General features: G+C 38.8%; 2 protein-coding genes and 1 pseudogene across 12 annotated transcripts; 2 read left to right on the top strand and 1 right to left on the bottom strand.

Moving 5' to 3' along the window:
• The first annotated feature begins 19,034 nt into the window (after nt 1–19,034).
• Nucleotides 19,035–48,011, top strand: LOC18422605 (cleavage and polyadenylation specificity factor subunit 3-I). 10 transcript variants are annotated; one of them, XM_006878433.4, is made up of 10 exons: nt 19,035–19,203; nt 19,510–19,559; nt 20,191–20,420; nt 20,554–20,651; nt 28,248–28,293; nt 28,497–28,646; nt 29,279–30,031; nt 45,567–45,828; nt 46,166–46,788; nt 47,758–48,011. In XM_006878433.4, the coding sequence occupies exons 3-10, from the start codon at nt 20,271–20,273 to the stop codon at nt 47,794–47,796; spliced, it is 2,121 nt and encodes a 706-aa protein (XP_006878495.1). In that variant the 5' UTR covers nt 19,035–19,203; nt 19,510–19,559; nt 20,191–20,270; the 3' UTR covers nt 47,797–48,011. The 10 variants fall into 10 exon arrangements, with proteins under 10 accessions (XP_006878495.1, XP_088716659.1, XP_088716658.1 ...); XM_088860533.1 differs by having other exon boundaries at nt 47,471–48,011; XM_088860532.1 differs by having other exon boundaries at nt 46,166–46,803.
• Nucleotides 48,012–50,629: 2,618 nt separating this feature from the next.
• On the top strand, nt 50,630–53,883 carry LOC18422603 (pentatricopeptide repeat-containing protein At3g22150, chloroplastic; the record flags this gene model as incomplete). Its single annotated transcript, XM_088860396.1, is given in 5 exon segments — nt 50,630–51,288; nt 51,508–51,629; nt 51,632–52,008; nt 52,010–52,586; nt 52,589–53,883. Coding segments are annotated over 5 exon segments (2,502 nt in total), but the record flags the coding sequence as incomplete, so codon positions are not given.
• A 10,961-nt stretch (nt 53,884–64,844) lies between these two features.
• On the bottom strand, nt 64,845–70,251 carry LOC105420805 (putative methyltransferase TCM_000336; annotated as a pseudogene). The gene is made up of 5 exons (XR_016051061.1): nt 70,067–70,251; nt 69,484–69,650; nt 68,913–69,318; nt 66,151–66,405; nt 64,845–65,264 (listed from the first exon to the last, which is right to left on the bottom strand). The product of XR_016051061.1 is annotated as a putative methyltransferase TCM_000336 (transcript).
• Between the last annotated feature and the right edge of the window lie 1,838 nt (nt 70,252–72,089).

Genomic DNA, 72,089 nt, shown 5'->3' with positions numbered 1-72,089 from the left:
AACAATCATTCAACTTCATACAAGCCAACTTATGCATGAGTTCAACATCCTGTTTTTTCTTTTAGGGTTCAAGGATTTTCTTTTCTCGGTACAACACGTGCGAAGTCCTATACAGGTGTTCTCTTATGCAGTCACAAATTTTGTTTTGGATTGGGTTTCTATAAGTCACCCGACTCATATGTACACGTGCGGCCCTCTTATAAAATTTACCTCAAAGATGGATTTTTTATCTAAAATTTTTGGGATTCATCATCTAAGCCAAGCTGATCATAAATATGAAACAAAAAATGAAAAGAAAAGAATAAGAAGAAGAGAGTTTGAACTTTGAAAGGAAAGAGTTTATGTTTATATAAGTGCGAGGCTCTAAACAATCAAATTAGGGTGCACCTCAAAAATTTCACTAAAAGAGTTTGTTTTGATGCTTAAATATCCTCAAATTGATCATCTCGACCTCAAGATGCATGGGCATGAGAAAAAAATGGATTTCAAGTTTTGAAGGTAGGGCATTTTTGTAATGCATTTTTAGACCATCAATTTTCAAGATTTTCAAGATTTTTAAGTTTTCATAGGTCTGCTTGATCTACACTATTTTTGAAGTTTTAAATTTTATAATTAGTGATGAAAATATATTTTAAGGCTATCACAAAGATTTCTAGTATTGAAACCATATTTCTGGATATTATATGAAGGTGCGCTTTACTTTGATTGTTTAGAGCCTCAGCTCTATACAAACTGCACCCATTGTGAATGTGCTTTTTTGGAGGGATTTTTTGGCGCCATCCATATCTAATTTGACTCTATGCACTTTACACAACATCCATTTCAAAGATCGACGATGAAGAGTCACGGGGCTCTTGCTCCCACTACATCATAGAACAGTTTACCTATTTTCTCCATTTAGGTTGTATCTTCTTATGCCCCTGTACAAATGTTATTTCTCATTTTGGATTGTTTTTTCTCAAGCTCTTACATGGGACTGTCAATAGTTTGGGTCGGAAACCGGATTTTTGGGCCTGACCCAAATTTTTGTGATATTCGAGCCCAACCCAAATTTTTGTAATATTCAAGCTTTGGGCAGAGCCTGCGCTAGGTTTAAAAAGATTGCTTGTCAGACTATATTGGCCATGGCTAAGTGGCCCACACCGAACGAACCTCCCCTGCTTCTCTCTCTCGGTGGCAGAAAGTCCAACTGGGAACAAAGCCAAAGGTCACATTCAGAGGACAAGGTTTCTACAAGTCCATGTAGAAATGAGTCCCCTCGTAAAAATATATTTTTGATATATTTTTAAGATGGATTGGACTTAAGTTTTAAGGATATATAATCCTAAACATGGAGATCATGGATGTGAAAAAAAAATAGGGATTGTCTACAACAAGACTATTTATCTTTTGTACATAGAGGTCACAATCATTCCTACTCAATATCAAATTGATAGTTTGGGGTGAGTCACGAAGTTCGAAAATTTTGGTTTTGGATCTTTGTGCATATTCAACAGTACTCTTGTAACCACCCATTTTGAAATCTGAGGGACAAGAATGATTGTATCACTGGTTTCCTACCCTCTGTGCTTTCCTTTTGTGACATATTTTTGTGAGTGTCTGCCATAGTTTCCCTCTCCATGTGCTAGCATATCAGCTTATGACTCTTTATAGAGCAATTGAAAATCATTTCTCAAGCTCTTAATATTTGAGTTGTCTCCTAGCACTTCAGTACAACTACACTATGATTTTCAATTATTCGGGGGTGTCTTGAAAATCTAGTTACCATTGTTCACAATCTCTAACATTTGGATGTATCGGCATCTATCAATTTTTGTGCATTTTGATACCTTCTTTTTGTAGATTAAAGCATTTTGACAGTCTGAAAGTATTGCTCAACATTTGTTCATATATAATATGATTCTTCATGCCATCCGAGTTCCCAATTCAATCATGGTACTCAGTCTAGGTCACATCTTCTCTGTCACAATAGTTTCTCTTTATCAATTGCTCAATCTATATTACAGGGGGGGGAAGCATTAGAGCATTGGTTTCAAATTGCTCAAGCCACGATTTTTGTATTCCTATTTTCTAAGAAAAAGTTTAAATACTCGTGTATGTACTTCATATTTCCTTTTCCTACCTAGTTTGTGATGGGTCACTGAAATCTCCAGTCTTTTTACGGATTTTCTAAACTCTTTGTAATCTCTCATCGGGTACCAGGATGTCTCTCCCAAATCTCCAAGTTTTTTATATTTTAAAATAGAAAAGTATCACTACTTTTTTATTTCTTTTTAAAATTTCCTTTTAAATTTCAAAAAATTTCAATAATATTATATTTAAATTTTAGCTATCAATGCTTCTATTGAGTGGCTTTCATAAATGGTTTGTTTCGTTTGTTCTTTGCATATTTTGCCCTTATATACTAATGACCATCAGTATTTTATATGGTTTGTCCTTCCCATACATTTATATGAACCGTTAACATGGTACTATGAACGGTTATTATTGTATATACATTGTAGCCAATTTATATATATGAATGGTTAACCATCCAAATGCCTTGTATAGTGTTATCAGTCCATACGAACTAGTATATGTATAAATACATTATTTGTCTCCATTGGCAGCGTCAGCTCCGAATTCATATTTTGACTTAAAAAATGCTTCTAAATTTAATTAAATCTAACAATAAATTAATTTCCAAAAAAATAAAATAAAACAGATAATTAAATGAAGAAAAACAAATTGAATTAATAAAAATATATATACCTACATCTAGGGACCCGAAACTTGGAGTTTCGAGCATGGATCGGACTGCTCTTCTGATTTGAGCCACCATCTCCTTTTTTTTGGATGTCTTTGCTCGTTGGAATTGGTAGATCTAGGGTTCTGTGACCTAGATCTGGGGTTTTTAAGGGACAAGAGAAAAGGTTGGAAATTTTAGGTAGGGTCTACCTAAGCTTTTTCAGAGAGTTTAGGAAGGATTTACTTTAGTTTTCTAAGACTTTTGGGGGCTCCTAAGATTAAATCTAAATTTTGAGATTTTATGATATTTGTGGAGATTTTGTTTCAATTTTTTTATAATTTTTAAGATATTTTTCCTAATTTCTGAAATTGTATCCTATTTTCTAAGGATTTATGGGGGATTTCTGATCTCTCTTTTTGAGTTCTGGAGGGTGGTACTTTATAGACTTCAATTGGAAAGGGTTGGGGTCATGGTAGTAGCATCCCCACTCCCAGTTACCACATCGTGATATTCATTCCTACCGCTGACACCTCAATTAACACTATTAAAATGTAACTCCTTAATGTATTTGTCACACCCCAAGAATTTACAGTACTGATATTCTTGAGATGTGACAGTCAAAACATATATACATCTCTTGATAGGGCAAATTTACAGTGGCGAATTCTTACAAAGTAACAAAAGAAAGCTTAGGCACAACTACAATATCTTTCAAGGTTGATCTTGACGAGTACTCAAAATGAAACCGCAGTTATCCTGAAAAATGTTTACCATAGTTTGATGAGTTTGGCTACTCAGTAAGTGATCATCATAATCCTAAAAAATAATCAGCAATAAAAGGTATAAACAAACTTTCAAAATGGAGGTCAATTAAAAACAATGCGAGATAAAGTATTTTCAGAAATGCACAATTAAACATAATCCAAATGATTGAAATGCATATAACATTTTAACGGCAGTGCATAATTCAAAAGATTCCACAAAATTACCCTATTGGCGTCCTAAGTAGGTCACCTATATACCCCATCAGCGTCTTGATGGGTCTACTTAATCCCTATTGGCGTCCCAGCTAGGTCCACTTATACCTCACCGGCGTACCAGATGAGTCCACTTAATCTCTATCGGCGTCTCGGATAGGTCCACTTATACCTCACCGGCGAACCGGATGAGTCCACTTGTATACTTAAAGTATTTCTAAATCTCTTTAAACATTCGAAAGCAGCAATATCATGTACTCAACATATCACTGAAATCATTAATATGAATTTCACTGAAACCATTAATAACAGTCACTTTCAATAACATTTCAAAAATAACCAATCAAAAATTTTGGGCTCAAATTTAGAAAGGTAGCAGTTTGTAAAGACATTCTAGCATAATTGCCAATCTAATATGTGTAGAAAAACTCTTATCGAAATTCAAGAATACGAAATTATCACAATTTATGGGATGTTAATTTGCAAATAAACATTTCACAACAATGCTATAATCAATTGCAAAAATATCAATTTTCAAATAATAAGGCAGTTATTTGCACATGAAATTTACTATGTCTAAATATTAAAAAACAGTAAAAAAAAATCTCACAATTTTACTAACACACAAAACTTATAAAATAAATATCCTGGACGGAAATATCACTATTTATTAAAAACAGACTATTTTTTAAGAAGATGATGTCACTTACACAAAATATTTGAGAGGGAGCTTCCGATAAAAATTCGGCTAGGGAGAGGAGTTCACTGTGTTTCGTCAGAGAGAGAAAGATCTCAGAAATTTTCTAGGGTAGGAGTCCTCACCTCTCCGAATTTAAATTCTAATAACATATTATTTTATTTTTTCATTACGTTACAGGTGTGAGAGTTAACCTTACGCGTTAAACGCTTAAAGCCCATGTCCTTTAGTGGACATGGCAAGAGTAAGGAAGCAAAAAAGCTTTTAAACCAAAAGCTTTTAAAAGTAGCGATGGTCCCTAAGGACCATCATGTTCAAACGAATCATCGTATATTAAAAGTTTCTTTTCTTCTTCTTCATTTTTTTTTTTTTTTTTTTTATTTTGAAATTTCAGGATTATTACAGTATTGAAGAAACTGGTAGGAGCCCGTCTTCCCCATTGAATTGCCAAAAAAAAAAAAAATTGGTGATGTTTTTTTGGATTTTCTTTTTCATATTTTTTGGTTTTATCTTGATCTTTTGGATTTATCTAATTAAAAAATGTGTTTACTACATCATCAGGCTACATTTGGGCCTGCTGGGCCACGACACGACCCACCCCGAGGCCCGACACTTGGGTCTCACATTTTTTTTTATCTTTTTAACTGTAGGTCCGATTTGGGTGATTTGTGGGTCGTTGGAAAGCTCTCGGCGTCTACTTCAACTTGGGATAGGTTTTGGGTGAGTTTGGATCAACTATATTGGGTCTAGATTGCTTATGGTCTACTAAGGTTTGTCTGGTCCTTTAGACTCAGAATCAAGATTTTTAGGAGTTCCTTTAGCTAGAATTTTGACTGCAAAACTCTACAGAGGAGACCTAATTCATTAATATCTTGTTGAAAAAGATCAATAAATGGGGGTTTAAAGAAAGATGCATGGCCCTGGATGACCCAGTTCATGAAAGAGGAATATGGAAACTCGTATGACTTGGATTGATTGAAGAGTAAGTACAAGCAATTTAGGACAAAGTACATGGAAGTAAAACACTTGTAACAATCATGTTTTGGGTTTAATCATGCTAGAAATTTGGTGACTGTTAAATGAGTCCTATGGGCTTAGTATATAGTGGTGAGTTGAAATGCCTTCATTGTCTATTTCTATGTGGTTATGCAAGTTTCAGTGTAATGTTCCTACAAATTCAATACATACATGTGTTTTATTTACATGATAATAGTTTTGCAAAAAAAAACAATGACAAGACATTGCCTTCATACTTGAAGGACTTGGAGAGCATATTTGGCACCGAGGTAGTGGATGGAATGAATGCATTAGGGGGAGGTGGCATCACTTTGAATAGGCATGACCTCCTAGACACTCAAAGCCCTTCCCATGATACTAACCAAGGAGGTGCTGAAATGCCACTAGATCACATCTATGTCGATGGTAGACTTGGGGGTTGAGAAGGGCTCCAGTCCTTCCTCATCTGACGGCGCATTGTCATCTAGGTCAAAGAGGAGGCATTCTCAGAGTTCAACAGGAGCTCAATGAAGGAAAAGGCAACCAACAACAATTGATACAATGGCCGACGTTATGGCCATGATGGCATATACCTTGAAGGACTGGGCAACCACTACTATTAGCTGAATGAACAATGATCATGCAGCTATTGTTGCTGCTCAGGCAAGGAAGGATAAAGAACAATGCATACAGATTCTTGAAGCCTTGTGGAAAGAGGGAGAAATAGGTATTGATGTCGTCATATCTTCATAAAGGCGGTATTACGAAGTGGATTAATCCCCTTGTCATTACTCTCCCTTCTATGGGATGGTAGAAGTGCTAAGTAACGGGATTGGCTTGGCCTGATGGATAGGGCATCTACCGGCAGGAGCAGGTGAATTAAGGGGTGAGTATGCAATGGGTAAATTGTGATTGCGATTTCTTATAACTAGAATGACTGCATAATATGACCATAATGGATGCACTATCCTTTGGATACCATGTCTGGAATTAATGCACTGTTACTTGGATATCGTGTTTATAATTAACGTACTAACCTAATGACCAATATACAAGAGTACTTCACTGCCACTGATTATGTTCAAATAAATTATTTATTTATCTTGGATAGACTTGATACCAATGCATAACACTAGGTCTGGTTATTGAGCGTCAGAGCTCATTCCACTATTTTCTTTCCTCCCTATAGACTGAGGGTTGCAGGTTCGGAGTTGGGAGCTTGGGTTGCAGCCAAGGTTCAAGGCGGCCACTCGGAGGAGTTTTAGATCTTGTAGGTTGTCGAGCTCTCCGCCCTGATTGTACTATGTTTTAAAAAATTATGTAACTTTGGGTCTGGGGCCCTGAACTCTGTTGTATTACTTTTCGATGTAATCTAATGTATCGCCTTTTGAAGAATGGTTTGGTCAATTTTTAAATTATTGACTTATGTAAGCCTTTACTTTCCATGGTTTGCTCAATTTCTGAGAAAGAGGCATTGAATCCGCTCTTTCTCGAGAGTCAAATACTACAAGGGGATCACGAACCCGTGCTCAGTCGCCCTCCGTCAGATAGCCTTGTGAGGGAGGATCACACCAATGAATATTATCCATTTGGTGCTTTAGGGTTTGTGTTAGATGTTCATAGTATGTGCACAAGGAATAGAAGCCAATAGTGAGAACAAAGTTGCAGTATTAGCATAAGGGAAATGGGGCCTATCTCCCTAATTGGTACTTGAAGCCTAATTTGATTTTTTTATGGGAACCAAGTCTTGGTGGCAGCACGGGTTACTTGGTCCTCGTGAACAATTTCATGGATGTAGGTAATGTGGTCATTTTTGAGGTTCCCCCCTGTCATGCCCTTTATTATTATTATGAGATGTATTTGCATTATCTGCATTGTTCTGTGAATTTATAGGCATGCATGTTTTACCATACTTTATTTTCTATCCCAAATAATATTAACGTCTATATAGCACATATATTTAATCATGAGCTTTTCTTTTTTGCTCATGCTTGTATGTCACACCCCGAGATGTGACAGACAAAACATATATACATCTATTGATAGGACAAATTTACAGTGGCGAGGTCTTACAAAGTAACAAAAGAAAGTTTAAGCAAAACTACAATATCTTCCCAAAGTTGATCTTGACGAGGACACAAATGAAACCGCAGTTATCCTGAAAAATGTTTATCATAGTTTGATGAGTATGGCTACTCAGTAAGTGATCATCATAATCCCAAAATAATCATGGTTGAAAGATATCAATATTTTCCAAAAAGAAGATCTATTAACAGAAATGCATCAACAGTTTCACTTTCAATAAATACATAATTAAGTATAATCCGAATAATTGAAATTCACATAACACTTTAACGCGACTATGCATAATTCAAAGGATTTCACAAAATACCCTACTGGCGTCCCAAGTAGGTCACCTATATACCCCATCAGCGTCCTGATGGGTCCACTTAATCCCTATCGGCGTCCCAGATAGGTCCACTTAATCACTGCAGGTCCACTTATACCTCACCGGCGTACCGGATGAGTCCACTTAATCCCTACCGGCGTCCCAGATAGGTCCACTTATACCTCACCGGCGAACCGGATGAGTCCACTTGCATACTTAAATTATTTCTAAATCTCTTTAAACATTCGAAAGCAGCAATATCATGTACTCAACATATCACTGAAACCATTAATATGAATTTCACTTAAACCATTAATAACAGTCACTCTCTATAACATTTCAAAAATAACCAATCAAATATTTTGGGCTGCAATTTAGAAAGGTAGCAGTTTGTAAAGGCATTCTAGCAGTTTGTAAAGACATTCTAGCATAATTGCCAATTTAATATGTATAGAAAAACTCTTATAAAAATTCAAGAATACGGAATTATCACAATTTATGGAATATCAATTCACAAATAAACATTTCACAACAATACTATAATCAATTGCAAAAATGTCAATTTTTAAATAATAAGGCAATCATTTGCACATGAATTTTACAATGTCTAAATATTCAAAACAGTAGAAAGAAATATCACAATTTTACTAAAAGCAGAAATATCACATTTATTTCTAACAATAGACAAGAAAAATAAATAAATTTATTTTTCTAATTTACAGCATTCAAAATTTCTAACATAGATAAAATATCACAATTTTTATTAAAAAGATTATTTTTTAAGATAATGAGGTCACGTGCGCATAAAATTTATCGCGCCTAAAATTCATGATAATAAGCAGAAATAATTATTTCATTTTATTTTTAAAAAGAATGGATTATTTTTCGAGACAATGAGGTCACTTACACACAAAACTGATAAAATAAAGATCCTAGACGGAAATATCATTATTTATTAAAAATAGACTATTTTTCAGAAAGACGATGTCACTTACACACAAAACTTATAAAATAAAGATCCGGGACGGAAATATCACTATTTATTAAAAACAGACTATTTTTCAGGAAGACGATGTCACTTACACACAAAACTTATAAAATAAAGATCCTGGACGGAAATATCACTATTTATTAAAAACAGACTATTTTTCAGGAAGACGATGTCACTTACACACAAAACATATAAAATAAAGATCCTGGACGGAAATATCACTATTTATTAAAAACAGACTATTTTCAGGAAGACGATGTCACTTACACACAAAACTTATAAAATAAAGATCCTGGACGGAAATATCACTATTTATTAAAAACAGACTATTTTTCAGGAAGACGATATCACTTACACACAAAACTTATAAAATAAAGATCCTGGACGGAAATATCACTATTTATTAAAAACAGACTATTTTTCAGGAAGACGATGTCACTTACTCACAAATATTTGAGAGGGAGCTTCCGATAAAAATTCGGTTCGAAAGAGGAGTTCACTGTGTTTCGACCAGAGAGAGAGAGATCTCAAAATTTTCTAGGGTGGGAGTGCTCACCTCCCCTATTTAAATTCTTATAACGTATTATTATAATATTTTATTACGCTCTACCTCATACCTGAGGTGTCGCGTTAAGCGTCTGCTTTTAACATACGAAAACCACGTCCGCTAAAGGACGTTGCCAGTTGCAAGCAGCAAGCAAAAGCAAGCAAGAAAAAGCAGGCAAGCAAAAGCAGGCAAGCAAAAGTTAAACCAAGTAAAACTTTTTGAAAATAGTTATGGTCCCCAAGGACCATCATACTCAAACAGACCATCACCTATTTAAAAGCATCTTTTCTCCTTTTTTTTTTTTTTTGAAATTTTAGGATTGTTACATTGTAAAATCTCATCCATGTTTTAATTGATTCCACATTTGGAAGTAAAACTTGGTAGTAAGTGGTCTTTCATATTAATTGTGCTCTCTTGCTGTTGTTTTTTCCATCCATTTGGTACATACGCTTATTGGAGAAAGCTAAAATACATTTTTCCTGAATTCTTCTTCTTCTTTTTTACATCTTCAAATAAAAAACTTTAATTAGCATAATTGTTAACTTTGCTTTTATAAAAGTAATGCCCTCTTGGTTAGATATCGGTGACTGCTGTAAGTAGTCTCTCTCTCTCTCATTCTTTCTCTTCTTTTTCAGATGTTCTTCCAATATTTATTCTTTGTTAAAAAGCATTTATAAATTTTAGTTTCCATGTTTAAAAGCTTATTTGAATTAAGAGAGTTTTGTTTAGTTTTTGTTGATCTCCTTTTCATTAATATTGTTTCAGGAGTCTCTTAAAGATGAAGAAGGGGTTGTTAGAGTCATCAGAAATGTGCATGCAATGATAGATAAGGAGGTTTTTGCTGGTATTAGCCTAGAGAACATATTTGTTTGTGGATTTAGTCAAGGAGGAATGCTCATATATCAATTTATATGGTTATTGTTGAGCCTTGAAAATGATATACGTATCAATCATAATGTTGTGGCTATTATTTTTCAGGTGCATTGACCTTTGCAAGTGTTTTGCTATATCCAAAAACGGTACTACTTTTGCTGTATCCAAAAACAGTACTACTTTTGATTTTGCTAACATTAAAAAAAAAAGAACACGGATAGACGAGCATACACTACCTCGAGGTGGAGGAGAATAGGTATCAGCCATGCCTGAACAATGAAGTGCTCAGAATGGATAAGTCTACTAGGGAATGATGATGAAGAAAGGGCGCACACAGAAGGAGAAAGGAATTAGGGCTTTTACCTCAGGTGAAAACCTAGAGTGAAAAGGTGACCTAGGGCAACGTCTTCATGCCTACTGAGCTAAGCAGCTTCCCCAACATAACTGGTGCTTGAAGGTCGCTCTATCTCGACAACTCCCTATTCCTCTTCACGGGGCAGCCAATCTACATATAGGGTTTCCGCTAAACCAAAAGAGCAAGAGGAAGAATTGAAAAAAAAAAAAAAAGCACGGATAGACGAGCATACGCTACCTCGAGGCAGAGGAGAATGGGTACCAGCCATGCCCGAACAATGAAGTGCTAAAAAAGGCAGAAGTCTACTCGGGAATGATGGCGAAAAAAGGGCACACACAGAAGAAGAAAGGAATTAGGGCTTTTACCTTGGGAGCACCAAACGGGCCTAGGTAATACTGACAAATAAGCCTATTGTTAAGCGACCTTGGAAGGGGACCATCTCACCAAGAGAAGACCTCACAACTGTAGCCCTATGCTCAGGGCCCCAAAACAGCACCAGACCACCGCCATTACATTCAAAATGTTGAAAAACCCCCAAAGGCCAAATTTGGTCTCAATCGGACCACTTAGGAAAGTTTTGGGCCCAAGTTACCTCAATACGTAGGTTTTACACTATCAACGGTGCGGCTTCACTAAAACCAGTCCCCAATCATGGAGGCAGCGACTTCACATCTCGAAAGGGGCTTCAAGAACCCACTGAGTCCTTGTTTGGGAATGGGAAAAGCTCAAAATTGGACATACTCTAGATCGCGCTGACCCCGTCATTTTGACGTAAGGCATGCACCTTGGCGTGACCCAGAGTCAGGCCTTTTAGAAAAAAAAGATGAACCTGTGACCTTGAAAACCTGGGGTTTAAAAGAAGAACCTCTCGAGCTTCGTGAATCATAAAGTTGAGTTCAATGCAACCATGTGGCAGAGGGCTACAAATTGGTATAACTGCTGCACTTAAGCTGAAAGCAGGTGAGCGCAAACTCCAAGGTCGCAAAAAAGAGCAAAGTTGCTTGTTCGCCGGAACCCCCTCTCCCGGTGACCTCCCAAATTAGGAAACACTGTAAACAAGGACAAAAATAGATGAAACTTGAGGCAAAACGACGGTGACAGTCTCCTCTTTAATTCGCATCCCAAATAAAGGCTCAGAGCATCACAGGGTCGACACCATGTTGATGGCCAAATATCACAAATCCGGTGACTTTCGCCCTTTGAGAAATGTTTGTCGTAGCACGATTAGAAGGCATTAAAATGTTCAGAATTGAACAAGCATCCCCGTTTTGTCGCTAAGGCTTTAATCATTCGTATGGGATTTACTATGAGGAGACTTTTGCTCTCGTTGCTCGCATGAAATTTGTCCAAATATCATAGCAAAACTTATGAACCAACACCATGATCGTCTAAAGAAGCTTCAGGGTCTGGCAATGTTGAAAGGTCCCTCGAATAGGGATGGTTTTGCCATTTGCATAAAAGATTAAAGGGGCACTTTGGTCCTTTTTCCTAATTTCAGGATTTATTACAATTTCTTTATATTGTATTTAAGCTTAGTTTTTGGGCATCCACCCCTGTTTGGTGAGATCTCTATATAAGCAATCTTAGGTCGATTGTAACAAGGCAGACTTTTTACCATTGAAATAGAGGCATTATGCTTGTTTTTCTTGTCGTTTGCTTATGACTTTGAGCCCTGCCAAGAGGAGAGAGAAAGTATTGAGTGAGACAAACTAACCCTGGTTGTGCGGTCCCAATCTCTCGCCTTTTCTCGAAGCTAGGCCACGTCCTAGCCTCCCCCCCTCTACCCGCGCGTTACTCGCCCCCACGCAGTAACTCGTGCCTGCGAGTTGCCTGGCCCAGTGCAGCAACCCATGCCCACGATAGACGCGTTGACTCAAGCTGATCCCAGAGGTCGCGCCAAGTGCCTGTGTGCACATCATCCGCGCAGACAGGAAATAATCCATGCCTCCCTTCCCTCACGTCGCCCAATTTACCCTGCTTGAGCGGGCCATCACGGAGGAGCACGGCCGGACCTCCCATTGCAATTTTAGGAACGAGAGAGAGAGAGATGAGGCGAAGCGAAATCTTGGAGAGATTCTCTATCCAAACCGGGCTGGCAGACAATCGGAGGGCTTTGTAAGTGTTATAATAGGGCGAACCGCCTGGGTCTGTTCCCCAAACCCCAAAATGGCATGGCAAGCGTGAAGAACGTACCTGCATCGTAAAATCTCTCTCATCGTTGTTTTAACGTATCCGCATGTCAAGAGGGCACGTGGGCGCGAACCCGACGAACGTGAAGTGCACGCGGACCTTCCGCGGTTGTCTCGAGAGAGCATCCACCGCTCGCCCACGAGAGCTCCCCCGGCCCCCTTCCGGGTGGCTCACGTAATTATAATAGAAATAGGATTAGGATGTCTAAATAAAATCTATTAGCATAGTTGTTCCTAGTATTAGTTAGCAGAAAGTGTACTGAGTTCCTAGGGTCATGTTGAGGTAGCCCGTTGGTCCGGCATAACGCAGCAGCCTAACCCTTGGAATTCATAGAAGCCGGTCACCGAGGTTGGTTGGGTGCCTACCATACTTGTTCCTCCATCCTAGGATGGAGGACATAATTTTTTCATTCAGGAGGAGGGGGGCACCTTACATTTAACATGGGGCGGGCCAAACAATGAAGAGCTGGCTTGAGTTAGGGTTTTGGTTCATATTTGAGTTATTGTTTAGAAACATTGTTTTCTTGAATTCATGTGAGTTTTACAAATTTGTTAGAGCTAGACTTGTTAGTTTCAAATAAATTCATCAATCCTTTTTAGAAATCTTCATCTTTTTCTTTTTGAACAATTGTTTCATTCGGGCTGGACTGCATTTGTACAATATGTGGTGTAAAGGTATAAATCATCCATCTTAAAAATGGATGCAAATAGGTGGTCCATATAAAAATAATTAAAACTAACAGTCCAAATGTTTCCTTAATAATAATTACTTTATTTATTTATTCATATTCATGTGTTAAAGATTGGAAGTGGCTGTATGCTGGTGAGGAGACATGGTACCATTGAACAAGGGAAGTTTCCCTTTTTGGTAGTTCGAGGGAAACGACACCTGGTCAATGTACACAAGATACGACTTTTGGTAGAGTGGCGTCTCATGCATGCTCGGGACCTTGTTCTTGAGGCTATGGGCCACCATAGCATCTATATCGGTTTGGGAGACCCCACGAGAAGAGGAGCTGTCTTGAGAGACCGGAGGGAGTGTCTGCACAGGAGCTGTGTCCTCACCGGTCTGGGGATCAGATGAAGAAGGGGACCTGGAGGCCTCTAGGTGCTCCATCTTTCCGATGATGGCTTGCATCATTTCCTCGAACTTGTTCATTCCCTCCTCTTGAGCGTCGTTCGGGTCATTGATCACCATGACATTGACAGTTTCTTCTGGAAGGTCAGAGTCAGGTGATGCAGCGGACTGCCGAGGCTAGCGAGTCGTGCATGGCAAGCCAGCCTGGAGAGGCTCAGCTTGCACTAACTGGACTCAAGCTTTGTCTGCCGATCTTGTGAGGATCGGTTCTTGACGGTCTTGGGACCGTGACTTCTAGGTGGTGATCACCGAACAGTATTCTTGGACTTGCTCCGGCTCTAGAGTTTGAAGAGGGAAGAAGGGATTACAAGGCAGGAGGTCGTCAGGGGTGGTGACCTCGACTGCCTTGGAGGTTTCCCTGGTCAGGATCTGCAGGCCTCTTTTCTGCTTGATCCTGAGGCGGCTGTGGACCTCATTCTAGAACCGAGCTTGAGACCTGGACTGCACCGTTTTCTTCAAACATACGAGGGCCATGTCTATGAGCTGGAGTAGGGAGTGGGGCCCAAGGATGGAGGGCAGCTTGGGTTCTTGTCTTGGAGGCTTGAGGCCTCTGTCTGACATCAAGGCGTTGCCTTGAATTCCTTCGTGAGGTCTGGGTGTTCGGTTGACCGGCGCTGGCTCAAGATGGTACTCTTAGGGAAGACCTTTGAGTACTAGGGCTCGAGGTGCTTGCCTGACGTCGGGGAAGCGGCAGAGGAAGAAGCTAGTTCGTGACTCCACCTGAGTCTAGATCCGAGAGGGACTTGTAAAGATGATGTGTGTGCACCTTTAGGGTTAGCCGTTCGGGTGACTTGGGGGTCAGCCCGGGCTCAATCAATGGGTTCGACCTGAGGAGGTTGACACCCACGAGCTTGTGTTTGTGGGGGACAAAGCGGGAGCTTGTCTCTCACAAGGTGAAGCTGTGTGTGTTGAGAGGGAAGACGGAATGGTCAACCCTCATGTGCTCGAGGTGGCTCGAGGTGGCATAGAGCTAGTGTTGTCCCGAGCTGTGGAAAGCGAATGCATGGCGCATGTAGGGTTTGGCCCGAGAAGGCCTAACCCTGGATGCGAGCTCAAGGCAACATGAGGGTTGCCTTGAGGTGTGGCTCGAGTGGATAGACCACGAGCCTTTGAGTGTGTGCGAGGGGTGAAGACCTGAGGACCTCCGCCTCTGTGTATCGACCCTCCAGGTGTGGAGGCTCAGAGTAGTGAAGGAGCACAGGGGGTTGCCTTGCGGCGAACCTCAGGAGCAATGGTAGTTTGCTTGCCTTTCGCAGGGATGGACGGGGCACTCTTCTGGCATGCCGCAGTAGTATGATTAGCAGGAGATTTGCCAGTAGCAAAGTGTGGGGTAGCAGGAGTGCAACCCATGCAAGGGACCTTGGTGGAGAGTCCACCAGGGCGAGAAAGCAGGGAGGCAGGGATCTTTAAGTCCCCTCTTGCACCGATCCAGGTGAGAACCTGACTCAGAAGGAGAGTAGGGAAGAAGGCTCGAGCGACTCGCTTCCCTGGGACAGCCATGAGTGCAAGGATAAGGAAGTCTCCGACCCGGATGAACGAGTTGAACAACCCAAGTGCCATAGAAATAGGTGCAGAAAGTAAAAAGGAAATTGGTCAAACAAGAGCGAACAGACTAGGGGGAAGTAAGTCCCTAGTGGAGTCGCCAAGCTGGTTAAGTGCCTCGATCTCGCCCTCCGGATCTAGGTGATCTGGAGGCACGTGTCTCGGGTTTCTGGTGAACTCGAGATTTGAGATCGCTTTCTTGGAATTTTGCTCGAGGGCTAGGGCAGATATACCAATCAATGAGAGAGGAATTTTAGGTGGGTTCGAGACTTACTCGGGCTGGCTCGCATGGGCGCCCTCTTCGATCACAAAGAAAGCCCCCCAACTACTTGAGCTGGTTCGGAATCTCCTCCCTTGACCTGTAATCCTCTTGTTTTTCGGCACAACACTTCTATGGTTAATTTGCAAGAGAAGTGGGTTGAAAGGACCCACCCTTGTTTCAGGGCAATACACGTTCACATGAGAAGACGATGAAGTGCAAGGTTTGGTGAAAGATAGAAAAGGGAAGAGAGCTTGAAGTAGGGGTGAGACTAGCATGACAACCAGAAATTTTCGACTCGGAGTGGTAGCAAGACGGGCATAGTTCTCAAGACCAGCACGGTGGCAATACTACTAGAAACCGAGGTCGGTGTGTCGGTGATAGGCTAGGTCTACCCTCAGGCAAGTGAGAGGAGAAAGAGGTGAAGAAGAAAGAACGAAACGGCAAAGAGAAGGGGAAATCCGGATATCAATAAGCATCGTGGTGGGCAATGCAAGGAGATGACGCATCCCTTGTGGATGGCGCTAGCTCTTGACGAGGCACACGATGATAGTTTCTCCTAAGTCGCACGGCGATAGGTGCAGGACGCAGGGAAAACGGCGATCAGCACCAGGCACGCGAAGGAGGCTCGCGGACGACGATAGGTGTTGCCAAAGCCCCCAGCGAGCGGTGATAGGTATCGCCATCTACACTAGACACGCGATGGGGAGAGACCCCTGCAGGAGGCAACAAACCTTGTCGTCTGGGTTCTTCACCGAGACGTCAAAGCTACGTCTGTGGGCGGCGATGGGCAACGCCATCTACAAACCACACTTGAAGGAAGAAACATACGAGTAGAAGGGGAAGGAGACTCGCACATGGTGCTGCCATCGCCATCCGTGCCCTGTGAAACCAAGGGAGAAGCATGCACGACACTGCCACTGCCATGCATGACCCATGCGAGGAACTCAGACAAAGAAGAAGGAGAAGAGAGGGCAAAAGGGAGAGAGAAGAAGAAAAGAAAATGAAGAGAGAGAAGAAGAAAAGAAAAAGAAGAGAGAGAAGGTTTACCTTAAACTTAGGGGTTTCTCTCACCTCACTCTCTCTCTCAAGCGTGACACAATAATGGTAAGAAAGAGAAACTTGTATTAAGTGAAAACTCTCTCTTGTGTGTGTATGCCTCTATATCTTCTTTTTTTCTGCGTATAATGATGGTATGTATATATAGAAGTGTGCCCCAAACATGGGTGGATGATCAAAAGTAACCCTAATTACTGAAAATTAAGATTAAATTGAATTAAAACAAATTGGGTGCAAAATGACAGATTTGGCCCTTCCTAACAAGTTGTGGAATTCAAGAACAGTCCCTATGTTGCCTTAGGACTTGCGTGATCTTGCATGGCTGATTTGAGGTCCTTCCGATGGCTGGTTGATCATAAGATGATTGTTTTCTTGTTGGGCTCAACATGACGATCGATTTGATACTAACTTCAAGCCATGGATCGCGTTTTTGGTGCATGATCGTGTGACTTAAAATTTGAGTAGATCTTGAAACTTTGGATCAATAGTGTGTTCGTTCCTTGATGTTATTATATGTTTTCTTTGCTGAATCACATTGAGCATGCCACTACGATCACGGGGCACCAAACATAGCTCGATTTCGTGGCCGAATGAAGATTTTGCAAGTTTGGAATTTTTGCCAGAATCAAGGATTCCGATGACGGAATTTGCAGTCTATTCGTCGGCTTCGTGTGCAGAATCCGACCATTAACCATGTACGGGTTCGGTTCAGAGATGGCCCAAGACCTTACGCTCGCAATGGAATTAGTCTCGAGTTGATCGGGCTTGTGAGCGGCGTGATTTGGCCACTCGAGCGAGGCACGACGCTGTTGAATTTTTTGCACTTTCTTCACGGATCAACAACTTTTCTCTAGCTTTTCTTCGCGCTCGGATATCGTCACGGGGCATGCCACATATTAAATCACTCGTCTTGATTAGACGAACGTGTTCACCAAATTTGAGCGCGATCCGACTTAGGACGAGTGAGATATGAGTGTTGAAAGTCACTAGTCGTGATTGTCCCTTCAATGGTGTAGTGTTACAGGGTGGCCGCACGGGAATAGCGTGCGGCTTCTCTTGTTTCACTCTTTCACATATGACTTCTTCATGGAATATCTGTTTGAGCTGAAACTTGAACTTTGGGGGTTTTCAACCATTCCAGATCAAATGGTGGTGGTCTCACAGTAATTTTGAGATGCTAAAAATGTAGCTCTAGTTATAAGGGTCCATTTCAAGGTGCTAGAGGTTGATTCTGCCATAACTGTTTCTCAGTTTGCACTGCCTTAGACATATCGGAATGCAACAGAACTTGGCAAATACTATTGAGAGACCTCATGAAGATCTTGACTTGTTCTGGGGCTGTTCTGAGACGGTCGAAATTTCCATTACTTGTTAGGCCTTTATTGAGCGGGGGCCCATGTTGATGAAAAATACCTTCCAACAAACGCATCTCTCTATATCAATAGCTAGGCGTTGGATCTCACATGAGCCACACTCGTACCCCTTCTCTCACATATGCCGTTACGAGTCGTGTCATGTAAAAAATGGACCAAGCCCTTATACATGCTTGGCCAAGGGGTACCTCATATGCCAATGCGAACGTGCTAAGTGTAAAATGTGGCATCAACACCCTGGCACATGTGCCTGTGCATCGCATGCTTTATGCGCTCTGCACAAGTGCACTCACTCTCTCATTTGTTCCGTGAATATAAAACATGATAGTGTTCTTATATTTATACCACTCTTTTCACTCCACTCTTCAATACTAAAATCCACTGCTTCCTCTCTCTATTTATTTAAATATATATATATATATATATATATATATATATATATATGTAGTCCGACAGGAACTTAAGGTCTTCTTGAGAAATGGAGAGGCAGTTTCCTCCAAGGGCTTCAAAGATGGAAGAGGGCGGACTAATGTAGTAGCATTTCGCCCATGGGGAGAGGGCGGACCAATGTAGGACTAATGTAGTAGCATTTTGTCCATGGGGTGAGAGGGCGGACCAATGTAGTGTTTCACCCATGGGCACAAATGAAGTATTGATAAATTTGAGTAATTCACTAAGGATGACAAGTTCTTTTTTTTTTTTTTTGGAGTAATTCAATGGGGATAACGAGCGTTTCACCGATGAGGGGAGAAGGCGGACCAATTTAGTGTTTCACCCATGGCACAAATGAAATATTGTTTTTTTTGAGTAATTCAATGAAGATGAGGAGCTCTTTTTTTTATTTTTTATTTGGAGTAATTGAATGGGGATAACGAGTCCCACCCCCGTTTTTTAAATCGTCAGCGGTCTTTTTAAGAGTCTGGTCACAGTGGAATCCTAGACCTGCGCTCCACACAAATGTTCCTACCACCGCGTCCCCAACCAATCTCAGCAAATGAAGAGTTGTTACAACTGTGTTAATACGTAATATTAAACGAACCCTTTTCCCGCTCTGGAGCTTGCAACATCGTGAGGTAGTGCAATTTTAGAGGTGAGCAGCGAGCCCCTGCATCCATTCAATTTTCTTCAATCCTCATATATTTGAAAGCTGTGTAATGAGTTAGTTTTCAATTTCTTATTTACAGTTCTTTCTGAAATAGGCTTTTGGTCGCTTAATTGTTTTCTTGGTCTATAGTTTTCTATAATTTGATCACTAATTAAATTTTCATCTACAATTAGGGTTTCATTTTCTCTTGCTTACCATTGATTTGAGAGCTGAAGCTTTTTAATTCATGTTCCAACTTTTCCCATTTGGCTGCATTCTTGCTCAGTCTCGATTGTTTCTCTTGTTTCTTAGGGTTTACGCTTAATGCGCCATTACTCTTGAACAGCGTGCAAATAACGCAGGTTGGAGCCTTTCATGGCTATCATTTGTAAAATAGGGTTTTGTGGTTTCTACATTCAATAGTCATTTTCGTGCCAATAACTTTGGTGATTCAGCTACCTTAAGGGTTGACTACGCGTTTTTATTCTAGAAACAATTTCCCAAGGAAGAAAATATCTTTTCAATAATGGGTGGCTTAATATCTCTTTGAAGTTAATTTTCTGTTCCTGCAGTTCAGTAGTCATTTTGTTATCGAGTTGTTTTTAGGGGTTCTCTTTTTTATTCCATTATTTTTTTTTTGAAGCTGTTAACTGCTTTTTTACTCCATTATTCTTAAAATATTTGTGAGTATTAAAATAAGAAATAGAACGGCCGCACCTTAATAAGCTTTTCCAGTTTAATTTGTAGTTCTTGCTATCAGTTTTAAGAGGGTTTGAGACCATATTTGTAGGGATATGTGGATTTCCCTTCCCGTGATTAAAAGGAACAAAAAAAAAAGTTACAACTTAAAATGAATTCTAGATACTCTGAAATAGGGAACTTAAGGCTCCACAATGCAATAAGTTATTATTGTTTTTGGAAAAAATTGCAATAGCAGGTGTCACTAAAAGTAGCTGCAAAAGTACTACACTCATATGTTTGTTTTACACTCAGATATTAGGGTATCAACCTGCAATCAGGGCTTCATTCTACAGTAAGGTAGTGATCTGTTTGCATAGAATCTTGCCGCCAAAATGGCTTCAAGTGGTCCAGCTCCATCTATGAAAAAAAGGGAATCTTCTGGATCGAGAGAAGGGAATCAGCTAATCATCACACCATTGGGCGCAGGCAATGAAGTGGGTCGTTCCTGTGTTTTCATGTCTTACAAGAACAAGACTGTTCTTGTAAGTTTTCTCACTTGTATATGAGTTATCTTTGTAGTATTGGGATTGGTTTCCCATTTGAGCATATTTTTTGGTTTTGGAATAGTGTTTTGATTTTGACTCTTGTGGTCGTTCTTCTGTTTCTTGTTGACAGTTTGACTGTGGTATCCATCTTGCATATTCAGGCATGGCTGCTTTGCCTTACTTCGATGAAATAGAGCCTTCAACCATTGATGTACTTTTGGTCACACAGTATGTATTTCAGTATTTACTTATACCTTTATGTGCGTGCTGACTTAGGGGTTCAAAATATTAAAGTTTCTGGAATACAATTGCATTGTTTATGTGAATATCAACTTCTGTAAACTATGGGACATATGCTAAAGGTCTTTATACTATACTTTTCAAGAGTGTAGCATTTGGGTAATCATATCCAACATCCACTGTCCATACTTCTAGGGGTGGTGTAGTTGAGTAATTGTTCCCGCCAAAAGAACTGGTGGTTATAAAAGTGGGGACCCAACTCATCATTCATTGCCCTTGGATAAATATGGATGGCATATGTGCCATTTCATTAATCATGATCCAATGTTATATGTGCATGTTAGAGCGTTCTCTACAAGCGATAGGCTGTAGTGGCAACCTAGTGCAGAAAGAAATGAACAAGGGTTAGCTAGGGTGTTCCCTAGAAGCGACGCGCCTCAACCACCCCGTGTTGCTGTGCTGAGTTAGGCAATGTTAAAAAATTTGCCCGCCCAACAGCCTAAGCAGGAAAAAAACATGTAAAGCCCTTTTGAACAAATAAAAAATAGCTTAGACCTATAAAAATGGTTTGGGCCCTTCTTTCTTTAGTTCACGGGCCCAACTGCTCTTTCTACATATATGTAGTAGAAAAAGAAGATGGCCTCCAAGTGTTTGATGTGAGGCCTCTCTCTTTCACGCATACAACACAAAAACACACATGGACCCCTATGCTATATTTCATCATATAAGAAGAAAAAGAATATGATTACCCCTGTGCTATACCTTTTTAAACAAAATGTAGTATTTTTCTAAATGCACCAATGACAACCCATTCTAACATTAATCTTTATATTTTGAGGGGTTAACTCCAAATATATATAATTTGGCAATAGAAATGATCAAAACTTAGAAGAATATAAAAATACTCAGAAAAACTCTAAACAAATAGGAAGGTAAATTTAAGGCATACAATAATCTATACAGTAAAATGGGAACAACAAAAGATGGAAAAAATGTTTTCAAATTAGTAAAAATGAGAGAGAAAAAATATAGGGATTTAGACCATATTAAATGCAGTAAGAGTGATGACCAAAGGGTCTTGTTAAGGATACAAAAGTCAACGAAAGGTGGATGATTTATTTTCATAAATTATTAAATGACGAACACAATTGGACCAAAGTAGTAGAACGAATTGTTGAAGTGCCTAGGGGAGATCGGCATTGATTGGCTGATCAAGCTGTTCAACAAGGTGTTAAAAACAAAGAAGATGCCAAATGAATGGAGGACAAGTATTGTGGTAACCTATTTACAAGAACAAAGGAGGTATAGAATTGTGCGAACGATTGAGGTATCAAATTTATGAGCCACGCTATGAAGATGTGGGATGAAAAGTGTATCAGAAAATTAATTTGGTTTTATGTTAGAGAGGTCAACAATTGAGGCTATTTTTCTAGTTAGGCAACTGATTGAGAAATTTAGATGAGATTTATTTTGCCGGGTGTTGGAAAAGAAAGGAGCCTCCAGATACTACATAGATTTGGTGAGAGATATGTACGAGGGAGCGTTAACTAGTGTGTGAATAACTAGTGGAGAGACAAGTGAGTTTTTGGTGACAATAGGTCTACATCACAGGGTCAGCGTTGAGCCTATATCTCTTTGTCTTAGTTATGGATGATTAACTAAGCACCTATAAGATGAGGTACCACGATCTGTGTTGTTCGTGGACGACATAGTTTTGATTGATGAGACCCGAAGCGGTGTCAGCACAAAGCTAGAACTTTGGAGGGATGCTCTAGAATTTCAAGGTTTTAAAATCAGCTGGACTAAGACAGAGTATATGGAATGCAAGCTTAGTAATAATAGGAATACAGATGAGAAAGTAGTTAAGATTGACTGTGAAGAAATACCAAAAAGAGCGCAATTTCGACATCTTTGGTTGATAATCCAAGAAAACAGAGAGATTGAGGAAGATGTCGCACATAGAATTAGAGCTGGATGGGCGAAATGGAGATGTGCAATCAGAGTTTTATGTGTTCGCTGCATACCATTGAAGCTGAAGGGGCAGTTCTATAAGATTGTTGTGAGACCATCTTTGCTTTGTGGGGCAGAATGTTGGGCAGTTAAGAAACAACATGGCCATAGGATGAAGCTGAGATGAGGATATTAAGATGAATGAATGGCAAGACAAGAAGGGATAGATCGAAATGAATACATTTGGGAGAACTTAGATGTGGATCCAATAGGCGATAGGATGGGAGAAAGTAGACTTAGGGGGTTGGTCATGTGCAACATAGGTCTAGTACAACACTTGTTAGGAGGAGCGAGTTGGTTTAAGTAGAAGGATAAAAAGAGCCAAGGTAGGCCCAAAAGGACATGGTTAAAAGTAGTGAGAAAAGATATGGGACTTGTGGCTTCATTGAGGTTATGGCCCCTTGATAGAGTAAAATGACGGACTAGAATTCATGTAGTCAACCCCAAATAGTTGGAAAAATACTTTGATGATGATGAGGATAATATATATCAAAGAGATGTCCCCCACCCCCTATCTTGGAAACTTTATTGCTGCCCAAGTATTTGGCCCGCCCACCTAGGCGACCGCTCAGTTGCCTAGGTGGTTAGGACTCTTGTCCGCCTAACCACCTAGGTGATCAGGACCCTTGGCTGCCTAGGTGGCCACCTCCACCTTTTTGAACATTGTCAATAGGCAAGGGTTCCTATGCTATTTTTGATGAGCACTAGTAAATAAGTTAGTCCAAGAGAATATGATTGGTCTAGTCACATGAAATATAGGAACTCTAGTATTTTAGAGTGTGGAGTAAGTAGATACAATGAGAGAAAAGAGAGTTAACATAGCTTGCTTACAGGAAACTAAGGGAAAAAACTAAAGAAATTGATTGATATAATAAACTTTGATATATAGAAAAGGATACTAACAGAATTGACGGAGGCATGATAGTAACTGAAAATTTAAAGGATAAAGTAGTATATGTAATGAGAGTAGGTGATAGGCTCTGTTAAATAAACTTGGGATAATCAATGTGATTAATGCCTATGCGCCACAGTTAGGACTGAAGGATAGAATTAAAAGACAATTTTGGGAGGATATGGTTGGACTAGTTTAAGGAATTCCAAATGGAGAGCAAATTCTTTTAGGATGGGACTTAAATGGTCATTTAGGAAAAGACAATAGAGGATATGAAAAGGAGGTTATGGATTTGGAGAAAAAAATGAGATCAATGATACTATTCTTGATTTTGCTATGGCTTACAACTTAGCAATAGCGGACACTTACTTTAAAAAGCGAGATCAGAGTTTGAAAATTGGGCTGCCCGACCGCCTAGGTGAAAAATTAAAAAAAACGTCGAGGCGCTGTCTGGACGGTGGAATTATGCGGCTTGTCTCCAGGCACCCTAGGTGCCGCCGAGGCGTGCAAGGTGGAGCCTAGGCGCTATAGTCTGTGTGCCTTCCTAGGCATTGCCCAGTGAAAATTTGCGGAAGGTAGAAAAAAACCCTCGTCGAGGGTAAAAAAAATGTCATTTTCCCCCCTAAAAAGGGGGAAAAGGGTTTTGGGGGTATTCTAAACTTCCAAAACAAAAACCGTGGCTTTTAGGGTGAGAAAAGCTCCCCCAAAACTACTCTTTTGTGATTTATCGAAAGATCGATAAAATTTTGATTTTTGTGATTTCTTTTCAAAACAAAGGCAATAGTTCGTGGGTGGATTTAGAGCTTCTAGTAGTTGATTTTGAGAATTTTTGGCGACCCAATAGACGAAGTTTGCATCGACATCGATTTGATTTTGATATTTTTAAAGTATTATCCTATTTGAAGGAGGGCTTTGATTTTAATTTGCTACAACATATTATGTTGCGAATCATGTGTTTTTCTTTTACCTTTTTTTTCTTTTTTCTTTTATGATATATTTATATATTTGGTTGATGACTTGATGTATTTGTTTTTTGATTTTGCCTTGTTGACTTTGTGTATCGTTTCTAGTCTAGACTGCTAGTTTTGACTTCGTGTATCGTTTCTAGTCTAGACTTCTAGTTTCCTGCAATGATATTTGGGATTTTCAAGCATTTAATGTCTTACAAGTTACAATCTCTTTGAGACTTGTATCCGTAAGTCTGTTATGTGATTGTACTATTACATTTTCATCTATTTCTCAAGGAGTTTGGGGCTCTAAAATTGCCCTAAAAACTCCCAAAGACTTAAAACCATGCCCTAAGAACTTCCTTGTTTTTTTTGTTTGGGGTGGGGGTTTCAATTTTGGTGAGGGCACCCTGTCACTGGGCGAGTGCCTAGGCGGCCAGTCACCCAAAACGCCTAGGCGCCTAAATCCGTATTTTTGAACATTGAGCGAGATGAACATTTAATATCATACACAAGTGGAACATATAAATGCTCGATAGACTTATTTCTAGTTAAGAAGGCAGTCGACTATCTTGTAAAGACTGTTAAGTTATCCTTGGAGAGAGATTTGCCACACAACATAAACTCATGATTATGGATATTTTCATAAGCAGATGGAAGATGAGTGAAATTAATAGGTGCCCCAGAACTAGGTGGTGGAATTTAAAAAGGGAGAAAATAGATTTGTTTAGGAATCAATTGATAAAAGAAGGAAAATAAAATTCTAAGGATGAAGTTAATGTTATATGGAATGAGATGACTGATTGTATTAAGAAAGTGGCAAAATAAATTTTAGGAGAATATAGAGGGTAAATATATTTAAATAAGGAAACTTGGTGGTAGAGTGATGATGTTAAAAAGGCTAGTAACAAAAAACGATTGTGTTACAAAGCTTGGCAATGGAAGACTATATAAGGCTAAGCTTAAGGCATGTGATGATCTATACAATAAATTGAGGAGAAGAGAAAGTGAAAATGATATTTTAAAACCAACAAAAATTAGAGAGAGGAAATGTAGGGACCTAAATTATGTTAAATGCATTAAGAGTGAGGATCAAAGTGTTTTGGTGGAGGATGACGAGGTCAATGAAAGGTGGAGAATTTATTTTCAAAAATTCTGAAATGACAACCACTATGAGAGCATAACATTAGGATGAACTTTTGAAATAATTGAGGTTGGAGGTTATATGTACATTGTAGGATTAGGATATTTAAAGTGATAGAAACTTTGAGATAGATGAAGATAAGAAGGCTTTAAGACCAGATTGTATCCCATTAGAGGTTTGGATGTGCTTTGGAGAGATTGGCATATTTTGTATCCCATTAGAGGCTTGGGCTAGTCTTATGGGGTCTACGACAAGGCTGGGGACTGGGCTGGTTTGGCCCTTTGCTAGCCCTACCTCCATATGATCTTTATTGCTTTATAGAAAATGGTACCTAAATAGTTAATTTCTTGGATGTTGGAAAAGAAAGGAGTATCTAGAGGATATACTGATACAGTGAGAGATATGTACAAGGGATTGTTATTTAGTATGAGGACAACTAATCGAGAAACAAGGGAGTTTTCACTGCATTAGGGGTCAGCATTGAGCCCGTATATCTTTGTTTTGGTTATGGATGAGCTAACTATACATCTATAGGATGATGTACGTTGTTTATGTTGTTTGCGAATGACAGTTTTGATTGATTAGACTAGAGATGGTGTTAATGCAAAGTTAGAACTTTGGAGGGATGCTCTAGAATCAAAAGGTTTTATGATTAACTGGACCAAAAAATAGAATGTATGGAATGCAAATTTAGTAATAAAAGAAGAAGAAATGAGGAATTACTTAAGATTGATGGCCTAGAAGTACTTAAAAGAGATTATTTTCGATATCTTGGGTCGATGATCCATGAAAATAGAGAGATTGAGGAAGATGTCTCGCATAGAATTATAGCTGGGTGGACAAAGCGAAGATGTACTTTTGGAGTCTTATGTGATCATTGCATACCAATGAAACTAAACGTGATGTTCTATAGGACCGTTGTAAGACCAGCCATACTTTACGTGATGGAAAGTTGGACGGTAAAGAAATACCATATTCGTAAAATGAGTATAATTGAGATAAGGATGTTAAGATGGATGAGCGGTAAGATAAGAAAGGATGGAATTTGGAATGAATATATTCGAGGGGAGTTGGGGGTGACTCTACTAGGCGATAAGATACGGAAAGTAGACTTAGGTGGTCTAACAATATGCAGCGTCGACTTAGAACATGATATGGATAATTTGGTTCAAGTAAAATGCTGTAAAAGGGCAAGGGGAAATGCCAAAAGGACATGCATGGAAGAAGTGAGAAAATTTACGATGACCTATCTAACTGAGGGTATAGCCCTTGATAGAGTTGAATGACAGAACATGATTCATATAGCCAACCCCTGATAATTGGGATAAGGCTCTGATGATGATGATGATTTACTATGTTGGGTCGTTTCCCCAAATTGTATGGAGTGTGGAGTATTTTCCCTCTTCTAAAAGTTTAAGGGTGATTTCTTGGCCTGGGATTTGCCAAAGGTTATTGCTAGAACGAGTCTTGTCCCTTGAAATCAGCTAGTTCATCAAGTCCCTAGTGGCATATCATATGCCTTAAGAGAGTGTGTTTAGTAGTGTCTTTAAGAGAAAGTTTGAAGAACCATGTTAGTAGTTGGCTCACCAGAGACTGTGGACTAAGTGCTTCTTGTGAAAAAAGGGAAAAGTTCACGAGGATGATCCACAGTTGCCGAAATCTACCAACATAGACAGCGATCCCGCTTTGGAATCTTGCTCAATCGCTCCTAAAAAGGGATCTTCAAGTGATTTCGATTTTTAAATTTTGGGATGTTGAACCCCATTGCTAGGGATCCTGATTCCTAATTTTAGGGATCTTGATTCCAACCTTAAAGACCCAAATGACAACTAAATTAATGTTTTTTTTAGTTATAGCTAACTAGCAACTCAACTATATTTTTAATATAATTGCATTGCTTGCTCACTGTAAATAAAGAGATCCATACTTTAAAGAGTTTATATAGTTGTAGATTATACATATTAGGAGCAAGATCCCCAAAAGGTTGGGATCAAGAACTGAAAAGGTTGGGATCAAGATCTCCAAAAGGTTGGGATCCTGATACCTAGCATTTGGGTATCCAGATCTCTAACGTATGTATTGTATAGACGACGCTCCCAACCATAGGGATCATCTGGCATTTCATGTCCCCCGTTCCTGATCCCGATCCCGTTTCCCGTCTCGCTCCCAATCACAGCAACTAACAATGATCATTCTCTATGTCATTAATAGTTCTCTCATGTCATTCTTAATACTCGTACACAAATAGACATGCAACACATGATCACATGCTAAATCAGAATTCAAGTACTTGACGATATCCAGATATTCGTGTTAAATGATTTTCACTTGATTGATAGTGTATATGGTTTAGAAGCTCATTATTTATGATGAAAGAATGGTCCATTTTGTATTGTGTTGATGCGCTTTCTTTTCCTTTAGCACTTTCATGGTTTAACCAGTACAACATTTTATCTTCATCGAGTATACTCTATAGACCTCAAGAATGTATTTGTGGGTGTTTTGTATTTGTTGGTCCATGTGTGTGGTTGTGTTTTATTTTTTGTTTTATTCTGGCACTTACCTGAAATTTTGTAATTTCAATTTGACAGTTTTCACCTGGACCATGCAGCTTCACTTCCATATTTCCTAGAGAAGGTAAGGAATCCCTCAGCTATGTGGATTCCACAGCTATGTTATTGAAAGATTTCCAATTTCTAGTTTATCCAAGTATGGGAGTGGAGTCCAATTTAAAGTTGAGGTAGATAACTTTATACCACTAGACCATACCTCTCCAGCCCCCAAGTTATTGAGATTCAGTTAGATCATGGGCTGATGTAGATGATGATGTGAATTTGCAGACCACATTCAAGGGCCGGGTTTTTATGACCCATGCTACTAAGGCTATTTACAGGCTGATTTTATCAGATTATGTGAAAGTTAGCAAAGGTTCTGTTGAGGACATGTTGTATAATGAGCAAGATATAATACAATCCATGGATAAAATTGAGGTGCGTTTTCTGCAGTCTCTAATCATATGCTCATTGGGGTAAATTGTTTTCTTTTTTTTCCTTTTGGAATGCAAGTGTTTTTGGTAACTGTTGGGCCACAATCTAGCCACCCATTACTGAATCTGAGCTATCCTCTGTGTCTGGGTAGATCATGAGTCTACAAGCTACTGAAGGTTTTCATCCAACTCCTTTTTTGTTTTTCCTCAATTTTTGTGAGTGTAAATTAATGGTCTGAAACTTTATGCTACTTCTGGATGGAGCTAATTTTTTGGATTTCTTATGTTAAAATATCAATGAGCTTTTGAATAGTTAGAAAACTTTGCAAATGACCAAATTTTTATTTCAGAAAATAAGATGACAAAACTGAAATTTAGCTTTTACGTGTCGTTATAATAATGGGAAAGTTAGTCCAAGTTTGTCTAAATTGGGCTGAAAATAGTCCAAGTTTGTCTAAATTGGCTAAAACTCAATCCACTGGTCAGTCTTTTCAACCTGATTGCTTCATTTAGTTTGTTTGGATTCACCCTTATTTGATACAAATGGGAAATGGTTAGATAGACTGTTCCTTTATGATTCAATAGCACTACATTCAGATATCTATGCATACTTGAATCTCGTGAAAATGCTTGCAGGTGATCGATTTCCACCAGACACTGGAAGTGAATGGTATTCGCTTCTGGTGCTATACTGCTGGACATGTACTCGGTGCTGCAATGTTCATGGTTGACATCGCCGGGGTTCGTGTTCTTTACACAGGTGACTACTCGAGAGAGGAGGACCGCCACCTCCGTGCTGCTGAGCTCCCACAATTCTCACCTGACGTGTGCGTCATAGAGTCAACCTATGGTGTACAGCTCCATCAGCCACGTGTTGTGCGTGAAAAACGTTTCACTGATGTCATTCATAATACTGTAGCTCAAGGTGGTCGGGTCCTTATACCTGCCTTTGCCCTCGGACGAGCTCAAGAACTTCTGCTTATACTTGATGAGTATTGGTCAGCCCACCCTGAACTCCATAACATCCCTATATATTATGCTTCGCCACTTGCTAAGCGTTGCATGGCAGTGTACCAAACCTACATTAATGCAATGAATGAAAGGGTGAGGGCGCAATTCGAGGTTTCCAACCCCTTTGATTTCAAGCACATCTCGTCACTCAAGAGCATTGAGAACTTGGATGATGTTGGGCCTTCGGTTGTCATGGCCAGCCCAGGTGGATTGCAGAGTGGCCTCTCTAGGCAGTTGTTTGATATGTGGTGCCAGGACAAGAAGAATGCCTGTGTTATACCTGGTTATGTTGTTGAAGGGACCCTGGCTAAGACCATCATCACTGAGCCCAAGGATGTGACACTTAGTAATGGGCTTACAGTGCCTTTGAACATGCAGGTATGTAATAATCCCCCAAAAAAAAAAGAGTGGATAAAGATCACTAACACTTCGTAGCTTCTATATTCACTCAGTTATTCATTAACTAGTTCTAATGTTTTTTGTGTTTGGTTGGCAATTTGGGTTAGCAATATTTGTTGATAATTTTTTTTTCTCTATTTTGTCTCGTACTTTGTACCAATTAAGATCTGTTTAAGTCATTGTTATTTGATTCTGTTAATTATCATCCATTGTATGGAGCATGTCAACTTGTTATTTGGATTTGATTTTTGAACAAGCGCAAATCATATATGCTAGTCAATTGCTTGTGCATATGGGCATACCGAACCTGTCCCCAGTTTAAGACATAGGGGGGAAGTGGGAAGGGATTCATAAGAGTGAGGTAGGGAGGGTGTGACTGCCTGATATCGCATTTTCATCAGTCGTCCCCTTGATGGAGTGAAGTTTTTGGGGCCTAGCAACTAAGATCCTCCAACTTCAAAAGAGTTGGACTGCTACCTCGTTGCATTAGTGGCATGTATTGGCTAGTAATGGCACAATGGATCTCTGCCAAACACTCTCTTTTCAATACCTACGTCATCTCCGGCCACCCTTTCTCACTCCCCATCTTCACATCTCCACCTTGCTCTCTCTCTCTCTCTCTCTCTCTCTCTCTCTCTCTCTCTCTCTTCTCCCCGCTCCTCTTTTGCTCGCAGGCGTGCTCATGGTCAATCTTGTGAAGGCAAATTTAGCAAGAGGAGTGCCAATATCTGCAGCCTTGCTGGCAAGGAAGCCGTTACGCCAGTTTCATGGGATCTCGAATTTTGGTGTTGGAACCTTGCCATGGTTTTTCTTGATAGAGAGTTGACGTGGATCAAGAATTGTTTGATTTCAGGTAATGGAGATTGAAGGGGCAGATAAAATTGATAGTCTAGCAACAAAAATAATGGTGTAAGGGAGAAGATGACCTCCGATGCAGTAATATGTGCCCTCACTTTCCCATCACCCAACCCATCCCCATATTAACTCTGCCTTCAGTCTCTCCCTGCCACAGTAACCTATCCCATCAATAGCCTTGTCTTGCAATTCTCTAGAACTTCCCATCCAAGGTTTCAAAAAATGCTAAGCAACCGGCCTGGTGCCTAGTGCCTAGTGCCCAGCGCCTAGGCAGGCGCCCGAAACCTCAGGCTCCTTGTAGTACAAAGTTTTTAGATATCTGCGTATATGTTCTGTTGAAACGCACATATATACATATCTTTGTGTCAATTTTGTAATTTATTGCATTTGTATTGTAACATATTTTTTTTTATATATAAACATATTACATATCACATGCTAAGAATAAACTTGTTCAACATATCAAAATTCAAATCATACAAAATTTTAAAAAGGTTAAAAGTCTAATAGGCTATGTATTAGTAATAGTCTAATAGATTATGTATTAGTAAATTTAAAAAAAGTTAAAAGTCAAAGTTTTCGATTCTTAGAAATAGGTATGGCTAAGAGATTTAGGGTTTAAGAAAGTGTTTTTATTTTAGTTTATTTTATTTTACTTTGGGGGGTTGAATATAACCCCCATAATCTATTCAAACTTTTATGTGAGGTCAAAATTACCCCCTTTGCCCTTTTGGGGTTTTTTAAAAATGAAAAAAGGGGCCATTGCCTTGGGCTCACCCGCCCAGGTACAGCTGCCCAAAACGGGGCACCCAGGCCTAAGCACGTGGCCTGAAGCCACTTGTGTGCCTAGGTGCCGGGCAGTCCTATTTTTTGAACACTGCTCCCACCCTGCACACAATTCCCTTTCAGTACTCCAGTGAACAATGGAAACCTGCCTGCAACCTACCTTACCCTGCAGCCACCAAAAATCTACAACTACTATTCCCAGTTCATTCATCTAGAAGAAGGTTCGAAACACCCAATCTACCTTACCCACTTGGTCAATCAAACCCACAGTCTGTTGCTCTTCCATGCAAAGCTATCTCACAATGCACCTTTCTTAATAGAATCAACTCTGTGAACCTTTATCAACTTAAGCAAAATCTGTATGAAAACAAATACCCCTGGCAGCAGCTGTTAGACCAGCCAATCCACTTGCCTCTTCCCAGACTTCCATTCTCCTACCGACCTTAACCCATTCTTTTGTGGGGGTATCTTCTACATCTAGGTGCGGGAGAACATGAGCTGGTAAAAGAAGGAAGGGTCTTCTCCAGCTCTCTTGGGGTCTTTACGTAGGACTAACCTAAAGAGGATCAATGCTTGTATGAAGTAAAACTTGGTTCGTACCAAAACTGTGTTTAAGATTAGTGCGGGAGTATAGCTTTCTTTTCCCCTCATCTCAAGAAGAAGCCTTATGGATTTTGAAGTCTCCTGCCCTTCTTTTCACGGTGCCTCCTTCATCAATCGAACCCACTCTGCTGCTTTTCCTTGCAAATCTATCTCACAATCTACCCTACCCACTGGTCAATCGAACCCATAGTATGCTGCTCTTCCTTGCAAACCTATCTCAAAATGCACCTTTTCTAATCGAATCAACTCTCTGAACCTTTATCAACCTAAGCAAAAACCATATGAAAACAAATGCTCCCAGAGGTAGCTTTTAGACCAGCCAATCTACTTTCCTTTCTCAGACCTTTCATTCTCCCTAGCAGCCGTAACCCATTCTTTCAGTATTGGGGATATCTTTTACATCTAGGTGCAGGAGAACATGAGCCGGTGAAAGGGATGGTCTCCTACAGCTCTCAAATGGGGGCCTTAATCTATGGAGGAATGACCTGAAGAGGATCAACGCTTGGATGAAGAGAACTTGGTTCCTACAAAACTATGTTTAAGATTAGTGCAGGAGTTAACTTTCATTCCTTCTCATCTCAAGAAGAAGCCTAATGGGTTTTGAAGTCTCCCTGCCCCTTCTTTTCATGGTGCCCTCCTTCGTCTGGAACCCTGGCACCTGCCTTTAGGTGCCTCAAGACCATGCAAAATGTGAGCTAGGCCCTATTCCTCTCCTAAGGAACTTAGAGGTATTCAAGGGGATAAGTAATCTAGAGGTGGGTTCTTACTTTTTTCTTCTTTTCTTTTTCTTTTTTTTTGGTTTTTCAAAATGAAGTTCACTGTTTTGTATAAGAAAAAAATAATAGTTACAGAGAAGAGTATTGGTCACCCACAGGTTGGGTGTTCTGTGCAGCTCTCAAAAAATGGGGTTATCTCACTCTATACAAGATGGTGGTATATCTGCACACCACATAAAACAAAAAAGGATAACCCAGCTGGCCCATTCAGCCAAAAAGGTGGAGCAGCTAACAAAACCGAGACAGTCCTTAGCGAGGAGTCTCGACGGTGGCTCCTGAGTTATCTTCAGCTTTAACAAGGGCATCAGCTTTGTAGTTTGCTTCCTGCCACGTATGTTGATAAGAGATGCATACACCTACAAGGGTCAAAAAGCTGATCAAATACTTGTAGTAGATGCCACGGACAAGGAGAAGGCTGTGCAGCCCAAGTGAGTACATTTTTGGAGTTGCCCTCAATGATAAGGGCATCAGACCAATCCGGACAGAAACTTTTGATCCCTTCCAAAAGGGCAATTGCCTCTGCTGTAGTGGAATGAGTCACTCCAGTGAATCCCAAGGAGAGTTGCTTGTTGCCATTATGGTCCCTGAAGTGTCCACCAAAGCGAGCTAGGCCAGGGTTGCCAAGAGAGCAAGCATCGAAGTTGAGCTTGAAACTTTCTTGCTGTAGTGGAAGCTAAATGGAGGACCAAGGGAATTGGGCTGGCTTACTTTCCATGGCAGCAAGCCATTTTTGGAGGAAATCAGAGGTCGCACTGTGTTTACTTCTTAAAGCTGAATTGGAAGTTGGTTGAGGTCCTGCCTTAGGTGTCCTCCAAATTCTGGTAGATATCATCGATCAAGATTTGATCCTCGATTCAGTCTGCACAGTTTGCTTAGTTAAGGTTTTTGTTCTTATCAAACACAACCATGGTAGCAAAGTTCGACTCAGCATGCAAATATCGCAGCAAAAGATAGTGCAGATCAAGGACAGGTCAAAAGGATTGAAGATGTTGGGTGGCAAGTAGTCAAACGTTCGAAAAACCAAAAAACAGAAGTAACTGTTGGAATGGACTTTCTGGCACACAAATGGAACAGATGGAAATGGACTTGGGGAGGCTGGTGTAATCCAGCACATGGCCGCATCTGACCAGCTTGGGACACATCGGCAAACAAAAAATATCACTCCCTGCAGGCCCATTTCCCAAACTTTGATCTTATCTAAAAGTCGAAGTCCAATTGAACCCTGGCTTCATAAGAGTTCAATCCAGTTCATGGATCTCCAAACTCAGGATGATTGTCGTTTTACCCATCTCATATGCCATAGGATGTACTCCCTACTCCCATCTATAATACTCCCTCCTTGCTACCATAGCCATCGTTGTTCATGAAGCATCAACAAATCAGATGGAGCTTGGAGACCTATCCAGGTGTTACCCACCAAGCCAGTCGTCTTGCCCTACGATTGCCACATAAGCAAATCCCAACCATCCATGTGCTCAAATTAATGCCTTCTATCCCAAGTTCAAATTTAAAATCAGATTCAAATGAAGTCCACCCTTGCCCAATGCCAAATCCTGAGTAGTTCAATCCAAAAATCGTGTCGGTCAGCCATCTGTCAGCATCAAGATCCAACTGGTGTGTTGTCAGCGAGAGTCCTAGTAACATCATTGCCCTCTGCTGCATCTCAGGTTGCCATTTGACAAATGGATGGCCTAGATGACTTCAGCTGCCCATCCCCAGGTACCCTTCTCATCAATGGCTCAGATTGTTCTGGATGTAACTTGCGCTCTAGCCCCTCTCCCACCTAAGACTCGGAGTAAACGGACAGCCAAGATCAAATCCATAGCATTGACTAAGATTTCAAAGGCCGAGATCAAGACTATAACATCCACTTAACTACCAATGGTCAAGATCAATCCTACCATCCTGTGGCACCCCACTCCGGGCATATTATTTTTATCCCAAAAATGCTCCTCACCATCCCCATTGATGAGAAGTCATGACTGTGCCACATCCGCACCATTAGAGACCCTAGGATTACCAGCCTCGTGCTTGACAAATCAGCAGTTCCTTATCCCCATCAAAGACAGATGGGTGCCCATCATCATGCCACGACGAAGTCCATGACCCTTAGGATTACCAGCCTCGTGCTTGACAAATAAGCAGTTCCCATTCCCCATCAAAGACATATGGGTGCCCACCATCGTGCCACGATGGAGTCCAAGGTTCCATGTACAACGGACAAGATAGGCCATTGTAGCTTGCCACGTATTGTGACAGGTCCTCATAATGATGCTTTCTCTCTCTCTCTCTCTCTCTCTCTCTCTCTCTCTCCATCTCCCCTCTCTTACTGTTCTTTTTATTTCCCAACTCGTCCCCTCCTCCCCCATTCCCATGTGTCTACCACTTTCTACCCCATGTCTACTCTCTCTTATTCTTCTCCCCAGTGTTTCAAAAAACGCTAGGCGGCACCTAGGCGGTCGGCGTGAGGGGGGGGGGTCCAGGCCGCCCAGCGCCTAGGCAGACGCCCAGAACCTAGGCGGCCCAGTAGGAATTTTATTTTTTGGGTTTTTCTCTTTCTAAAATAGGCTATAGTGGATTTTAGGTTTCCAATGAATCTAAAACCCACAATTTTGCACCTTCAGTATTAAAAAAAGGACCAAAAAATACCTTCAATGATGGGCATTTCTGCCCCTGAGCTGGGTGCAGGCCTTGGGTGGCCGCCAAGGCGGGTTCCCGGGCAACTAGGCGGGCTCCCAGGGATATCCGCTTTCTTTGGGCGCCTAGACCTGGGCGATGCACCTAGGCCCCCAAAACCGCCTAGGCGGCCTTTCAGGCGCTGGGTGGTCTGCTTTTTGAAACACTGCTTCTCCCCCTCCTTTTGCCCTCCCATCCTCTTATCCCATATCCTTCCGTCTAAGTCGTTTGGGTTAGCCGTGTTGTTATACTGTGTTGTTATACCTTATCCCAGTTTGCTTTCTCATTCCATTGACTTGTTCCTCTTCCACTATGGAGTATGGACTCTAAACCCGCGGTTTATTCTTCTTCTTTCAATCTCCCTCAAGTCATGCCTCCTAGTTTTGTCAGTAATTGTAGTCCCTTGCCTTCAGTCCAGGGTAAGTCGTCACCCTCAAACAATGATGCCTGTTGCTTCCGTGCTAAAAATCTATTATTGCCAAGAGTTTTGATTCTAACCCTCAGAGCCCAAACTCCCCCTCATTCTTCTCAGTCAGAATATACCTTGAGTTCGCCTGGGCATCCAAACGTTTCCTAGAAAAGGCTATTCCCACAACCTTCTAGCTCCTCCCCAGATCCCTATAATCCTAATGGCTCTCTTTGCCCTTTTCCCTTGACAAACAGCCCTTTGATCTCACTTTCTGCTAATGCCATTATACCTGTTCTTGTTCTAATTAATTCCTGCCTCTTGGGTTTCCTTACTCGCCACACTTCAGTTCTTGAATCCTCCTTATTTGCAAGCTCTACCTTGTTGGAAGGGCTTCCTTTACATTAGTGGATTCAGAAGAGATCAAATAGATTGATTATTGTTCTTATTAATTCCTGCCTATGGGGTTTCCTTGCTTGCCACACATTGGTTTCTGAATCCTCCTTATTGGTAAGCTCTAACTCGTTCGAAGGGGGGGCTTCATTTACATCAGTGGATTCAGAAGTGATCAAATAGATTGATCGAGCAGAAGGTAATATTGACCACACATTGAGGATCACAGGCTTTGTCTATGACGGCCCTACTAGTGATAATAGTGATGCCCTGAGCAAAGGTAAAGGGAGGGGTAGTAGACAACTAAGAGGTGTTTTTGTTTTATTAAGTGTATGCAGTGTTTCAAAAAGCGGACCACCCAGCTCCTGGGCGGCCGCCTAGGCGGTTCTGGGGGCCCGGGCGCATCACTCAGGCCTAGGCACAAAAAAAAAGCGGATATCCCTAGGCGGCCTCCCTATGCCCTGCCTAGGGGTGGAAATGCCCCTCGTTGAGGGTATTTTTAGGTCATTTTTTTAATACTAATGGTGCAAAATTGTGGGTTTTAGGTTCATTGGAAACCTAAAACCCATTAGAGCATATTTTAGAGAGAAAAAAACCCAAAAAAAAAAACTTCTGCTGGGCCGCTCAGGGTCTGGGTGCCCGCCTAGGTGCTGGGCGGACTGGACTCACCCGATGGCCTAGGTGCCGCCTAGCGCTTTTTGAAACACTGAGTATAAGAAGTCAAAGGTTCCACCTCCTGGGCCGCCTCCTATGTTCTCTTCTTCCTCAGAAGAGTAGATGTGCAAACATTTCTAGAGATGCGTTGACTATCCTTTTTTTCCCCCAAAATAAGGATAATTATGGAATATTTGGTATCTCGGCCACCTAATCTTGAAGTATTATGTTGGAGTTCCTCACAAGTTCTCTCCTAAGATCCTTGTGATCCTTGAAACTAAGCTAGGTCCACCTGACTTGGGCTTGGTCCAACAAATTTGGGGCAGAAGAGCCAATGGGTAGCTCTTCCTACTAAATGGGGCTTTGAGTGGGATTTAGGTTCTGTGGGACCCCTCATGTTTTATGAAATCTTCGGTCAAGTTTGTAGCTTTTTGGTTTCAGTTTTCTTCTTCTGTCCTTTGTATAACTTCGAAGGAAAGTTCACAAGGATCTATGGACCTAATAGTCCATCCTTGGGGACATTTTTTGGGCTGAGCTAGATGATGTAGCATCACAGGCCACTAATCCTTGGTGCTTGGTGGGGATTTTAACACAAGTTGGGTGTTTGAGAAAATCAAGGACTGTAGAATTACAGCCACAATGTTAATGTTCTGGGGTTTTGTTTTTGGAAGTGGCCTCATCAACCTACCTCTTTATGGTGCATCCTATACCTAGTCTAATTGTGCTGATAGTCCTACCGTGACCAAACTAGATTGCTTTCTAGTATCCCCTGAATGGATGAATAAGTTTCCCGGAGTTCACGCTATGTCCCTCTTGGAACCTACCTTGGATTATACTCCTAATATGTCAGGGACTGTTCCTATTCAGAGTGGTCAAAAGCCTTTTAGATTCGAGATGTTGTGGCTCAAGGACAAGGAGATTCATAGTCTTATACCTCAGTGGTGGTCGACCTTTGTGGTCAATGGGTGGGCATTGGTTTGGGCTTCGCAAAAAGCCACAAGTCCTCAAGGATAAACTAAAAGCCTAGTGAACATTTTGGCAACTTTTGGGAATGTAGGAGGAACTCCTTTGTGAGATAAGTGATTAGTGATATGGATCTCAAGGAGGAGTTGAGTCCTTTTGCCAAAAGAAAGGGTGATGAAGGCTGAGCCAAAGGCAACTATGAATTGATCCTCAAGCAAGAGGTAATTTCCTGGCACCAGAGGTTCAAAATTAAGTTTCTCAGGGAAGGAGACCACAACAGGGCCCTCTTCCATAGGATTGTGAACTGTCAAATAACACACCGATTTGCAGACTAGAGAAGGAGATTAAGTATTTTGATGAGCACCCTGAAGGGTACTAAGTCATCACACACTACTTTGGCAACCTGTTTTCTAGATAGCCTCATGTTATACCAAGGATGCACAACCTAAGTTTCAAAACCATCCCCAATTATATGGCAGAGTGGTTAGAGCATCCTTTCTTGAAGAGGACATATGAGAGGTGCTCACTAACCCTGGTCACGATAAGACTCTAGGACTGCATGGCTTTCCGATGGCTTTATTCCACCAGTTTTGGGATGCTCTAGCCGTAGACATCTTAGTCATGTTCTCAGAGTTCTGCAATACGGGTATTATCCCAATGGTAATGTCACATTCATTCCCCTTGTCACAGGTCGAGGAGACAGAAGAGCTCTAGGACTTCAGTCTATAAGTCTGCTTGATGCTCCTACATGATTTTATTTAAGGTATTGGTTTTCCAGCCTGAGACAAGTCCCTGGCTTTGTGGCATCCCCTTCTCAGGGAGCTTTTGGGAGGGATCGATAGATCTTGAATACAATTTTGACAGCACAAGTGCATCCACACTCCAACGCAAGCCGAATCTCCGGGACTAGTGTTCAAGTTGGAGTGGAGAGGGCCTATGATCACATAGAGTGGAATATTCTGGACCAGGTGTTAGACTTTATGGGCTTTGGCAGGAAATGGAGATACTGGATCTCTGGATATATATGGTCCCCATATACTCATAAACATCTTCCCAAGAGGCTTCCTTCCCTCTGTGGGGGTTGTCCACCAGGGTGACCCCCTCTTCCCTTTTCTCTTTGCTGTAATTTGAGAAATTTTCTGTATGATCTCAATTCTCAAACTTATACAGTCAAACCTTCTCGATGGCTTCCCTCCTCATCGGAGCCCTGTATGTCCCACATGCAGTGTGCCAGTGACACCCTTGTTGTTTGTGACCTGGAGCCTAGTAATAACTTATGTTTTCATTTCTCTGGTGCTTCGATGCTTCGAACTGTCCATAGGCATGATGACTGACCTGACTTAAGTCCAAAATGATGGGTGTCTGTCTTAGTCAAAATATTGACTGATCACTGGCGGGGCTTCGTGACTGCAATACTTACCTTGGTCTCCCTTGATCCCTGGCAAGCCTAGAAAGGCACAATGGGCTGGGGTGGTGGAGAAGTTCAATACCCGATTGTTGGCATGGTAGGCCAGGTACTTGTCCCTTGGGGCAGAATCATGATCTTCTTATATCACATTCTGGTGTTTTACATGTCTCTCTTCATGATGCCCATGTCCATTCTCAAGCGGCTTTAACACCTGATGAGAGACTTGGTTAGGCTCAGGAGGGACACATAAATTCCATTTAGCCAATTGGGATATGGTTTGCAAACCCAAGGATATTGCACTGGAAATCAGAAACTCAATGATGGCAATACTTCCCTTCTATGTAAGTAGTGGTGGTGTTTTGCAAATCAAACGGTCACATATGTTAGCAGGTTAACAAAGGCGATCATGAGTGCTGGCACCTCAGGGGCTTGGAAGAGGATTGATACTGTTCATATGGAATTTATCAGCAGGGTTAGTGGTGAAAACTGGTGAGATGATTAAACTGTGGTGGGACTTATGGGTTGGGGATTGCACTATAGACAGTTCAAAAGCCTTTCCTATAGTTTAGCCTCTGAACATGGTGCTCTTATAGCACAATGTTATGATGCGTTTGGGTGACATTTAATTTGGTCACCAAGTTGTAGGAGAAATCTTCACTATTAGGAGATCCCTGCTCTTGCGGTTCTCCTTCAACTTCTCAACAAGCAATTTATCCTCAGGCTGGGCAGGGACAAGATGGTTTGTCTTTGGACCCCTTCCTCGAGTAACTTCTTAGTCTATTCTAATGCAGGAAAAAAAATAAACTAGAAAAATAAAATAAAATTAAAAAATGGTTGAAAGATTATACCTTCACTCTGGGTATGCAAGGGAGTCCACCCCAATATCTTTCCGCAAGATCAACTCTTTCTTTGTTCTCCAATCACTCTCCTTACAAAGAAGGGACCTCTTCCCTTTAAATACAAATTTATAAGGAATCATCATCAGCATCATCATTTTAGCCTTTTCCCAATTAATTGGGGTCGGCTACAAGAATCCTGGTTCTCCATTATGCTATATTGAAGGTCATATCCTCAGTGAGGCCATAAGTCCACATACTTTTTCGGAATAGTTCCAACCACGTCCTTTTGAGCCTAACCCTTGTCTTTTTTAGTCCTTCCACTTGAACTAATTCACACCTCCTAACATGTGTTGTACTTGATCGGTGCCACACTTGGTCAGCCCACCTAAGTCTACTCTCTCTCATTTTTATTTATTATAAGGAATAATAAATAAAAATTTCAAACTAAACTTTATCTCTTATCTCTTAAAAACAAGTCTACCATATTCTAAGCAATCCAATTATACCAATCCCTATCCCTATCCCTATCCGTCTTTCTTAAAGAAAAAACTAATTATATTAATCCCTATCCCTATCCATCTTTCTTTAAAAAAAACTAAGCTTTTGATTTTACTCCTAAAATCTCTACAACTAAAAAAGACAAGAATAACCCTAAAGGAAAACTAAAAACCCAACCTAAATCTAAGAGTCTAAAAACAATAACATTAAAAAATAAAAAATAAAAAACCCACTGCGTCATTCTCCCGGTGTTGGAAGAAGCTCGATCTCGAGCTTTTTAAACTCAAATCTTTTAGGAGCCTTTTCAAAGTTGGTGATGCAGTCCCAACATTCTTCTAGGTACTTTTTTTTCTTCAAATAAACGGTTGATCCAACATGATTTGTAGTGGAAGTTTGAGACACCGAGCTTTGGAATACCAAACTGAATCTTGCTTTCTCCTTCAGGCTAACAAGGTGGTATTTCACAAGCTGCAACACACATCTTTTTCTTCACAATTGATTTTCAAAATTTCTTGCACGTTTGGGCTATTGACATCGTCTTTTGCATTGAGATTTACCTCTTCATATTCTTCTTCCTCTTGCTGCAATCTACTAAACTAATCTTGTAGACTTTGTTGTATTACTTTGTTGATTTGTTTTGTTTTCTTTGAGTCTCAAGTTTTTGATCTAATAGCTTAAATATTTGATCTACGCGCTCCTTAACTAGATCAGTAGTTGTTTGTGATTAGCAGGCATCTCAAGGCTCTGATACCAATTGATGCAGTGTCTACAAGAGAGTCCACCTCTAGGTTTGCATGAGAGTATAAAAATAAACTAGAAAATAAAGATTTGAGAGATTATACCCTCTCTTTGGGTCTGTAAGAGAGTCCACCTCAAGATCTTTTCGCAAGATCAACTCTTTGTTTATTCTCCAATCACTCTCCTTACAAAGAAGGGGCCTCTTCCCTTAAATACAAACTTAAAAAAATAATAAATAAAAATAACAAACTAAATGCTATCTCTCCTTTGTCTCTTAAAAACAAATCTAACATATCCTAACTAACCCAACCATACCAATCCCTATCCTTATCCATCTTTTTTTAAAAAAAATCTAACCTTCAAATTTTACCCCTAAAATCTCTACAACTAAAAAAGACTAGAATAACCCTAAAGAAAAACTAAAAACCCAACCTAAATCTAAAAATAGTAAAATTAAAAAATAAATATTAAAAAGCCCACTGCGTCATCTTCTATCCATAACAATTTGTACCCCTCCAACAATGTAGTTCTCCCAACATATAAGGCTTGGCATACTCCAATCTCTCGAGGGTCTCCATTGCTGGTCATCTCCAGTGTTCGAATAGTTGGCCTTCAGGCCGCCTAGGCAGACTTTTTCAAAAAGAAAAAACTAGGCGTGGGTAAGGCAGGCAGCATTAGGCGGAATCCTCTAGGTGCCCAAGACGACTACCTTGAAAATATGATAATTAATTTGTAATTATTAATTTATTAATTCATATTTATTAATTTATTGATAGTTATTGATTATTAATTTAACAAAAATACTTTTTGAGAGTGATAGTAATTATTAATTTATTGGTAAACCAAAAGATAATATTAATTCGTAATTATTAATTATCGAAAATGCTTTTTGCATGTAACAATAATTGTTAATTTATTGATAATCAAAAGGTATTATTCATTTCTCAAAAACGCTTTTTGCATGCAACAGTAATTATTAATTTATTGATAAACCAAAAGATATTTTTAATTCATAATTATTAATGTCTCGAAATGGTTTTTGCATGTAACGATAATTATTAATTTATTGATACACCAAAAGATAATATTAATTTGTAATTATTAATTTATCGAAAATGCTTTTTGCATGTGATGTGAATTATTAATTTATTGATAAACCAAAAGAAAAATATTAATTTGTAATTATTACTTTATCAAAAATGCATTTTGCATGTGATAGTAATTATTAATTTAAGTCAAAAGATAGTATTAATTCATAATTATTAATCTATCAAAAATATTTTTGCATGTGATAGTAATTATTAATTTATTGGTAAACCAAAAGATAGTATTAATTTGTAATTATTAATTTCTCGAAAATGCTGTTTGCATGTGATAGTAATTAATTTATTGGTAACATGTGACAATAATTATTAATTTATTGGTAAAACATAAAAATAGCATTCATTCGTAATTATTATTATATATTATACACAATAAAATAGGAGGAGGTGTGGGTATCCAACTTACAAAAAAAAGACAATACAGGCCACCTTTGGGTCTGGATGCTTGCCTCAGCGCCTAGGTGGCCTAGAGCCCCGCCTAGGTGGCCGCCTATGCCTCCTTGAACATTGGTTATCTCTAGGAAGGCTCTTACCAAATCCTAAAGAGAGGCATCCCACTTCCCAACTGATATGTTATGTGCTAGCAATCAGTGGAAGCTCTTGACCACTTGCTCATCCATTGCCATTGCTGCCCAGATCTGCGCTATTATCCTGGGCCTCTTTGACTGGGTGGGAGCTTGGCTTGAAAATGTCTAACAACTATTCTCCTGATATTTCTGTCCACAATTTCCTGCTGCCGAGCTCTTCCTTTGGTGGGCCACTGTGTTGGCCTCTATTCGGTCTTTATGGCTGGAAAGCAGTTCTAGAATCTTTGTGAGTAAAAAGGTAATTGAGGGCCTTAAGGACAACATTAAAGCCACATTGATCTTTTGGGCTAGAAAGCAGGACATCATTGGCTGGTCTCGGCTTCATCCAAAACACAAGACCCATGGAGATTTCCAGATCTAATCTATGGTTGCCTCTAATCTAGGAGTGCTAACTAGTGTGTGAACAACTAGTGGAGAGACGAGTGGGTTTTTAGCGACAATAGGTCTGGTCAACATTGAGCCTATACCTCTCTTTGTATTAGTTATGTATGCCTTAACTAGGCATCTTCAAGATGAGATACCATGGTGTATATTGTTTGCGACGACATAATTTTGAGGGATAATCTAGAATCTAAAAGTTTTAAAATTAGCCGGACTAAGACAAAGTATATAGAATGCGATTTTATTAACAATAGGAGTAGAGACGATGAAGTAGTTACTATTGACGACCAAGAAATACCAAATGACCTCACTTTCGCTATCTTGGGTCGATAATCCACGAAAATGGAGAGATTGACGAAGATGTCACAAATAGACTTAGAGCTGGGTGGGCGAAGTGAAGATGCACAACCGGAGTTTTATGTGATCGCCGCATACCAATGAAGCTAAAGGACAAGTTCTATAGGACAGCTGTGAGATTAGCTTTGTTTTATGAGGCGGAATATTGGGTGGTCCAGAAGCAACATACCCATAGAATGAGTGTACCTGAGACGACGATGTTGAGATGGATGAGTGGCAAGATAAGAAGGGATAGAATTCAAAATAAATATATTCGGGAGAATTTAGGTGTGACACCAATAGGCGATAAGATGAGAAAAAGTAGACTTAGGTGGGCTGGCCATGTGTAGTGCAGAACCAGTACCTGTTAGTGTAAGGCTAAAAAATGGCAAAGGGTAGGCCCAAAAGGACATGGTTGGAAGTAGTGAGAAAAGATATGGGGGACTTTAGCCTCATATTGAGGGTATGGCTCATAATAAAGCAGAATGGCGGGGCAGATTCATGTAGCCGATCCCAATTAGTTGAGAGGCTTTGATGATGATGATGATGGTTGCCTCTACCTCTTGGTGCCATCTAGCTCAACTTTGATTATTGCTCCCTAGGCAACTCGGGCCCAACACTTGTTAGGGGGATCTTTAGATCGAATGGGCCCGAACTCTTAATGTCCCACACAAGTCCCATTAGTGCAGCAAACTCCACCAAGGCGGAGGCTGTCGGATTGTTGGAGGGTCTTAATTTTTTCGACTTGAATTGGGTCCACTCAGTTGAAGTGGAAGTGAATTCAAGGAGTGTTATTTAATGGGCCTTCTTGGCACTGAGAATAACTGTTTGACTGAATTTTTGAAATTTTTACTACTTCACGAGTCTCCTTCAAGCGCATGTGGCATCAGGCAAACACAGCTGCAGATGCATTTGCAAAGCAAGGTCCAATGCCTATGGTTTTGCTCTAATAAGGGCTCATTCCTGAATAGAACGTTGTGTAGTTCATTGTACAAATAACTCCCTTGGTCCATGTCTATTTTATGAAAATAGTTCATTGTACAAATAGTTCATTGTACAAATAACTCCCTTGGTCCATGTCTATTTTATGAGAAGGCGTTCATAAATCGAATAGAAGTTCTGTACGGAGGATATATTGTTTTGGATTTGTTCCAAAAAAGAGTCAGATTATGCAATGATCAGAATGAAAAAGAATGCTTACCCAAAATGTATAATCCCTTTTTAAACGGATCCTACTGTAATGCAACCATGAAAATCCTTCTTAACTATGTTAATACAAAGTCAATTTTTTCTTAAAAATCGAAGGTAGATAACCTATTGAATTATCCTTTTCCCTTGTTTTTGATGGATTGTATTGTTATCATATCTGAAGAAGTATCTATGATTATTTTGATCAGTCATGGAAGTAAATAGATGCATCATGACATAAAAGTACGTAATAGTTTACCTGCCAGTTTCCTTGAATTTTATCATTTGGCTCATCAACTAATGGACATTCTCAATGATGCTCAGGTCCATTACATTTCTTTCTCAGCACACGCTGATTATGGCCAGACCTTTGAATTTTTAAAGGATCTCATGCCTCCAAACATAATCCTCGTTCATGGTGAGGCAAATGAGATGGGGAGGCTGAAGCAAAAGCTCCTTGCACAATTGCCTGATAAAAACACAAAAATCCTCACTCCAAAGAACTGCCAAACTGTTGAGATGCATTTCAATTCAGAGAAGATGGCAAAAGCAATAGGCCAGTTAGCTGAAAAGATTCCAAAAGAAGGTGAAAAAAGCTTGTCCCGTAAAATGCAGCTTATTAAATTGTAGGTTTATGATAAATATCAGAATGAATTTTGGATGGTATGACAATGTTGGGGTTTAAGGAGTGGATAGTTTTTGTGATCATCTGCCTGCTTCCTCCTCTTCTTTTACTTTTATTTGACCTTTTTAATTTGAACATATATTGAATTGTGACTGATTAAGAAAAAAGAAACAAAATTGGAAATCTATTTCTTGCAAACTAGTTCCATGATTCAAACTGTGCTAATCAACCTTCCTTTGTCATACTATTATAACCACCTTTTCTTGCCCTTATTTCATTTTCTTTTTTTTTTCCAAAGGTGAACATGTAAATGGGTTGCTTGTCAAGAAAGGCTTCACATATCAGATAATTGCGCCAGAGGACCTCCACATATTTACGCAGTTATCAACTGGAAACATAGCCCAAAGGATCTCAGTCCCTTATGAAGGTGCATTCAGTGTGATAAGGCACCGATTAAAGCAAATATATGAAAGTGTAGAGCCGTTGGATGACCCAACTGAAAGTCCCCCAGCTCTTCTTGTCCACGATCGAGTTACAGTGAAGCAAGAAAACACTAAATGTGTCTCAATACAGTGGTCCACAGACCCAATAAGCGATATGGTCTCTGACTCAGTCGTGACTGTCATTTTGAATATAAATAGAGGAATTGCAAGAGTGGGGGTAATGGGAGAGGGGGTCACCGAGGAAGAGATGGAGAGGACAGCTGAGAAGGTGGTTTTGGCACTTCTTAATTCACTCTTTGATGATGTGAAGAGGGTGGCTGGAGAGGAAGGGAAGATGGTGGTTTCGATTGATGGGGTTGTTGCAACTGTTGATAGCAAAAGTGGGGTTGTGGAGTGCGAGAATGAGGGTCTCAAGGAGAGGTTGAGGACTGCTCTTCGAAGGATCAAGAGTGCCGTGAAGCCGATCCCTCTTCAGAAGGTCTGTTAGTGGGTGGTATGTTTTTCTCTTAGATTGCTTTTTTTTTAGAATCCTTTGTTAATTTATTTGTTTCCTTTCAAAAAAGAAGAGAGGGGAATGGGGCTTTTAGGAAATAAAATTATGCCATAATTTTTTGCTTGTTTCTTCTCGTTCATGGCAGATAAGTCCATTCTGTTACCTGGAAAGGAAATTGTAAGTAAAAACCTTATGGGGTATGGAAAGACCCAACTGCATTGGGTCCTTACTATCCATTGAAATGATTGAGCATGATGAAGATTGACGGGCCTTCAGCAATAGGGAATGATCCCGATGTGGGGACCTCTGTCTCTCTTTATCACCCTTTGTCATTCCAATTGACGGTGATAATTTAGTGGATTATGGTTTCGGAGTCTTTTGGATGGTCATGTACTTTCCTATTCTAAATTGCTTGAAGTTGTTAAAAGTCATTGACAATTGCCCTGAAGTACCTTCCTCTTCTCGTTAAACTCTATACTCCTTTATTACTATAATTAAACGTCAACATTCTCAAAAAAGTTTTCCCTGAAGTACCTGTTAAGTTGCAATTTGTGGGGGGCTCTTATTTTGGTTAATTTTTCTATTTCTTGAATGCAAATGAACAAAAAAAAACTCATTGCCTACATTTTTATATCTGAAACTAATCATTTATTATGTGGCATATCAGGCATGAATTTTGGAGTGCTTTAAGTCGGGCCTGATAGAGAGGGATTGCTCATGGCTTGTATCTATTTCTGATCACTCACTTCAGATGGTTGTTTTCCTTGTTCGTCACTTTTGTGGTAGTTCTTTTATTTGAAGGGAGAGAGGGGGAAAAAAAAAGATTGGATGGATAACTAATATGCATTACTTAAAGTCATTTGACATTATGGTTCTCACTCAGGCATGGATATTGGAGCAGTGGACCAGCTGAGAAGGACTTGTTAGTAACTGTTTTTGCATTTCTTTTTACAGTCGTTTTTTGCTTCTGAGGAAGAGAAGAATTTTAATTGAACTGGCTCCAGGCTTGGTGCGGCTTGATCACCTGACTAGCTCATAGTAGCCATCTGGTCGTTGTAAAGATACTCATTTCTTTCCCTATCTTTAAAGAAAGAAGGAATGTGGATAAATATATGGGGGAAAAAAATATGAATTGAAGGACATTGACACAATTTCGCTGTATCTTAATATTGTGGTTTAAGTTGTTTGAAAATGTGGATTTATGACCATAACTGCTCTGGTTTTATTGACGCATCACTTCTAATTTTGCCCTTTTTTTTATGACATGATATTGAATTTATTAATCCAATTTAAATGACGTTACATGTTAGGCCATGCAAGTTCTTGTTTTTCTGTGTCACGGGTTGTTTCTTAATTTTGATGAGCCAAAATGTCTTATTTCTGAGTTTTTGTTTTTAGTTTTCTAAATGACTGTGATCATGCAGTGCAAATCAGAACAGCCTTGGAAGAAACCAGTGTAGGAAGCACGAACTGGGAACGGAAAAGGCCTTAAATGGGTAGGTGTCCAAAACGCGTTTAAAAAAAATAAAAGAATATATAAAAAAAGTCTCAAAAAATAGGAAAAATATGTTTAAAATAACATAAAACAAAACCATCTAAATGAGGGTAAAAAAGTAGTGAAAAATCAATTATAAAAATCAATGTGACTGGCGATATTTTAAAGAGTAATGATTTTATAGGATTTTTGATCTCAAAGGATCACCATTAAATTTGGTATGGATCCCTAAAAAAATTATCACATGGGTGTGGAGTTTGATTTTTTTAGAGATCCGTAATAAATTTAATAGAGACTTTTTGGAGTTTTACCTATATGGGTGGAAGAGATCTTATAATCATTTCCTTAGTTTAAAAATAAGTAGCAGATTTAACGCGCAAATCAAAAGGAGGCCGGGGGATTTCCTAGTATCATTTTCAAAAAGGGGACCAGGGCCTTCCCAGTCTCTCAATTTCTCACTTTTGGTTTTCCTAATATCATCCGTTATTTCCAATCTCTTCTTCTGCTGTCTCTCCTCTCTCCTCTTTCCTCTCTCTCCTCAAAGCACGAGTAATCTATATAAAAAGGAAAAGGTTAAAAGAGGCAACTGCGTTGTACCATAGGCAAAGTGCCTCATTCTATACTCTATATATATATATAGGCAAGGGGCCTCATTCTATTATATATATATATATATATATATATATGAAAAAAAGTTTACATAAGGATGCTACATTATATGTAGAACTACGGATGCCCCTCAAAAATCTATCAGAAAAGTTAATTGTAATGTTGAAAAACCTTTTGATTGATCATCTCGACATTGAGACGTATGACTATGAAAAATAAAAAAATTTTAAGTCTCAAAATAGTATATTTTACAACATATTATCTACACCGTCCATTTTCAAGATTTTCATATGTTTATAGATCTACTTGATTTTAACCATTTTTTAAATTTAAAATTTTATAATTAGATATAACAATAGATTTTGAGATAATCTGAAGAACATTTTATATCAAAATTATATACCATGATAAAATTTGAAGGTGCACCTTACCCTCTACACCTACGGATGCATCTGTATGCAAACTGCACCATATATATATATATATATATATATATATATATATATATATATATATATATATATATATATATATATATATATATATATATATATATATATATATATATATATTGGCAGTGATTTCATGCAGCGGTTGTATCGTAATATGATACAACAACCTTAAAAAACTAAGTTAAGGCTATTTGTTTGATCCAAAATTTAAAATATACGTTTTTTTCATCGTAATGAACAATCACAAAAAAAAAAAAAAACTTGAAAATACAACTTAGAAAATAATTTTTTAATCCAATTAACATAGGCTGTCCATTTTGATAAGATGCTTAGATCTAAGCTTTAGAAGGATTTATTATTTTCAATTTTTTTAGATGGCTTTATTAACAAGGTTACTCATAGGAAAAAAATTATATATAGCTGAGGCTCTAAGCAATCAAATTGATATTCAAATATCTTCAAATTGATAATCTCGACATCAAATGCATGGGCATGAGAAAAAAATAGATTTCAAGTTATGAAAATAGTACATCTTGTAACGCATTTTTGGACCGTCAATTTTCAAGAAATTTCAAATTTTTATAGATCTGTTCGATCAACACTATTTTGAAGCTTTAAATTTTATAATTAAAGATAAAAATATATTTTAAAGTTATCACAAATATTTCCAGTATTGGAACCATATTTCTCTACATTATTTGAGGGTGGGCCTTACTTTGATGGTTAATAGCCTCACCTCTATACAAACCGCAACCTTTTATATTATTGCTCTCAATTTCACTGACCAAGCCTAGAGTTCAGCAAAAAATTTCGTCCAACTTTGTGAAGGTAAATGGTCTCATTGCATACGACCCCTTTGTGTAACCTTTGAATACATCCTGCAGGTGAATCTTACCAGTAGTTTAGAGACTCGAGATTAGATCCCCAACCTGTCACAGAAATAGAACCCAAAACGTCATCAACCCGCCATAGACAGACAAAATTATGCATTAGCCTCATCTCTTGTATTGGCCGGTGGACACAACTCTCTCATGGCTCTGGAGGCGCCATGAAAGCTCACCCTAACCTCAGAATGGTGGCCCCCCTTCTCCTGCATCTGTGCAACTCTCTCCGCCTCCAGGAAACTCACCCTCTTCTGCTCACCAATACCCACCTTCTTGATTCCTCTGCAAACCATGATTTACAAATCTCTGAAATTCCCCACCAAAAACTCTCAGGAAACCACAAGACGCTACTGTAGCTCGAGCTTACTCAACTAGAAGTCAAATGAATTTTACAGGCCCAAAGTGTTGAAAACCCGGATAAAAGCTCTGTAATTCTCTTCTGTTCAGACCAAAAAAATCTTTCTTTCCATGTTCCTTTCACGAAACAATTCAACTTGAAAACTGAAGCATCTGGGAATGCACTTAGATCCTTTGTACATGGGGGTTGTTATTTGAAGATTGGAGCAAATTTAGGGGCAGGAATCAATGAAAAAAATTCAGAAAAAGTTCTTGGAGCATCAAAATTTTTTGAAAAAACAGAGGATTTCATCAGCCTTTTCAACCAATGTTCGGAAACTCCAAGCAAATTGCCCGAAGGAAAATTCAGAAGAGAAGTTCAAAGCACTTCAAACACAAATCTTGAAATTCAGGCCGATTCTCCTGCCAAAAGACCTCAAAAAATCACAGGACCGAATTCGAGATTTCGTTCAAATGCTTTTAACCCTGATTGTGAAACTCAAGCTAGACCTCAGCCTGAGAAAACCCAAGAAAAGGCGTCATCAATTCGTGCCCAAATAGGCCAGTTATGTAAAGAAGGCCAGTTAGATGAAGCCATGAAACTCTTTTACACTCTCTCTAAGCCAAACATTGTCATGTATAACACACTAGTTGTAGGCTTTATATGCAATAGATTGGCTAAAAATGCTCTTGAGTTCTACTCTAATTAGTTTCCAATGGCCTGAAAGCTGACCATTATATTTACTCGGCGGCCATGAAAGCTTGCACTGAATTGCAGGAGTTAAGATTAGGTATGGCTATACACTCACAGATTATACTCAATGGGGTGAACCCATCAAATTCTCTACAATTCTCTGCTAACCTTGTATTGTAATTGTCTAGACTCTCATTCGGTTCAGTCACTGTTTGATAAAATGCCTTGAAAAAACTCAATCACTTGTAACACCATGATTTCCTGGTTTGTTAGGAATGAGCAAGCTTCAAAAGCTCTTGACCTCTTTAATTTCATGTTAATGGCAAGAATCCAGCGGACTATTGTGAGTTTTGTGAACATTTTCCAGCCTCCTCATTATTGGGATTGGGTTTTAAACCATTAGGCTCTCTCCATGTGTTGATCGTAAAGCATGGGCCAAGCTACTATAACTGCCCTTTTGCTGCTAGCACCTTGATATGTGCCTATTGTGAGATTTTAGCAATAGATTTAGCAAGGAAGATTTTTGATCGGTTATCTGATAAGAATGTAGAGGTATGGAATACCATGATCAATGGGTATCTTCAAAATAACTTTTCTGGTGAAGCCCTAGAAGCCTTCCAGCTAATTCTTGTTTCCAAACTCCAACCAGACATTGTGACCCTACTGGTCGGATTAACAACCATTTCTCAAGCTCAAGTTATAAAATTTGGTAGAGAATTGCATGCTTATTTGATTTAAGGCTGTTGAGAAATCACCATTGATCTTGTCCAATGCGCTAATTGCTATGTACACGAGGTGTGACGGGATTGAAATTTCTAGGAAAATTTTCGATGGGATGGTTGAAAGAGATTTGGTTTCATGGAACACAATGGTATCGGCATCTGTGCAAAATGGGTTTGATCTGGAAGGTTTAAAGCCTGTTCGAGAAATGCTAAGGCTTGGGTTCCATCCTTACTCCATCACTGTCACAGCCTTAACGTCTGCAAGCTCGAATTTAAGAGATTCAAGGCGTGGGAAGCAAACCCATGCTTATATTTTAAGGAATGGAGTTGAACCTTAAGGGCTTGAAAGCTATTTGATTGACATGTATGCGAAATCCGGTCTCATTACGGTTTCAGAGCTAGTCTTTGATAAAATTATTGAGAGAGATACAGTGGTTTGGCATGCCATGATTGCTTGTTATGTGCAAAATGGGGTGGGCGATAAGGCCTTTGCCATCTTTCAGGAGATGCAGGAGCAAGGATGCACACCCAACTCAGTAACAATTGCCTCTTTGCTCCCTGTTTGTAACCTCACAGCATCGATACGAATGGGTGTGAGCTCCATTGCTATGCAATTTGCCACTTCCTTGATCAAAACGTGTTTGTGGATACTGCATTAATTGATATGTATGGCACATGTGGCTCTATAGCTTCATCAGAAAAGATCTTCAATCAAATGCCTCAAAAGAGCACCATCTCTTATACTACTATGATATCTTGCTATGGCCAAAGGGCTCTAGAACTCTTCAATCATATGCCTAAACTTGGGATAAAGCCGGATAGGATCACTTATGTAGCTGTGTTATCAGCTTGTGCATTCTCTGGGCTTGTGGATGAGGGGATTCAGATATTCGATTCAATGGTGGGTGAGAAAAAACCTGGAATGGAACACCACTGTTGTGTTGTGGATATGTTGGGTCGGGCGGGTAGAGTGAGAGAGGCTTATGAATTTGTGGAAAATATGGGGACAGAGGCTGATGTGAGGATATGGGGTTCTTTATTAGGGGCCTGTAAGATCCATGGAGAACTAGAGTTAGGGAAGGTAGTTGCTAAGAGGTTGTTTGAGGTGGAGAAAGGGTTGGTAGGCTACCATGTATTGTTGTCAAATATGTATGCTTCAAAGGGAAGGTGGGAGAGTGTGGACATGGTGAGGAGAGGGATAAAGGAGATGGGGCTAAAAAAGGAGCCTGGCTGTAGCTGGATTGAGGTAGGGGGATGCGTTCATTTGTTTGTGGCAAAAGACCAAAAGCACCCTCAATCTGATGAGATATATGCCAAACTAAGAGATCTAGATGCTGATATGAGGTTGCTGGGGCTGTAATCAAGGTGCATTATAATGATCACCAGGGAAATGGAAATAGATAGTGGCACATTGATGAAGCAAGTTGGGTTCCATCTGCCATGTAACTTGGCTATGTGGAGCTCCTTAACTGAACCGCTTAGCTAGAGGTTTGAATGTCACACTCAACAAGTAAGAAAAGGATGCCTGCTTTAAAGTGCGGCCTTAATTAATCTGAGGTGGACTGCATGTTGCATCTCATAGAGGAGTGCCTATAAATTCAACCTTGTGAATTGGAAAAAATGAGAGAAGGGTCATGAAGACACACCAAAAGATATTGAATCGGTCTCCGGTGGGACAGCACGCGAGATGGAAATCTTCTATATAGCATTGATGATCTTAAAAATAATCTGTCCCTCTCCCTCTCCCTTCTTCCCTCCCCTATTTTCTTTGCCTTGTACCTTATTTTTCACTGTTGTACAAGTGGTACATATTGTTTTTGACAAAATAATGTATTAAGTTTAAGCCTTCAATTGGATGGATAGCTCCAAAGTTGAACATTGTGCTGTACTTTTAACAGCCTTTAGTAAATTTAGTATATTCCTAAATATACAAACGAAGTCTATCATTAACTGATTTAAAGTAATTTTTCCCCTGCAAATTACTGACGGGCTAACGCGTCAAACATAACATGCATGTGGTAGGTAGATTCTCCTTAAATGTCCAGTAACATGAGATGGAGTATCCACGCAAAAATCATCAACAAAATTAGATGTCATGGATAAGCATTTCACAAGGTTGTTATCTAAAGAAGGGGGGATGTTTCTTGACGCATTTGTGAGCTCATTTAGGAATCATATATAGCAGACAGCACCAGAGGCCTAACATGTTTGATAGCATCACAGTAAAGATGGTGGTGCAGCCGAAGAGTTGTTCTGAAGAAGCATAGTTTTGACTGCTGATCTTTATACTAGGTGGAGACAGATATTTTAGGGAAATTTATGATATCTTTCTTTCCCCAACCGTATGAAAAATTCATACAGAAGAACTTAATGAAACTATTCTAAGAGGATGATAATCCATTGGGACGAGTAAAACATCCGTTACTCTCGAATCTGGAATTTGAAGGGGTTGATGATATCTGGAACTCTACACCCACTGACCTTGTTCGCAACATGTGCAAAAATTTGTCCTCTGTTGATGTACATTTGTGAATATTGGATAGATTTTATTCAAGGTGCTTCAGTGAGCCAAGACTAGTGCGAAACATTGATGAAGATGATCTATGATCACTGGAAAAGTATCCAATGAGATCATTTACCTTTGGTACAAGGTGGTCAAAATTAATTTTGACCATTGGATATAAAATTGGATGGATGCATTTATTTCATTGGCCATTGGATATAAAATTGACCATTGGATATAAAATTGACCATTAGATATAAAATTGGATGGATGCATTTATTTCATTGACCATTAGATATAAAATTGGATGGATGCATTATGTACATATTCTAATGTTAATTGAAATTTTGAACTCCTTAATTATTTTGTCAGGGGTTTGACCCCCTTAAAGGATATTTTTTCAATTATTTATTAGATTCATAAAAAAATACAAAAATAAAGAATATAAAAATTGCTAAATTATCTAAAAACGAATTTATTCCGTGAAAGGCAGCTCATGCATTTACCCTTGGCATTAGAGGGAAAACCATTAAAAATCTATATTGTGCCTCTAATCCATGAATTGGAGCTCCAAACTAGAGCAATTTTGATGATTTTTTAATAATTGAAATGAGGAGTCTAGATAAAGACACAATATGGATCATTTTTTAGGCTTATTATTATGTTTCCTTTTTTTTAGATTCATTATTGCGATTGTTTAAATAATTATCCTTCATAAATCTTGGGAATTAGTTCTTGAGGGATTTTGGAAATGTGGACTTCTTGTAAGAAGCGCATCCACAGATGCACCTAAAATCCACCCCATTAAGATTATGCAGATTTATGGAGAGGTATTATAGTATAAGCAAAAAATATTAAAAGCGAAGCCACTAGCATCGCAATTTTTAATGTGATGGTCATCGATTCAATTTCGATAGCCGTCTTTTATCTATTTGTTCAATTCTTTTATAATTTATCATTTTTTCAAATCAAGAAAGAATGACAAGATCAATAAATATTAAAAAGAAGATTTCGTATAGTTAACTCAAAATAATTGGTATAAAGCTCGGATAATGATGATGAGGATGTATTTTGATGCAAGTGGCTAAAAGATCTAAAACCCTTTATTTCTAAAACCCTATCTCCCCAGTCAATCTCTATAAAACCCCCTCCCTCTCACTACCGAATCACTCTATGAAACCCCCTCCCTCTCACTGAAACTCTCTCTCTCAAACCCCCCCTCTCTCTCCATCTGAAACACCTCTCTCCCTAAAAACCTTTCTCATCTGAACCCAACTCACTTTTTCATTGAAAACCACATTTTCAACTTAAAATGTCCACTTATATGAGCAACCGACAACATGGTTTTCCACAATTGAACTTACACTTGCCGCCAGTTATATTATCCAGACTCAAGGTTTCATCCATGTTCCTCTCTCTACACCAAAAGCTACAACACTTTGAGCATAACTACTGAGGGTATAGAAGATATCGCCAACACAAACCATCATATTTAGGGTTTTGAGCCCAGTTTTATGAGTTGGTCTCCATTTCCTGGTCTAGAGCCATGCACGACTCGTTTCAAAGACAGTGAAAGCCAAAATCTTGAAATTTCAAGAGACCTCCATGAAACTCATCTCCAAATATCAAAACACCTCCGCTTACAATTTCGATTACCAAAGACGCATGCCTCCTCTCCCTCATCCTCACAGCAGAGGCCCTTTTCTCTCTCCTCATCTTCACAACAAAGGCCCTTTTCTTGAGATCCCTTTGCTCCCACCTAAGAATCCTTTGCTCGTCTGAAAAACCTAATCTCAATATTATGAAAAAGGCTTTTTGAGAGAGAGAGAGACGGCAAAAAAGGAGCAGAGAGCAAAGAAAGAAATAAACTTTCAGGTGAATACATTTTGGGCTTTTGGGCCGGCAGTTTATTTCCCGGGCCTAGCCCCAACCCGAAGATCGAATGCCTGCCTGAAATCAGACCCAGCACAAGTGCCCGAAGCCCGGACCAAACCATTGGCTCACCCTACTTGAAACCAAGAGAATCAACAACCCTTCACTTCAAAATATACAAGCAATGATGCAAAACTAATTTATTTGGAAAACATTGCAAAACAACGGAAATTTTCCTTATTTCTTAACTACAAGTATTCAAAAAAATCACTCAACGAAGTGGAAATGGTCTACCCAAACTCGCCCTAAGCTGTTTCTATCAACTGCACTTATGTGGAGCTTCTTGCTGCAACTTTGAGATGGATTGATAAACTTTTGTTCACGTAACTCTGCATGAGGATTTAAGCCTTTATTTTTCGCCCATAGATCTCTAGAAACCCAAAAGAATTAAGGAAAGAGAAAAGAAACCTCATAATAACTGAATTCTGATATCAAACAAAAAGGCCATAGCTGCGGCAATGGCATATAAACAACCAATCCACAACCACCTTTCTAAATTACAAAAATAAAAGAAATGGGTGCCAATGGACCTGGACAACTAGGCCTTGGGAACACGAGGCCCACATCAGACCCTATCATCACAATGTTAATTACATTTCATCTTCTTTAATCCACTTTATCAGATGGCTCCATGTCCGACCGGCAAACATCTCCACGACACGAGGACACACCCTGCATCAATCCTTAAGTTAAAGATGTTATACAAGAAAACTTTTGACCTAAACATGTAAAAGAACTATTGCAAAAATAATCACAGCCAAAAACCAATCAATGAGCCTAAAGTTGGACATCACTCAAACATATATAATAGATCATAATAGAAACACATCTTTTCCCCATTTTTTACACCATTTAGCCAGCTAAATTATCTTTGTATTATCTTTACCCTCAGGAAATTATATGCAACGGTAGAAATGTTCGATATTGTTTAATCTTTTGCATATTTATACTATCTAATGAGAGGTTGGGGTCTTGGCCGTAGTACTGTCGAGCCCCATGATGAAATCTCGGACTCCATTCTCACCAAAGGGTAAAGGGCCCAAAACCCCACTGACTTACCTCTTTTTTCTCGGGAATGGGGTTGAGGTCGAGGTGGTAGCACCACTTGAGCCTCAGCTACTGGTCTAGGTTTCCATTCCCTTGATGCATTTGAAAATAACAAACCATTTCCGAATTAGGTAGGGACCTGTATTCCCACTGATCTACCCAAAAAAAAAGGCGCATGAAACCTTATATCCACTACACAAATGTGAGGCTTTTTGTTTCACCACACACACAACTATTGACATAGGCTTTCTTCTATTTTCATCTATTTTATGTGATGTGAAGGAGATAGTGCATCATAGCATTTGAAAATAAATGAAAAAAACATCGTTATGAGGAGTCTTGGAGGGCAAACTCTAGAACTCTAACTACCCAAAGGTAGGTTATTGCATTTGTGCACATTGAGCCACCATCTTGAATCAGTGACCTATCTTTAATGCTTCCAAACTCCCTCCGCCAAGAATGGCCTATAGTCATTAGAATTGAGAGCAAGGTCAGATCCCTAATCAGGATCGAGGCAACAGAATAGAGGAATAAAATCCCTACACTTTGAGTAAAGGGATCGTGATCCCAAAATAAAGGGAGCACAACCCAAATTTGTTAAGAGGATCATATGATTAAGAATTTGGATCAAGGCCCGTCCTTCTTAGAATTAGTGTTCCATAGACACTTTGTATATTGCTTGTGCTTGGTGTCATGTGTCTACATATATCAATATTAAGATACGCGTTGACACACATAGATACACCATCTACACTTGCCATAAATGTTTGATGACATCATCATCTTTTGAGAACGTAATCGACACCTTAAATAAAACAAACGGAAGGTTTGAACCCCAAAACACTTGGGAAAAGAAAACAAACTGCTAGATGATGCATCTTTGAAGTTATTGCACAATATTTGACAATTTTTTAAGTAAATACGTACATACAAATTCCAATAATGAATCTCGACAATCCATTTGGTGAATTTCAATATCTATGTCTATACAAACTCGAAATCATTTGTTTCTTTTTAACATTGTTCCTCTAATGACAATAAAGCCATTTAAACAAATTTGGATAGGGGAAGAAGTCCTTAAGCTTGTGTTTTCAAGTATTGTTTTTTTGTGACTGTTCATTAGAATTAAAAGAGTATATAATTTAAAAGTAGGGTAAAAAAAATAGCCCTAACATAGTCTTATAATATTACTATATAACCGTTGCATGAAATTACTCCCCATTTGTGTGTATGTGTGTAGACACGTAATAGAAATGTAGAAAACTCAAATGGGAGCCGGCAGAAAACTCAAATGGGGGCCGGTGTGGCTCGATCATGGGATATGTCAAGCTAAGTTTGTCAAGAAGTCTCCCTACTCCACCACCATGACACATCAATTCAAATGTGGAAACTTATATTATATATAAGATATTTCAAAATATTAGTTGTCCGAACATGTTGGAAAGTATTTGCATTTTAACCTCACGTACTAGATTTTTAGACACCAACTAGATATTCATATATACTACTTAGCAATGTTTAAAAAAAAGGACCGCCCGGCGCCTAGGCGCCCAAAAACAATTTTCCGCACACCTGGACCTAGGTGCCCCAACACGAGCGGCTGGGGCAGGCGCCCAGCACAGTTTATGAATTTTTTTTTTTTTTTTTTAACTTTGCCCAAAAGGGCAAAGGGGATCATTTTGTCCCCCATGTTTGTATAAAATAAGTTTAGGGGTTTATTTTCAACCCCAAACTGAAACAAAAACAAGAAACCCTTAATCTTAAACTTATTTATGAGAATATAAAGCAATTGTTGACAATCAAAAATACTTCTTGTGGATTGAAAAAGTTTGTTTTTCTGATTGAAATTATTTTTAGGGTGCTATTGATGGTATTAGAAGACTTTTAAATTGATTCCTAACTGACTGAGATAGCCGAAGTTGAAGATTAGAGATTGGGTAGAAATGGTCAGTCTGTAATCTTTATTTGAGATTTATTTTTTCAATTTGAGATGTTTTCTGCGGGTCTACTCTGGGTGGAGATCCGAGATGGAAATATTGTGTTAACCCGGATAAAAATGACATAAATAAAATTATGTGCAATTTCTGTGGACATGTTTCTAATGCCGGCATAAATAGATTTACGAAACATCTTGCCGGTATTAGAGATGATGTCGCCATATGTAAGAAAGTCCTAGATCTTGTAAAGAAAGAAATTTTGAAGTACATTGAAGCTGAAAAGAGTAAAAAAGTTGCAAAAAAAAAAGATCTAACAGAATTAAAGTCAGGGGTTCATATTTTTTATGAGAATACTAAAACTGAATAAGAGAATGATGAAGAGGGGGGAAGAAAATGTAGCCATGGTCGGTACTTAGAGCTCTAAGACCAAGAGGGTTTTTGGGTCTAAGAAGGCTCATACGAGAGGGCCTATAGATAGTTTCTTTACACCTACCTCTGAGACAATAATTGAAAAAGGCATGGAAAAGGCGAAAAAAACAGTGACAATTGAAAATATTTTTAAAAAGGAAGATAGAGCCAGGGTGATTCAGTATATTGCTCGGTGGTTTTACCATGCGAACATTTCTTTTAACACTGCTAGTTTGAATACTTCCACACAATGTTGGAAGCAATTGGGCAATTTGGGCCAGGTTTGAAAGCTCCAACTCCTTATGAGATTGGAGAGCCACTACTAAAGAAAGAAGTCAAGTACACGAATGAATATCTCAAGACTTATAAGGAGGGATGGGCTAAATTTAGGGTTTCTTTGATGAAAGATATGTAGAGTGATAGGAGGAGGAGTAACATTAATTTATTAGTAAATTGTCTCACGGGTACAATTTTTTTACGCTCAATCGATTAGTAAGATTAGGGAAAGTATAAAATGAGACTATTAACCTTTTGTACAAGGTGGTCACAATTAATATTGACCGTTGGATGAGAAATTGGGTGTCTGCATTTATTTCATTGACCTAGCTCAAAGTTCAAAAGAAATTTTCTAGAACTTTGTGACACACCCAAGCTATCAGATTTGACTTGGGTATCCCGACATGTCGTGTTTTCTGAGCACATTTCATTGTTTGAAAATAAAAATAATCCCTCACCCTCTCACCTTTCTCATAGTCCCCTTATCTGATTCTGTTCTTAATTCCTTTGGTTATTCCACTCGTGTCCCTCCTTTTGAAGTCTAGGAAGGAACTCCACCACCTCGTGCTGACAGTCTTGATCAGAACCCTGTACCTACTAATCCTTTGCCGCTCTATGCTTTTAGACAGAGCACCCAGGTATTTGTTCTACCTCCCCGACTTGCTGACTATGAAACATTGTTACCTCAGTACCAAGCATTCCTTGCCTCGATTCATTAATTTTCTGAACCTCAGACTTTCAAAGAAGCCGTAAGTCAACCTGAGTGGCAACAAGCAATGATTGATGAGTTGAATGCTCTCAAGTGTATGCATGCTTAGGACCTAGCACCTTTCCCGAAAGAAAAAATTGTTGTAGGTTGTCTATGGGTATATAAATTAAAACCAACGCAGATGGCAGTTTAGAACGATATAAAGCCCGCCTGGTGGCAAAAGATTACAATCAGCAATATGGCATCAACTTTACAGAAATTTTTGCTCCCGTCTCTCACATGACTACAGTTCATACACTAATCTTAATACCTTTTATTCAGCAATAGCCTCTCTATCAATTAGATAACAAAAATGATTTTCTCAATAGTGATCTTGATACGGAAGTATATATAAAGTTACCTCATGGCGTTGTGGATTCTAAAAAATGCATGTGTAAATTTCGATGGGCCTTATATGGACTCAAACAAGCACCTCGTGCTTGGTTTGAGAAATTTTGTTATGAAGTTCTTTCGGTTGGATTTCGACAAATTCATCATGATCCATTGCTCTTTGTGTTTGAAACTTCTGAAGGAAGAGTTCTCTTATTACTATACGTGGATGATTATCTATGGTAATGATATGGGCACAATTCATAAAATAAAAAAGAAGCTCAGTAGTACCTTTGAAATGAAAGATTTGGATATTTTCTTGGAACCTATTCTCCTCATGGCTATCTATTGTCACAGCTAAAATATGCTTTAGAGATTATTTCTCAAGCTCGACTCTAGAATGATACAAAGAAAGTTGATACCCCACTTGAGGTCAATGCCAAAATTTGGGCTACAGAGGGAGAAGTTCTTCTTGACCCAACCTTTTATAGGCAACTGGTTGGGAAATTAATATATCTGACAATTTCACGCCCCGATATTACTTATGCAGTATATATGGTTAGTTAGTTTCTAAGTGCCCCACGTTCTGTACATATTGCTGCCTTTTTGCGCACCATTCATTATATCAGGGATACCTGTTGCCAAGCCTTATTCTTCTCCTCTTCTACCTCACTTGCGCTCCGACCCTATACATACTCCGATTTTGCAGCAAATCCGCGTGATCGCAAATTTACCGCATGATTCTACATTTTTTCGGTGATTCTCTTATCTCTTAGAAAAGCAAGAAACATAAACGAATTGCTCAATCAACTACAGAAGCTAAATACCGAGCTATGACACAAACGACCACTAAGATTGTTTGGCTACGTTGGCTGCTCGAAGACATGGGTGTCACTATCTCAACTCTTACTCCACTTTATTGTGACAACGAGAGTGCCATATATATTTCTAAAAATCCGGAATTTCATGAGCGCACGAAACATATTGAAGTCGATTGCTACTATATTCAACAAGAATATCGCGTAGGCACAATTTCCTTACCATATGTGCCAAATGCAGTACAACTCACCGATTTCTTCACTAAGTCTCATCCCCCGCATCTTTTCTCACAGTTCGTTTTCAAACTCTCCATGATTCCATTCAAATCATCTCGAGTTTGAGGGGGAGTGCGAACAGACATGGCAACTACAACAGATATGGCAACTGAATATTGAGATCTGTCAGTGTCTACTTGTATGTTATACCTATATAGAAACTGTATCTCATAGCTTTAGCAAGTATTGAATGTACCCTCTCTATAAATCCACAATGGTACTGTAATCTGATTGATTCATTGATTGAATACAAAGAAAGATTGTTTCTCACATTGTAGACCCTAAAAAACACTCAAATTTGACCAAATTTGGTTCTAGAATATAGAGAACATCGCAAGATTTCTAATGGTCTAAGAATCGTTGAATTTGACTTACAATTTGAAAATTATGGTTCGAACAAATTTATATATAGAAAATTTCAGTTTAGACCCTGTTGAGTGACCTTTAGCGAGTCGTGCAGATCTTGTGTGATGGGTGGCGAGTTGTGCAAACTTTTGGCCACATATTCACCCAGAAAATTTTATAATTTTTTAAAGCCTTCTGAAGGCTTCTGTGATTCTCTAGGTCTCTTCTTAGATACGTTTTGAAACATAAAACTTTGAGAATTGAGAGAATATTCATTAGAAAATGCCTAGAACCTAAGTCTATATAAAACCTCTTGAGCCGCCACCCCCGGGTAGAAAATCAACCAAAACTTTATCAAAAAGTCTTACAAATCCCAAATTTCCTAGAAAATAAGAAAAAATCCCTCAAAAATTTAAAAAAAATCCCTCAAAAATTCTAAAAAACATTTCCTTAGGCTATAGAAATCTTAGATTTAAGAAAAACCTTAGAAAATTCCTAGCCTATAAACCTAGGCCAAAATCCCTTCAAAAAGCTCTCTAAAAATCTCCCAAAAATTAAAACCCTAGGAATAAGATCTCCTAGATTTTTAAAGTCCTTATAGAAGTCCCAACTCTAGGAGTAAATCGACCTGCGGTCCTGGTACAAGTCCCAAATCTAGGTTTTTTCAGGTAAGTGATCTCTCTTTTCTCTATTTTTTTTTTATTTCTTGATTTCCAGGTTTAGCTTTAGATATTAACTTCTAAAGAACTATTAATGTAATTTTTTTTTTCTTGATTTCCAGGTTTAGCTTTAGATATTAACTTCTAAAGATCTATTAATGTAAGATTTGTTGCTGGTGCTGCTAATAGATCCAAAAAGGATCAGATTTGTTTGAGTTGAATCCTTTTTGATCGGCCGCACCTTTTCTACCAATATATTATATTTAACTCATTTTGCATTAATTTGAAGAGATTTCATTCGAGATCTGCTTAGATTTACGCATAAACAGTTTGGTGCCTACTTATGGGCAATCGAGCTGTAAATTAACATGTTCAGATAATTAAAAGTTTTTCCTTTATTTGTAGTTTTTGCTTTCCATTCGAAACAGAGAAAAACAGGGGCTGAAAGTTTTTAACCAAAACCGATCAAGGACTCCTTAGACTCGCTCAAGTCTCATCGAGTCGTGTCTGACTTGTGCGACCCTCATCGAGATGCGCAACTGCGACTCTCTATGACTCCCGTAGAGCAGTGAGCTGCCAAATGTTTTTTGGGTAGACTTTCTTTTGCATGATTTTTGCTCCCTACATTTTTCTTCTCTCTCTCTAAATTCTCTAGGGTGGCATGCCACCTCTAGAAAAATACTTCTCTCTCTTGAAAGTCTCATCTCTCTAAAGAGAGATAAGAGACACCCCCCATAAGAGAACATAGAGGTAGGCATGCCCCACTAATAAAACATCCAAAGGCATTTATGCATTGGCTCGATCAAATAATTCTTGCTCTCATATTTTTCTGAAGGGGTTTAGCGAGGGCTTTCTCATATTTGGAAGATCCGAGATTGGGTATTGAGCACGTCCGCTATTGGAGGAAGAGATCTTGTATGGGGTGTACTATGTCCGGTTGAGGTAATCTTCTAGCATCTTGCTTTATAGTTTGCAGTATTTTATTTATTATTCCTATAAAATATTACATTGGTTTTATTCAACAAAAGAAAGTTGTAAATAGAAGCAGCAAGTGAGAACTGATTTATTTATTTATTCTATTAGTTTGAGTTGAATATATTGTTATTGGACCATTCTAAGTGTTCTAATTGGTGAGAAATAGAAAAATTAAAAATTGTATATACAGAGCTAGATCACCTTTGTCCAACGTTCTGCCATTTCTGAAATGGGGTAAAAATGGTGATGTTGATATCATAGTGAAAAATTATGCCTACAGTAAATCAAGGCATTTTTTTTAGGGTAATTTGTAAAATGCGTTTGTTTTAATTTATTTCGTTAAGGGAAAAAGTATAAAGTTCTGGTCTAATTTTAATTAGGAGTTCTAATTAGAATATAATTAACATTACGAGGTCTAAATAAAGTCCATAAATAGGGTTGAGTTAGGAGTTTTGTTGGGTTTTCGTGAACTCATGTGAGTTTTGCTAATTTGTTGGAGCTAGTGTTGTTAGTTTCAAATCAATTCATCACTTCCTTATAGAAACCTTCATGGTTTTTTTTTTTCTTTTCCTTTATTTTTATACAAATTCGCATATGAATCTTTGGAGCATATAATCTTTTCAAATTTAACATAAAAAGCTCTCAAAGAGAAGCTAAAACTGTCGTCCATCACCCAAAAATATGAAAATTGAAAATAACAAATCTTATGAGGCAGCATCTGTTCATGCTGATTTTCTTAACACAATCACAAAATCAGTCGGCTTGAGCTCATTGAATGATAGTTTTTTGTTGAATATATCAGCATATTTTAAGAACAAATCATCCATAATCTCAGGCCCAAAATGGTAGGTAATCATCGACTCAACTGCTGCTCTAATAGTCATGGCTATGTCTCTGCCGTGATGGCCACTAGATTTTTGGGAGCCCATCACTAAGTAATAACTCAAAGCGTTCGAACGCATGGATAATGTACGGGCAAATCAAAAGAATACAGTTTTTCCTCGTTCAACACTACCTGCAGTTTGTGACACTTCGTTTGAATTCATTTTCCAGAAGAAAATTTAAAGAATGATAGACTAAAAAGAGTCAAAAGAGAAGAAGAAACTTCACTTTCTTTATATATGTCTTTGGGATGCACCAGACAAATTAATTAAGGAAATTTATGTGACCCAAACCCTTTTTTGGAGTATTTTGATGCACTCCATAACCAACTTTTAAGAAAAATGATTTTAAGCATAAAATACGCGAGATCTAATGTTGATTAAAGTGGATGGTTCGAATAATATTCTGGAGTGAAACTTGATTTGGTAGACCTTTCGAGCTCCGAATTCAAATATACGTTTCCCGCACAAAGGTGAAAAATACGGCCAGCCGTCATATATTTCATCAGATGTACTCGAACCCGCCAAGTTTTACTTTGACTTTGAGGATGATTGATACTAGGAAAAAGTTTATATAAGTGCGAGGCTCTAAACAATCAAATCATGGTGCACTTCAAAAATTTTACTAGAAGAAGTTATTTTGATTCCAAATATCTTCAAAATTGATCTTCTCGATCTCGAGATGTATGAACATAAGAAAAAAATAAACAGATTTCAAGTTTGGAAAATAGTGCATCTTGTAATACAGTTTTGGACAGTCAATTTTCAAGTTTTCATAGATCTGCTCAATCTACACTATTTTTTAAGCTTTAAATTTTATAATTAGAGAGAAAAATATATATGTTAAGGCGATAACAAAGATTTCCATTATTGAAATCACATTTCTCAACACTATTTGAAGGTGTGCTTTACTTTGATTGTCTAGAACCTCTGCCTTTTACGAACCGGGCCCTTAATAATCTGTGTATTATAAAGTTAGTTACATAATAAAAATTTGGGTGCTTTATTTTGGGTTTTCACCTGCAAGGCCTCACCAAGTGCCTCCCAAATGAAGACGCCCTTTTTGTCATTAAGAACGCCATCACGTTTTGGGAATATTAATAGCAATCGACCACCCATGAGTAGCTCTTTCGATCGGCAACTCAGAAAAGACGACGAGTCCTCTTGAAATTGCAGGGAGTAGGATTGTGCAACACATGAAGTGCTGGTTTCCGATATGTATACCTTCCCTCTATTAAATGAGAAACCCTCCTCATCATAGAGGCTGTCTGGAACCTGCACGGTCTTATGTGCTCTTTACTTATTTTTCTAAATCAGCAAAAACAAGGAAAAATATTGTAGCAATCTTACCAGTACAAGTAAGGTTGAGTAATGCATACTGTCTTTTTTATTTGGACAGTGTAGATGTAATACTGTCTTAAAAGATATTTCACTTTTGAGTGGTTTACGTATAGACCCTAGAATTTTAGGTAAAATGTAAAATGATCTACTTTTATGTGGAAATTACAAAAATAGTTGGTCAACCCACTTTTTTTTTAATTTTTTCAAAATCCCCCTTGATCAACCTAAATTTTAATATTTTTTTAGTTTTTTCATAAGTAGGGAAGTGCCCCAATCTTTAAGGCACTGCTCTACTAATACAAAAACTAAATAATAATAACAATCAAAATTCAGGTTAACCAAGGGACAGTTTTGAAAAAAAAAAAAAATGCGCTAACCAACCTTCTTTGTAATGTCCGCATATAAGTGGAGCATTTCGCATTTTACATGTAAATCACTCTTTACTTCTTGATAATAGCTTAAAAAATGTATCAAATTTATACTGTCCAATTAAAATGAAACCATGTATAACATTGCAACTTTACAAGAAACAAAAAAAACGGTGGGCAACCATGAGGAAAGGTATTTTTAGTTATAATCAAGTTGAAGAGCACTCAAATTTTTGCCAATAGAGAACAAATAGATCTATTTCTCTTGTATCTGTTAGGGCAAACCGTGGCCTTTGACCTGTCATGGCATAAAGTCTTCGCTTCTATAGAAAACTGTTTGCAAATAAATGTATCTTGAAAGCTGACACTTGCTTTTATTTCTTTTGAAGAAACTAAGATATTAGTGTTCAAAGAACCCGTAGCTCACATAATCTTTTTCTTTTAGATAAGTTCTTGATGAGACACTCGTGATCTAATCACTTGTATATAAAAAACATATTTCTTTTTGTATATTTTGTATTATTTTTTTTTTTTAAGACAATATGAACATGGGATTGTATACTATGAGACCATTTATCTTTAGTACAAAGAGGCCGCAATCACTTCTAATCATTAGATATCAAATTGGATGTCTTGGTGTGTGCAACCACCAGATATGAAATTTGACGAATAAAAACGTTTGTGGCCTCTTTTTATCGAAAGTAAATGGTCTGTTTATAATACATTTCCAATTATTATTCTCAATACTATATAAGACAATTCATGCAGCAATCGATCACGACAATGTAGATTCATGATAACAACATGATCATAAGGTTATTACCGTTTCATAAATCGACTGGATAGTGATGGAGGAAGGGCTTTCGCTAAATATGTCATTCGTTCATCCTTATGTCTATGTTGTTATCATAACCATGTGGATCATATTAAATTTTTTCATATTAAGAAAACCCGGTATTGTACCAGCATCATTAATTATCTAATCTCAACAACTCTTTGAAATATAAAAATTAAGGTAGAATGAATTGTGAATGGTTTATTTAATAAAAATGTGGTTGATTTATAATAAAAAAAATGTTTTATATTGGTAACTCAGCACATATGGAATTATGAAAAATGAGTGCCTTTCTCATGTTAGGAAGAACACAATGTAGAAACTATCGCTAATGAACAGAACAAGATTCACCTTCGAGACATCGTTGTGATTCTCTGAAATTTCAAAAATACTCTTACTTGATAATCAAACTAACTATTACAAGAAACTTGTTTAGGGAAAGTAATGATTTGTTAATAAGGAAAAAGTTTATATAAGGTGTCAACCTTACCTTCTAATGTACAAATAAGGTGCAGCTAAAAAATCCAATGGACAAGCTTGATTCTGACACTAAAAAACTCTCAAATTGATCATCTCAACTTCGATATTTATGAATATTAATAATAAGCTCAAATCCTTAAAATAGTTCTTTTTTTAGTACATTATCTGAATCATCTATTTTCAAGAATTTCAAATGTGTATAGATAAGCTTCATCATCGCTATGTGCTTCTGTGGGAGCATATTGTACATTCATTTTTATAGATAAACCTGATCTGTGAGTATTTTTATGATCCTATACGTTAGAAAACATTGTGCAAGAATTGAACGGTCCAATCTAAGCGTTTAGAAACTCAAAATTAAATTTTTTTTCAATACTTTTCTAGTGATTTTAAAGTGGATCGTAGAATTTAAAAGAAAGAAAAGCTTCCTAAGTAGGTCTTTTAAAGGGAGCAAGTACATAGTGCTATTAGTGTGAAGAGCACTACGTTCTCATGCTCTACGCTCTACTTCCAACTGAGGTTTGTGGAGAGAAATGATCAAATTTGATAAGTTTGGTTCGCGTGAAAATATTTTCAAAAAAAGAGAATATAAAAATGGAGACTCAAATCATATACAAAAAGATCATAAAATATTCGATCATTTGCTATTTTTTTTTATATTTTTTTTGAAAGTTTTTATTTCTCCAATTTGTATACCCAACTCAAGTCACAGCACACTGAAAGGAAAATATTGTTGTGGCTAGTGAACTTGAGCTTGCCTTAGAGAGCCATTGCAGGGAATAAGAAGAGTGAACAAAATGCAAACTGTTTGCCGGAAAGAGCCTCCGATAGAAAGAACCCGGAACACCTGCCACGAAACATGAATCACAAACCCTTTCTTCTTTCTCTTTCATCAACTCATAGAAAGAAGGCAGTTGCCTAAAGACTGAGTTGAAGTCATTTGCAGGCAAGTCGTTGAGATACACTTGAAAACTCTGGAATTTTCCTAGAAACTTCTTGATATCTCAGACAGATAGCGTGGATGATGGTGTTTAAGACAGAGAAGGTGTTGGGTCCAGAGGAACAACCCATATCAGCTATCCGAATGATATTAGGAAAATCAGTAGAAAGCATTTTAATGGCTGCCTCTTGTGTTATGGGCATCACGTTATCCAAACATTGTTTCTGCATAGAAAGAAAAAAAAAGGCTGCGGAAAAAATAATTTTCATATGGACATAGTAAGGAGAGTGGCAATCTGTGTGTTTGTGCTGATGGATTTGAAGATGTAAACTTATGAAGAAATAGGTAAATAACTTTTAAAACAAGCATCTGTGGTGAAGAATGGTTACCTGAATGTGCGAATTTTGGGCGTAGCTATATTCCCCAGTTCCCCTGTTCATGTGAAAGACTTTTTCCAGATCCATGGCTACTTCATGGACTCTTTCAACCCCCCCCCCCCATCTTATACGAAATTGAGCATTGTTTCTCACTAAACCGGCCTTTTCTTTCTCATCTTCTTCAAATCAGGGTTTAGAACAAGTTAAAGAGCCAAGTCAAAGCTAAAGAGAACTTTAAAAACTCCAAATAAGCTTAGCTCAAAGACGTATAGAAAAAAAAGAAGACATTTAAAAATAATCTAAAAAATATATAAAAATAAGGATTATATCATAAAAAAAAATATTGGTATGGTGATGCAAAATCTCCTCCTATAAAAAATAACCTTTATAGGAGCAGATACATCACACACAAAACTTGGCCCTAAGTGAACTTCAATGCGGGAATAACAATGAGAGGAAGGAAGGACTACACAAGGATGGGCTTACATAAATTGTTAGAAGCATGATAAAAAATTACACCATGTCATAAAAATGAGGCACCAGAAACCATTGACAACACACATGAAGATGGAGCAAGAAGGAACTATTTACTTACTGTTTTGACGGATTTACAGCAGCATGGAGATGCCCATAGCTAACGTTCATCGGAGGATACTGTGTTGGTGTGCCAAGCTAGGGCTCCATGGTGAGGGCCATTACTCACTCTGACCCTCTCAATGAGTGTTAATATACAAAATGGGCTCTACAAGTGTGGGGCGTGCCTCTCTAGCTGTCCTTGTTTATCATGAATGAGGTGAGTTCATAAGAGTTATTGAGGTAGTTTTGTGCTTTTTTTATAGGAAGTTCAAGTGTGGATTTTAAGTTAAACTAAATCTGGATCATCCAATGAGCAATCCAAGGATTGAGAGAGCTAAAGACCTAACCGTATACATCACCGCACTTTCCTATTATTGGATGGTGTGGATCTATTACCTTATCATCATATGCCCCAATATCACCTCCAAATTTCCTAAATTTTTCACGTGCCCTTGAAACCCTAATATTTCATTTTAAACTATCTTATTGTTCGGTGGCACCCCCGCACTTGCACCCTTCATGTGCGCGTGTGTGAGCATGTGTTTGACACCGTGTGCCCATGCCGTGCATGCAGATAAGGTGTGATGCAATTGAAAACCAACGAATTTAAAGTGACGTATTGCCTACCTCGAAAATTGGGGTTGGATATATCCAGGCGTCTCGCCCTCTTAGATCTCGGTGTGGCATTGCCATAGAAGGCCATCTGGGCACTCTCAGACTCAGTTTGGTTACCATCCCTTACGGTCTCTGCCGCCTCAGTTTCCTCTCGAATCACACATCGAATCTCACTAGATGTGTCCTATGTGTTCCTTGGTTTGGCTCGATTTAGTTAGGGTTGGTTTGGGTTGGTTCAAGTTTGGTTCGAGTTTGGTTCAAGTAGGTTCGGGTTTGGCTCAAGTGAGTTCAAGCTTGGTTTGGTGAGTGGGAACATGTGGGTCTCAAATGGGCTCGCATGCCTTGGGTTAGGCGGTGGGTTGGCTAGGTTCAAGGGTAGGCTAGACTAGTGGCTAGAGAGAGGGTATCCGACAATTCCGGCAGCACCTCCCCTAGGAAGTGGGTAGGCAATGAGCAAAGGGTACTAGTCTAGAGATAGGGTCAACCAATATCCGATAGAATTCCACCGGCAACTCCCCTAGGCTGTGGGTAGACAACAAACAAGGGTACTTGGCGAGTAGCCAAAGCACCTTGGAAAAATCCGCATAGGGTTCGTTGGGTCAAGAGCCCGGTGTTGGAAGAGCCACCTTCGGAGGCTAACCTAGACTAAATGGTTTAAATGAGGTATAGGGAGCATCAAAGGTGTGGTGTAGGATAGGGTGTAGGCTAAGGAATAGGATAGACTATAGTCTAATGAGTATGGTATGGTAGGAGTTAGGGGTGTATGGTATGGTATGGACTAGAGTGAAGTGTAGGATTAGATGTGGGGTATGGTGTAGGCTTGAGGGTAAGATATGGAGTAGGCTAGGTTTGGGAGGTGTGGTTATGTTAAGGTTCAACCATTGACTAAGTGTAGAGACTTAATCACGGTGGGGTAGCACTCAAATTAGGCTAACTAAAAATAGTTAACCTAGGGTTAGAGGCAAAAGGTCCAACGCTTTTTAGCCAAAATATTTCTCTCTCCTCTTTTCAAAGTACTAGAGTTTCGATAACACTCAAAGCAAAAGAGATTTATTCCCTTTTTCTAAGCCTTTCTTTAACCTTTCAAGCCTTTTCCAATCTCTTTAAAACTTACATGAGTTGGGGTAGAGCTACCCCTTTGAACTAAAGTGATCGCTCAAAACCCATAAGAAATGAGTGAAAATAAAAATTACAAAAATAAAGTGAAAATTTGAGTAAAGAAAAAAATGACCAAAAGACCCTGAACAAAACTAAAAATTGCCAAATAAGTCCTGTAAAAGGGCCTCTTCGCACCAACATGGCAATGGGTCTTAGTCCGTCTTCTCTAGCACTAGAACGGGTGATCTAACATTGGGAAAATGTAGATTGTCTCGAGGCGATCATTTTGATATGTGGTTTGCAAGCAACCATAGAGATTTCATGATATT

The sequence above is a fragment of the Amborella trichopoda genome, chromosome 3, assembly GCF_054954075.1.
Source record: "Amborella trichopoda isolate Santa Cruz 75 chromosome 3, AtrichopodaSantaCruz75HAP2 v2.0, whole genome shotgun sequence".
NCBI lineage: Eukaryota > Viridiplantae > Streptophyta > Magnoliopsida > Amborellales > Amborellaceae > Amborella > Amborella trichopoda.
The sequence above is the reverse complement of the archived record's forward strand: the minus strand, read 5'-3'. Positions and strand labels throughout refer to the sequence as shown.

Excerpts from the sequence above, each read along its gene's own strand:
- LOC18422605 (XM_020668521.2), top strand. The coding sequence starts at position 20,271 with ATGGCTTCAAGTGGTCCAGCTCCATCTATGAAAAAAAGGGAATCTTCT. Across the intron at positions 20,421-20,553 it reads ACAAGAACAAGACTGTTCTT|TTTGACTGTGGTATCCATCT; the intron begins GTAAGTTTTCTC and ends TCTTGTTGACAG. Across the intron at positions 28,647-29,278 it reads AATCCATGGATAAAATTGAG|GTGATCGATTTCCACCAGAC; the intron begins GTGCGTTTTCTG and ends AAATGCTTGCAG.